At 46.9% G+C, this 72,089-nt stretch overlaps 1 protein-coding gene across 1 annotated transcript; it reads right to left on the reverse strand.

Moving 5' to 3' along the window:
* Window positions 1-6,216: 6,216 nt before the first annotated feature.
* On the reverse strand, window positions 6,217-46,213 carry Clic6 (chloride intracellular channel 6). The gene is made up of 6 exons (XM_027929311.2): window positions 45,140-46,213; window positions 14,443-14,552; window positions 13,796-13,921; window positions 12,767-12,873; window positions 12,040-12,221; window positions 6,217-6,378 (listed from the first exon to the last, which is right to left on the reverse strand). The coding sequence occupies exons 1-6, from the start codon at window positions 46,211-46,213 to the stop codon at window positions 6,217-6,219; spliced, it is 1,761 nt and encodes a 586-aa protein (XP_027785112.2).
* Between the last annotated feature and the right edge of the window lie 25,876 nt (window positions 46,214-72,089).

Here is a 72,089-nt window from a genome sequence, read left to right on the forward strand (position 1 = left end):
AAGGACCCAGTGTCCAGTCTGCCTGACTGCTTTTGACACTGTTAAAAGATGAAACCAAGTGGATGGATTTACTGGTTGCTTGGCAATAGACTCAGGAAGGATTCAGTAATGGGGACTGGGCTCCGACCTACAGGCATCTGTCCCAGGTCCCAGGGTTCCCCAGCAGCAGGAATCTCATCCCCTGCCACTCCCTGCCCTCTGGCTCCACAACATGCAGCCCTGCTACCTCTCAGGGACAGGCCAAGGGCCCCAGAGGAAGTTTTGGGGTGCAGCCATGGGGTGCCTCCTCCCACCTGTCAGTGCCACTGGATGCCCTCAGGCCTATTCCAGAGGAGGAGGCCAGAAGACAGACAAGCTCAGGGAGGACTGCTGGCCCTAGGAGGCTCAGCTAAGGAGGAAAGGGAATGGGGATCACCGGATCTCAGGTGTTCACCCCTTAGTAAGACCATCTTCGCACAGTGTGAGCCACCAGGGCATTTGACTCCAAGGTCAGGGGAGCATTGGGCTCACTGGGCTAGGAGAGGAGAAAGGTCCAGGAGAGCCCCAGGAGCTCTTTTCAATTCCCTTCCCCCGCCCCATCTGTTTGCACAGACAGAGATTGGGCTCGGGATCTCTAGAGCAAGTTGTCAGCCTTAGGTGTGACAAGAAGCTCCCTGTCCTGGACAGGGCTTCCAAGGCAGGCCTGGAAGTCACAGGACAGAGCAAAACCCCCTTCTATAGACACTCCACAACACATCAGAAAAACACAACCTGACCCTCAGGAGCCAGGGCTGAGACCAGAGTGGTCATTTCACACCTCACTTCTCTCCCCCTGAAAGGTCACCTTTCGTCACATAGGCCACCCTGGGCCAATACCCAGAGGGCCGAGTTGGGTTTGGATGAAGTCCAAAGACTGTGTCTGTATCAGACCAGAGGGGTCAACCCAACTCGTACTTCAAGTTCTCTTGTCTCCAGGCCAGTTCATGAGAGGGTGAAATGAGGTGCCTGGCTTCAGGGGACGGGAGCAAGCGCCACCTAGTGGTGGAAGGAGGGACTGACTTGGGTGGGCATAGGGCCTTAGACCAACAGACCACCCACTTTGATTTACCTGTTTCTTAGGACTGTGAGTAAATATTATGCCCTGAAAACAGTGTCTTCAGTGAGCAGGCTCCACGATACAGCTACCCTCCATTGTTAAGCCTGACAGAAATCCAGACCAGCTCTACACACCTAGGTAGTCAGCGGAGACTGACCAAAGGGGACAGCTAGTGACCATTGTCCCTCAGGGGTGCTTTGTAGGGAGCCAGGAACCCAGAATTCACCTGTGTTCCATCTCTGTGGAAAGCTTGAGTCCATATATGCTTGTGAACTCACATCTTGTGCATTTTGACAACTTGTTTTCAGGACTGTCACTGAATGAGAAAAACAAGTAAGAGAAAAGGTAATTGGTATGCAGCCAGCTACATTGCAGAGTTTACAGAGAACTTCTAAATAGATCACCTCCTACACACCCGTGAGACATTGTTCCAGGTTCACAGATGAGAAGAGTGAGGCTAAGAGATTAAATGATCATTCAGATATATCAGAGACATCTGGGGCCAGATGGAGGACCCGATGTCTGCTGGGGAACTTCATTGTTTTGTTTCTTTTCTTAAGCACTAGTTCTGCCTCAAAAATCATTCTAAGGAAGGCCAGTAATATGTTTAATTTGTTAGTCCTTAATCCAGAAAATGAAAAGCAAATAAGTAAACACAAACTGTAGTGCTATTTGAATTACACCCCTTTTTATAAAACCAAGGAGCATTCTCAGAAAAAGCTGTTCTTCTCCTTCTGGAACCTGGACTTATTCTGGATTATTCTGGACCCTAAAGAGGATCCAAAATATTGGAAGAGCTCTGGCAGGTGTTAGTTGTGAACATAGAAGGTAAGAGTTTAAGAATTGATCTAACTCAATTCATGAGTGTCAGCCACGTAGAGAGATGGCCTCACAGGGAGACAGAGCTCAGCAGACCAGCTAGACTAGGAACAATCCTAGGCTAGCCACTGGGGGCCATTGTTCTTCTTGCCAAGAGTACATTGCAGAGCATAGCAGAAGAGATCACAGAAGAGATGGGAGTTAGTGGTGGTGCCATCGAGAAAAATGACTTCTCTTCTAAAGAGCTGCTAGGTCAGGCAGCAATGGCCAAGGATCCCAGAAGCAGGATGCATAGTGGATGGTAATTCCCCCAAAGGGTGAAATGAATAGCACATGGGATAAGATCCCATTGGTGGCCCAGCCCCAGCCCTTACTCCTCAAATGATGGCTTCCTCCTCCTCCATGCAGTTCCATGCTTCTGAACAGAATTTCCCATGGACCTTGACTTAACCCACCTATCTCCATCATTTAGGGGCAAAAAAATGGTCACATGGGTTCTCTGTGAGTAAATGGTCTTCTATGAGGCAAGGGTTGTCAGAGACTCAGATGGAACCCTCTGCAAAGGGAACAAGTGACCTTGTCAAGCCAGGACCACAATAGAAGGTGCTACCCCTGCTGGGTCCCTGAGCACACAGACAACAGAAGGAGGCTCTCTCATAACCTGAACCCACATGTCCCTGTGAATAGTGTAGCCAGTTCCTTTGTGACGGGGGTCACAGGTATCCATCTGGTCTTTAAGTGGCTGTACCTTGCAATGAAATAACACACTAAACAAAGACCCGAAGGTCCAAAGAGAAATTGGTGAATGGAAGAGTTCAAACCTAATGCACGGTGTGGAAAGAGAAGTCACGCTGTAACTTTCATGTTCTTCCAATGATACGACAGTTTGGTTCTTGCTATAGCCTGGATCTGGAATGTCCCCCCAAAACTCATTTGTTGAAGACTCCACTGCAGTAGAGTTCAGGGGTGGGGCTTTGGGGAAGTGACTGGATCCTAAGTGTGAGGTGGTGAGATCTAGGTACATTAGGGCATGGTTGGGGGAAGTAGTCAATGGGGGTGTGTCCTTAGGACTATATCTTGTCCCTGGTCCCTTCCTCATTCCCTCTCTGCTTGCTAGTTACTATGAGCTGAGCAGATTGCTCCCACCACACCCTTCTTCCATGATGTTCTGCCTCTGATCAGGCCCAAAGCAATGGAACCAGCCAACCATGGACCGAATCCCCTAAAATCATGAACCCAAATAAATCTTTCCTCCTTTAATTTGTTTCATAAATTTTGGTCACAGCAATGAAAAGCTGATCAACACAGTTCTCTTAACCATGGAACAGAAGATGGGTTTGGGGTCTTAAAAAAAGACACTCTCCTAAAATTTTTCCAAAATGTAATTATGAAACAGTGAAAGTGAAGACTGAGGCGCAGGCGTAAACTTGCTAAGACTGCTGGGAGATCATACAAGGGATCCCTGAGCTCAGTCTGCAGCAGGGGGTGAGGTGGGGTGGGCATGTGCCAGCACACACGTGTCCATGACATGTGCGAATATACCTTTGTAAACATGCTTGTGTGTGAGAAAGAGCAGGTATTGTGACAGTGTTGTGAGCATGAGTATGCATGTCTGTGTAAACACGTGTGTGCGTGATTGTGTGTGTTTCAGGGCAGTCTGTCCGAGGAGTGAAGGCTTTCAATTCCCAGATAAAGAGATACAGACTGAAAATTATCTATGAAGACCTCGTTCTCTCAAAACTCCTTTTCCAGCTTACCTCCTATCACTCATCACCATTTTCTGAGGAAGAGATATCCAGAAATCATAACCTTGTGATGCTCTTGTGTACCTTCTCCGCCTCTGCCGGAGGGTCTGTGATGAGAGGGGGTTGTCGTTGTAACTGCTGTTCTAACTTTGACTAAAAGGTAGAATGGAATCCTCTCTGGCCTGAGAACTTTTCACACAATTGGTCCAAAGAAGCATTCAGCATCTGTCCATATTTGCATTCTGTATGCTTTGAAGAACACACATTTTGTTTTAAAAACCAGTGTAGTAAAGATTTTAAACCAGAAGATTCACTTCAGAACACTTCTCACCTCTGCACAGGAACACAGCCTTCTGGAGAACAGAAAGGGAACTTAGAGGAGGAGCTGCTGATGGAGCGGGGCTTGGGCCAGGGGCGGGGCTTGGGCCAGGGGCGGGGCTTGGAGGGGATGGGAAAAAAACCCCGGATCCTTCACTCCTAGCTGCTCTAGGAGTGAAGCAGCCTGCAGGACCTCAATTTCAGTCATCTGGACAAAGACTGGTCACTTAACATTGTCTGAGGCCTCCTTAAGTTTCCGTTCAATGTCTTTGTGTTTCCTAGTTCCAATATGGATTATCTCCAAATACTGATCATCTCTGGTTCAAATGTCATAATTTTAAAAGAAGCTCATAATATTCATTTTACTTCTTTATACTTAAATGGAGAATTCAAACTACAAAAATAAATAAATACGAAGAGATTGGCTCCATTTAAACGTTTTTATAATCTGTTTAATTTTTAAGGCACACGGAGTTTATGATCACTTTAACATCTAGAAGTATTAAAAGGCACTAGTAACACTGGTAGTCTACTCATTTGCCAAGTTGACATGTAACATTACAAAACTAGATTTAAAAATCTGATTTCTAACAGCTGTGGGACAACATGGACAAAGGTGATACATCTAGACACAACCGCCATAAACTCAAGGTTGACAAAGAAAGCCGACTTCTGGGATGAGATCCCAGCATCCCGTAAGTGGGGAAAGGGTGGCCACCATATTGAAGGCTTTGTTTTTTTAATGAGACATTTTTCACCAAATTCTAAAGTTGTGACCCTCAGTGCATTTTATTCTCTTTCAAACAAATCACCCACAGAGCAGGTGCATGCATGAAAGATGAGCATTTTAGCATCCACCACACACAACCAGCCGTACCAGAAGATGCATGTGAATGTCCAGCAACAGACCTGAAAGGACTGTGAGTATGTAAGCGGCCCCCCATTCTGTCCTCTGTGCCTGAGGCTGGGGCGCAGCAGCCCCGCCACACCCACAGCTGTGATGTGTGTTGGTTACAGGGTGGTGGAAAGAAAGCCACAGACCGCCCAGGAACTCTCTGAGTCAATCATTTCCACTTCCTCCCTGACTGGACTATTTACCAGAACTGCCCGAGAGTAGTTACCATGAATTTAATCTCCTGGGTTTCCCCTGCCTGACCTCTAAATGAAATTTTAAAAGCAGAGAAAGGACAGTGACCGGGCTAGCCCCCACCACAGCATCATCACCAAAGAAGGGCCGTGTTGGAGCTTAGAGAGCACAGTCATGAGAAAGAATCAAGGTGTGCAGCACAGGGCAGGGAGTCTCCAAGTTGCAGCTGGAATGAAGAGTCCCCATGAAGGCACAGTCTCTGCAAGAGGGGCCGGAGCAGAAGGAGGTACTGGAAGGGAACCAAGGGCTCAGATGAGCATTCTCCTACTATGGCCCTACTAGAATCAGAGGCAGCAGCACCCGGAGGTCAAGACAGTGAGGTTCATTCTTGGTAGCTGGTGACTCCACAGCCTCTATGGGTCCCCATCTCTTTAAAATCTGACCAAAAGTGTCCTCTCTAGCTCTGCAGTGTTGAATCTTTTTGTGTGTCTTAAGTCCTCTATGACTGACCATCAAGGAAAGACTTTAAAATGAACACAATACCATATAAAATGAATGAAAGTGTGTGTAATGCACATGTCTACATGCACAGAAGACAAAATTTGAAAGATGTTCACCAATAATTTATCAGTAATGAAGTGGAGTAAAATTATAGGAGATCGTTTTTACTTCCTTCCTTATATTCTCTGATATTATCTTGAAGTATTAAAATGAGAGGGTATCATTTTTGCATTATAAAACAGTATCTTCATCTTGAAAATACTTAATTATTAAATTAATAGTTAAGAAAAACCGACTACATATGATTATGAAAAGTATCAAAGACAAACCAAGTCTTTAAAATTTGAAAGAACTGAATCCAAATCTAATTTGCTTTGAAACTTTCAACTGCAAAGTGCATTCCCTAAATGTCACAGATTATGAGGTCAGTGAATGCCAAAGATATAAATTAATATAGACTAGGCAACTGGTGTGTTTAACAAAAGGTACTGGCATATTAAAGTTTGCCAATGAGTTGACAAATCATGAGGCCACGTATCATTTGCCATTTAGCGGGTCCGGCTCTAGACGTTACTTTGCAAAAGATGGTTATTGAGGGAAATGCATGAAAACACGCTCTTTTGGAAACCTAGCTCATTCCTCTGAGAAACAAGACAGGAAGCACCCCCGTTTCACTTCATTCTTTTTGCAACATCTGAATACGCATGTTCGATCTCCTGGTCGGCGGGACACGTATTGGTGAACTCATCCCTAGCGTAAGCATTGTCCAAGTATCTCCAGATGCCGGTCATTTCAGAAGGAAACTCAAAATCTCTGTATTTCTTGGCCACAATCTGAAAACAAAGAAGGAAATGATCAGTAAGGGGAAATCCACTAACGTAGGCCATCAAATCAGGCCATCCATTCTCTGGACGCATGTTAACTCAATTCCTGATGTCATCCCACAGTCATTGGGGCTACCCACAGCGGCACTGTGACTTTGAATAGGGGACATCTTGAGTACAGGAAAGGCAGTGGAAGTACTGAATACCAAATGGTAGCTCCTGCAGTCCTGCCCATCAAACTGCCCTGCACTCCGTCGGCCAGTTGGTTTGTCCCTGTGTATGTGACTGTGTTCTTTTCACGCATTCTGCTACTGTGTCTTTTGGTACATAAAGATTCATGGTGAACCCTCAGTGATAGATGGCGCCAGGAGCGCTGTAAAGTGCTCTCTTTTTCCTACTTACTAAGCCTTGCTACTGCAATCCTGAATACCTGTGTGTGAATCCCACAGGTCTCCATCATTCTGCCACTGAGCAGATCATTTGTGGACCCACCAGACAGATGGGGTAGATTCATGAGCAAAACAAGACACGAATCCCTCCCGATGGAGTTAATGGGTGTAAGAAAGGGCAAATGAGTGTGACCAACAGAGGAAGGGCGTGTCACACTGAGGACCGTATCAGTTTGCTCAAGCTGCCATAACAAGTACTACAAACTCGGTAGCTAAGAACAACAGAAATGTATTCTCTCACAGCCCTGGAAATCAAAACCAAGACATCAGAGGGCCCTACTCCTCTGCAGGCTCAGGGAAGGGTCTGTGCGGTTGCTCTCTTAGCTCCTGCAGTTCCGGTGGCAGCGTGACTCGGGTCTCACACAGCGTTCTCCCTGCATGCAAGTCTGTCTCAAATCCCCCCCACCTTTTAGCAAGGACATCAGTCAGATGGGAGTAGACTCCACCCACTTCAGTACGACTTCATCTTAACTTATTTCTTCTGCAAAGACCCAACTGCCAAATGAGGTCAGATCCTGAGATACAGGGGCTTAGAACCCCAACATAGGAATTTGGGGAGGGGGTAGAAACAATTCAACTTGTGGCAGGGAACCAGACCTACAAAAGGCCAGTTCTGCTTTGTCATCTCTCATCCCTGGGATGTCTGAATGAGGCAAGCAAGGGATCAACCACCAATCAGATCTTCAGGACTTACTTCTGAGCCTCTGGAGACCAGCAGCCTTGGGTGCGGTGTAGCAGCAAATCAGGACCAGACAACGTCAGAAGGCCTGATGTTGATGGTAAGCAATCTGTTTTCCTTTGTCCACATTTGCTTGGTTTGCTTTTCTCTACCTTTTTATTTTAACATTTCTAAGTTTGCCAAGTAGTGTTCCTTTCAGTGATGGAATCTTGTTTTCTATTTTCTGAATGTGATTCTTTGTCTTCTTTCTGTTCTGTGTGATTCATGTGTGTTTCTCCCTTTCTGGTAACTCAGAAGGTCTGCAGTTCATGTTAACCCTGTCAACTTTACACGCTGTCTGTTGCCTCCTGTGAAGGACAAATGAGGGGATTCGTGTGTCTACACTTCTTTCCACTTCTACTCCCTTATCCTCCTTCCAATGACTATAACATCCAGGTTTGCTACCTTCTGACTATTCTGTTGCTATAATTGCTGTTTGGTCTTAATACAGTTTTAGAATTAAATAGGTTCTTCATCATGTGTCCTTCTATATCACACAGCTTCTCTGTTCCTAGATTCTTATTTTGATAATCATTTTATTTCACCATATAGCTATTTTATTTTATTTTTGCTTTTATTTTAGCGAGGAACTTCAGGGATCTATTCTACAATATGGAGAAAACATACCTTTGCCCACTGCCCCAGACACAACTGTAATGAGCCAGGAGCTGGCCAGCAATGCCCCTTAAGGCCCATGTGGGGTTCTAAAGACAAATCAGAGCATGAAAATGCTAAGCTTTCTTCCCCATGCCATTATTTACGGAATTCACTTTTTCACTAGTAGCAGAAATTTTACTAAATATTGGTCACTAAACTAACTTTTTTATATTTTTCCCTCTTAAATTTCTTTGCTAAATATCTTCACTGCCCAACGACTTCTGCTTCTTATTTTCTTGTGAACACTGTTAAATGGCTTAAGATTGCTTATGTTACTGAAACTAGGAGTCTAGGTAGGAATTGCAATTTGCCCAGATGTAAAATTCTTATATCATACATCCCAGTCTGACCCTTAATTCTTTACAGATGCTAACCTCTGTTTTATGATCTTTCTTATTTTTAATGTCATCAAGATATTTGAGGTCAATCTGGATTTCACCCCTCTGCAGGTCCTTGCTTTACTATTATTATGATTATGGTGATTATGACTCTGATTATCATTACTGTCTGCTACGGTTTGAATATGGTTCGGGTGTGTCATCCAAAGGTTCCTGTGTGGGAAGCATGGGCCCCGGTGGGGAAGGATTGAGGGACCTTTAAGAGGAGGGGCCTGGTAGAAGACCATTGGGGGAACTGCCCCCAGAATAGATCAGGCAATTCTCATGTGACTCATTCCTTCTCTCAAGAAGGTTATTATAAAAGAACAAGGCTGGCCCCTCCTTGCTCTCTGGCTTCCTGTCCCACCCTGTGACCTCTTCTCCTCACACATTCTCACCAGTGCTGCCTTGGGGGCCTCACCAGAGCCAACCCAAGGCCCACACCAGGCCCTAGAATCTCCAAAACGGGGAACTAAATAAACTTCTTTGCTTCCTTCATGGCCCAGCTTCAGGTATTTCCTTATAACAATGGAAAATGGGAAAAATTCAGTGCCCAGAAGGTTCTTTTGACTTCTCATAGCTCAATAGAGCCTCATATGTGTCTTACTGTGCTGACGTTCTGGGCTGTATTTCCCTAAACAAGGCACATAGTTTAAAGCAGAGGCGCTGGTTGTTCTTTATTAAACTAATTATCTCCTTGAAACTGCACCCCACCCCCTTTAAATTTTTCTTTTTCCATTTTCTTTCTCTGTTCTCCTGTTTCCGCTATGTGCACCTGGGAACCCTAGAACCCCCTTGGCCCCTTTTGTTCTTCTCCACTTGGTTTTGGATGACCTTCCGGACCCAGCCTCCGAATCCCTGGCCGCCTTCTGCTGCTCCCAACACAACCTTCTTCTCTGCGTTGACTCTATCTGTCTTCGCGTTTTGCCGTAAGTCCTGCCAGCCTGATTTCCACCCTGCTGTGGTATAGTCTCCAACATCTTGGGTCTTGTCTTTGAGCTTTCTCTGGAAAGGCCCCCACTCTCTTTCATGTCTTGAGCCTGTAGGAAATCTGGAATGTTCTTTCATTGACTGGAAAAGGTCTTCCTCACATGTACGCTTCTCCTCTGCCTTCTTCCTTTCCTCCGTTCCTTCTCTTTGTCCTTTTTCCTCTCCCCTGTCGTCTCACAGGTGCACAGAGGTCCCACTTGGATTCTTCCTGGTTTTTAGTCACCTTTCATCAAGGAAGACTTACCATCTGACCACGGTGAGGCTCCTGGTATAGCACCTGCCTGGCATGGGGAAGGCCCTGGGTTCCATCCTCGGAACCAGGAAGAACTTTTTTTTAAGTGCAGAGGTTAAAAAGGAAGGTTGACAGGGCAAGTGGCAGATTGATTTGGGTGTGTGCCCTCAACCTCCAAACAGTGTGCCCTGCCCTGTCCCCGAGGCACGCTGAGGTGAGCTGGGATCAGGTTAGGGCAGAGAAAGGGCACCCTCTCCTCGAAGATTAGGCAGGAGGTCACCATGGCTAAAAATGAAGCTTCAGCCACTTATAATCTCGACTGGTTTGGGGGCTTGTTTCTTTTCTCTGATCGGCAGAGACAAAGCAGAATACCACTTCCTTCTCTCCTCCTGCTCCATCTCCCCTCCAAGCTGTACCTGGCTGGGTCACAGGCTGGAAAGATGGCCCCTCCATCCGTCCTTCCACTCCTTCTCCCAGAGAGCACGGTTCCAAAGGCTCCAGATGCCTGTCCCCTCTTCCCTGACCCTGAGGCAGCTCACCCTGGATGAGGTTTCTTAGTCTTCAGTGGGCGATCTGTCTTCGCTGGTCCTTTTATAAAAGATGAAGCTAATATTCTATTTTTTTATATTGTTTTTTCTGGGTTTCAGGAAGGGGAATAAATTATAAATCCCTTCGCTCTCATCTTTTACCATAATTCCCCTAGATTGATTCTCATTTCCTTTCAGAAGTACTCCATCCTGGAAGATCATTAAGCCGTTTGGGATCTTGAGTGCTAAATGGCTTTAAAGATTTTGCAGCTAGGTCTTATCCTGAGCCATGGCTGCTTTCTCTCACTCCGAAGCTCACCTCTTCTACGGAAACGTAAAGCAGTGTTTTCCACAGGCGCTCGCCAAGTGGCAGCTGACGCGGGTTGGGATATTCTCCTTGTCCAGGCTCCGTGTCCCTCTGCGAGCACTCCCTACGCAGCAAACGCCAAAACGCATTCGCTGAAAGGGACTAAGTTGAAACACAGTGACATAAATAGCTGTTGGAAAGCTGTTCCCAAATTCAGCAGCTTTTAGGGGACTCAGTGGCTTCGGTTACAGGTCGGAGACCAGGGCAGTGGCAAAGCTATCGAAAGGACCCTCCCTTGAGGGATCCGCGTCATCTCCAGACCTGCATTTGGATGGCTATCCCTCAAGCATGACGCGTGCAAGAGAAGAGGGAAGGTAAACAGGGCAAGATAAAGAGGGCAAAGAGGCAGAAAGAAGAGATGCCGTTAGAGAGAGAGAGTGGCAAGGCTAGGGAGTGGAGCAGCCAGGAAGGACGCTGGTGGCCCCCGGGAACAGTGCCTCAGATCAGGCGAACCTGAAGAGTCATTCCAGGTGTCAATTAAACGCGCTGTTAGAACACAGTCTTGACTTGCGCTTCCTGTGTCTCGCCCATCTCCCCAAGGTGATGGGGTGATGCCAAGGACCTTGCTCTGCACCTGGTGGGACTGTAACCACCAAGATGCCCCAGAACAAAGCATCAGCTTCTCCCTGAGGTATCTGAGGCTACCAAGAACCCAGCAATAGAAACAATGACAAGATCAACCTCCCTAAGTGCTCGAGAGGCTGAGAGCACTGCTGAGAGACAGCAGCCACCCAGGAGTCCAAGCCGGGGGCTCTCTGCCCAGAAACCCCGGGGGCTGCCCCTGGAAGTTCTGGTTTAGTGGGTCAGATTGGAGGACGTAAATGTCTAAAAAGCCCCCAATTTAATTCTCATTTCTTCTAACACCGGAGAACTTAGAAGTCTTCAGATCCCAGTAACTTAGGACCCACAACCCTCCCATCATGGGAAGGCAGCACCAACCATGGCGGGGGCCAAGTCAGGGAGCTGTCTCACATCATCCACAGTGGACTGAGGTCACAGTTAAACAGCCCCAGCTTCCAGGCATCACCTCCAGGCCGCAAGCCAAGGAGACCCCCTGTTCCTCCCCAGATTCCTTCAGTGTAACTTTTCCTCAGGCCGCAAAGGTCAGACCGTCAAGAGCAGCGAGGACAGAGGGACAGGGGCCAAGTTCACAGGTACCTCCTGGGAACATTTGGGACCTGTGTTCCTGTATCTGAAACTTGTGGCGCGGCCACCTTGAAGAGAAACGAGCTCGTTTTCAATTCGAGAGTCCACATTTCAGAAGGTCGTAACTCTGGCCCAAACACAAGTCGAAACAACACACAGCAAAGCCTCCTTCAGGCGTGGAGCACGGGTTTAGGGGGGAAAGCAGACCTTTATGATATGGAGCTTGGGTAAGAGGTTGCAGTCGGCCAGCGTGAGCTCATCCCCGTCCAGGAACTTCCTTCCAGAAACAGCCACCTCCTCCGTGCTGTAGGCATTGATTTCATCCGGCAGGGGACTAGTCAAGTAATTGTCCAGCTTCTTCAGGGCCCGCAACAGGTTCTTCTCATACACTGAAACAGAAAGGCAAGAAATCACTAAGACAGGCCGTGCCACGTGGTGCCACTTTTCACTAGCAATGAAGGAAGGTGGCCGTCCCCGCTCCTTCCTGACAGGGACAGCCAGGGATGGGCATGGGGATGGAGGGCCATAGAGGAGGAGGCAGTATCTGAATGACAACTCACTCCCCCTGAAGAATTACCCTGCTGCCTACACAACTTGCAGCTTCTGGAATGCATCCATTTATCAAAAAATAAAATAAAATAAGATACTCACGGAAACCCTATGTGGAGTAGGCCCCATTTAAAACCACTTCCGTGGTGCACCAGGAAACACCGGGAAGGTGTATTTTTTCCCCTAATGATATCATCTCCCGGTTCCCAGCCCCTAGAAGAAGCCATCATTGTCTTGAAACCCAGGTGCGGAGCTGAGGGTGGAGTGTTGCTTCCTCGTTTCCAGACTCCCATCTCTACCCTCAGTGCCCAGGTCTGACTTGGCTGCACGGGAAGCCGCGTGGAGGTCCACGCGGAAACAGGACGGGAGGATGGGAGGTACTCACTCTCGTTGGCATCCTTCTTGGTATTTTTAATAAATGCTGAGAATTTGGCAAACACGTCATTTCCTGCTGAGTTGGATTCAGGGTGTTGGGGCCCCAGCTTAGGGTACCTTGAAAAGTTCAAAATGGGAGGATCACAGGTAAGCAGTGTTTGAGTGAGGCTGACACACTAAGGGGAAATGGATGTAAAAATGGAAACCCCTCCTTGGCTGTTTTCCTGATTTTTTTTTCATTTTCAAGATTGAGAAGAAACATAAGTTGGAGGAATCACATTGGACTGAGAGTTTTGGCCCTGACAATGACCAGTCCTGGGACCAAGGGCATGGGGAGGCCTTGTTGGCCTTAACTTCCCACCTAGTCCAGTGGAGGAGATAGACTAGAAGGTTCCTTCCCTGTCCACTGCTCCGTGGTGCTTCATTCTAACTCACCCCTTGCCTGCCAGCAGCGAATCTGAGGGATGGCTAACTGCTTATTTTGGATCTAAATTCTTCCAAAGGCCCATGTTAAAGACTTGGTCTGTGGCCTGTGACACTACTGGGAGGTGGTGGAACCTTTAGGACATGGGGCTTAGTGGGGGGAGCTGGGTCACTGGGGACTTGCCCTTGAAGGGGATATTGGGACCCTGGCCCCTCCTCTTCCTCGCACTTTGGCTCCTGGCCACCCTGATGCACTGTGCTGACCACAATCCAAAGCAGCAGGGCTCAGCAACCATGGCTCTGAAACCATGAGCCAAAATAAACCTTTTCCCATGTGACGTTGATCATCTCAAGCGTCTTGTCATAGTGATGGAAAGCTGACGAACTTGACACCATGGACACCTCCCCCCACCTCCTGCCATCCCACGTGAAGGGGCAAGCTGCGTGCACAGAGCAGTGACGCCCAAGCTACCTTAACTCAAGGTTCCTGATCTGGCCCTGTGCCTCCTGTGGCCCCTCATGACAAAAGAAGGAAGTGCCGGGGCCACAGAGAACCAAACCCGTCAATCGGGGTCAAGTGCCTGCAGGTTGTGAAGAGTGGTTTTAGGAGGCCTACCTCGGGGGAGCCAGCTTCTCCTCCAAGAACTCCTCGATCTTATTCACATCCGTCTTGACTTCACCATCAAAAGTCATAAAAGGTGGGTTCGTTCCGGGAGCCAGGTTCTGTAGGTCCGCGGGTTTCCTAGGGAGAGGGAGCATCAGACCGTGCGCGTAGCCTTGAGTCACTCCCTAGGCTTAGCAGTGTCCTCCCCAACTTAACAGACACATCCTTCAGAATTTTCGTAAGACTGTGGGTTTGCAAAGGGGCTTCCTGGTGACGAACGCGAAGCCACACGTTAATAAAGGACAGGCTGGATTTGCCCCTTCGTGGCCCCTTTCTGGATACAGAGGTGGAAGGGTTAACTTCGCCAGTGCCCTTAGCTGGGAGCAGTGCTCAGCCAGGCATCTAGAGGTACACGGCCGACCCCTATGTGGGACAGCAGGTGCCTTAGGGTCACCAACTCCCACTCCTTCCTGACGACAGCCCAGCTGCTCTGAGAGAGACGCTGCTTGGCCCATATCCAGGCTCCACTTCCCGCTCCTGCCGAGGATGGACACACCTGTGATCTCGCCCCCGGGTCCTAGGGACGTGAATACCTGTGGGGTGGCCGTGGGGGGGGGGGTCAGGTTCCATTATGTCAGCAACGCAGAGGCTCATCTTACCTTTTCAGGTCCACCGTCGTCACATTGAATATAACGCCCTTTAGCCAGAGAATCATAAAGAGACGCTGAGAAAATGGGCAATTTCCAATGCTCTCACCATCGTACCCGGCCTGCACATGGAAAGAGGTCTGGATCTGAGCCAGTCTCACCGTGATAAGTGTGGACACACGGTCATCGTGAATGTTGTCAATGCTCATGACACTCTAAGCAGCCTTCTGAGGCCATTTTAACTTGGGATCCAGGGCACAGTAGAGGTGGGTGCGGGGGGCGAGGGAAGGACAGACTTTCCCTCCTTCCCGCCCCCTCACCACTTCCTGCCTCCCTGGGCCTCAGAACAGCAGTTCACAGAGGGAAGAGCAGCGAGAGAGGGATCTCCGTCCATTAGCAAAGGCAAAAAAGAAGGACACCCTCTTTCCCTCCGTGACGTGATCCTCTCCAAGGGAGGCACGAGCTCCTCCTTCCCAATGAGCTTGCTTTAAAGGCGAGCCTGCAGCGTGCCGCCAGCTCTGCCAGTCTCCACGGAGCTCGCCCCTGGGACCAGCTTGGGATTGTGGGAGCTGGAACATCCGGGCACACGACAAAACTGGCCTCTCCCCTCTTCTGACTCATGGGGGTGGGAGACAGAGGAGGCAGGAAGCACTTGGACCAAGGAGACAGAGCATCACCCGATTGGTCCTGAGGCGGAGGGATGTAAAACCACCCCTTCCCAGTGACCCAGGGCCGGTGACCTCCACCCACACCCCAACACAGACTCTGAAACCCGCTGAACCCCTGGGGCTCCTGCAGAAGACAAAGGCAGGTGTTGGGGAAGATGGTTGTAGGGCTTTGCAATTCCTAGTGAAAGAAGTGAGAGAACAAAAGATAACAAGGGACGTTCTGGACTCTTCTTCCCTTTCCATCTCTTCTGCCTCGAAAACCTCTGGCCTGGTCAGGGCACTAATAACACAACACGCTGCTAAAAAAGACAAGGGGCGGTGGGGGGTGGCTTGAACACACCCTTGTTTCTGCTGTGGCTTGGACATGTTTGTGCTACAGACGTTCACGTGCTGGGAGCCTGGTCCCCAGTGTGGCAGTGTTGGGAGCTGGTGTGGAACCTTTGAGAAGTGGGGCCTCGTGGAAAGTGAGGAAGTCACGGGGACACAGGCTCAGAAGGTACTAGCTATCAGAATGAGTTCTCATGACAGCAAGTCAGTATAAAGACAGCAAGACCAGGCCCTCCCTGCTTCCTGGACTCTTGTCTCACCAGGTGACCTGCATGTGATGCCATCTGTCAAAGGCCCTCATCAGAGCCAAGCAGATGCCAGTGCCATGCTCATGGGACTACAGAACTGTGAGCTAAATAAGCCTCTTTTCTTTATACAGTCCCCAGCCTCAGGCATTTTGTTATTGCAACAGAAAACAGACTAATACTTCATGCCCAAACCCAGCCAGCCTTTAATTACAAAAGCCTAGCCACAATTCAATACTCGAAGCCCATTTCTGCCATATACAATCAAAAGAAAGTTAAGAACACCACACCCTTACAGGTAGACAACAACAGGAAGACAGGAGGCAGCACGTGAACTGCTTGTTTGTAAAGTGAAGGAAAGAAAAAAGATGGCTCAGGAGAATTAGACAACTTCAAGAGTACCCCGGAGCTGATTCCCTGACTTTGGTGTTCCTAAGAAACCTGGAGAGGTTATTAATGACTCATCAATGGACAAAAGACCATTCATGAATGTCCCTGCAGATAAAGAGGATAAGCAGTAGACAACCCAATTTTTAAGAAACTTGATCAGCCTTCACAAGACAGGGAACCCAAGGGGCCAACGAGTACATGAAAGATTCTGAACATCATTAGGCACTGGGGCAATGCCAGCAGGAGGTGCCACCGTGCACCTGCCGGGTGGCTAGAATCTAAAGGCCTGACAACACCTACAAAAATGCAGAGTGACTGTCATTCCCATGAATGACACCACCTGGTGTCAGGTAGCACCAACTGGTGTCAGGAGTGCTACTGGGGTGAACTGTAGCTCTTACCAGAGTTAAGCACACATTAACCCTGTGGCACAGTAGTTCCATTCCAGAAAGAAACGAGTGCTTATGGGCACCCAAAGACACTTACACCAATGTTCTTTGCAGCTTTAGTAGAACAGCCAAAACCTGGACGTGACCCATATTCCATCACAGCAAAATGAGCAGGCCAGCTGTGGCCCAGTCAGACAAGAGGATACCACGGCACAACACAAAACAACGAGCTGTCACAGCACACAGCAGTGTGGCCACCTCGCACCAGCACAACGTGGACAGGTAGAAGCAGACGCAAGAGTCCCATGTAGCTCAGGCTTGAAGTGCAAGCTCAGGGAAAGTCTTGTGAGGATGACCTCAGAACCACAGGTGCCCTAGGAAGATGGCACCCTAGGATGGTACCCTGGAGGGAGCCCTCAGGGTGGTGGAAACACTCTCCACCTGGTCCAGGTGATGGCTACCAGGTGTAAGGTTGGAGTCCTTACTGAATGTTAATTTTAAAAAATATGTATTATTTTTAAAAAAAAAAACAAGGGAGTGGGATTCAGGGGGCTCTTGTACGGGGCCCAGCAATCTGAATTTTTAAGAAGCCAAGGTGATGTAATGCTGGTGGGGCCAGCATTACCAAGAGTGTGGCCGTCACCCAGGGTAATGCCAATGATGCCCAAGAGGAAGACTCCCAAAGCTTTCTCATTAGCGAAGACAGCTGCACACACACGGAGATGACAGCCAGACTTAATCCACCTGACGAGGCGCCAACAGCCCTGGATGGTGGAATCCAGAGTCCCCCAGCTCCGAGTCTGGGCTCCGCACCTCTCCACCCCTCCCACTCTCACTTTCTGGAGACGGCATTTATTTGCCTGTTGGCCTGTTACAAGGGAGGGTCTGAGAACGCGCCAGTCTGTGGAGTGGTAGGAGCCTGTGTATCTATCCAAGTTCTCAAGACCACTCCCTAGAGACCTGAACCTCCGCCCTGTATTGCCCACCTGAGGCCACTCCTGCCTCAGGGCCCTGCATCCTGTGGCCCTCTTGAAAGTTTCCCCCGTGTCTCCTGCTGCAGAGCGAGCCAGGGGAAGCAGAGAAGGAGCCAGCAAAACTCCCAGGGGCTTGCTGCTTGGGGGCCCTCTCCAGCTACAGCCTCCTCTGGCTCAGCAGCCTGCTTAGCTCCCCCCGGGTGGAGGCAATCAAGCCAAGCAGAAGGGGAGGGGGGAGGAAAGCACAGGGACACAGAGCCACATAGTTTGGCCAGTCCTGACTTGCTCTGCAGCTTTGAAACCTCTTCTATCTGTAATAGTTGCACTAAGCCCAGGAAAGTCTAAAATCAGTGCTGTAGAGTGGGGCGGTTGTTTCCCTCCCAAGATAACCTGTCTCCCCAGCCTTGGGAATCCTGGTAGATCTCATCCTCAGTGCAGCGAAGTCCCTGCTGAGCTCCGTGCCATCCTGCCCCGTGGTGGAGCGTCCTCCCTAAGCTCACCTTGACAAAGAGCTCTTGTCTACAAAGGGCCTCCCCTGCCCGGCCAACAAGCAGCAGCATCTGGAGAATAAGCAGATGCACCGTTCTCTGCCTTGCTCTGTCTCAGTTCTCTCCAACTCAAGTCAGGGTTTCCTTGCAACTGTCCTCACCATTTCCTGAAGTCTGGCTGCTGCTTCTTTAGAAGGACTAGTGGGGGCTGGGAGCAATCGATTCCTTAAAAAAAAAAAAAAAAAATGAAAGCTGCCTCTGCCATCCAACTGGAAAAACTTAGCAGGTGTTTCTGTGCTCTGTGACTGGGACAACACACCTGGTCAGAGGGCGGGACCGTGCCCTGCGGGGATGCAGACCCCCAGCTTAGAAGTGTGATGGAAGCTTCGCCTGTTCATTTTGTCCCATGTGGCCTCGGCCCTGAATTGTTCCAGCCCAGCCTGGCTAGCAAACTAAAGGCCGTCAGGCATTTTAGAAAAATTAGCTAGCTGCTGCGACTGCCAATAAAACAGGATTTACATATCCAGAGTTGCCTCATCTTAAATTGCTCTAAAAATTTTTTTCCCCCCCGTCTCCGTCTGTTGTAAATGAGGGGGTTACGGGAACATGGTGGGAGTGACGAGGACGCCTTGCTGCCTAATTTTATTACTTTAATGCTCTTCAGTGCTAGGAGGTGCCAGCGGGGATAAAGGCAAAGATAGGCCATCTCCTCGGCCCATTATGGAGCAATAATGGCAGCGGAGCACCGAGGTCGCGTTCATTAACCAGAGGAGATGATGGGATAAATAGAGGCATATTAGGAGAGAGTAACTGACACTGCTGTCATCATCAGGACGCTCTATCCTGTGAAGTTTTATTTTCCAATGCTGAATCCACGCGCCCCCACCCCCACCCCCAGCTAATTGCACTCTGGACTAACATTTCTCAGCAGGGTTCTCAGCCTGCAAGGGAAGTTTCTGTATGTATACGTTTCTGATGAAATCAAATTAGGCAGTTTGAGAGATCAGAGTGTCCTCGGTTTCCAGCAAAGACCTAGGCACTTGGATAACCCAGGACTGAATGTTTGCCATTCAGTTTTGACTCTTTTGAGCATCTGCAATAGCAATTCTGCAGAGAAGAATTCTGGATGCCTCGGGCAAATTCTGAGAAACTCTGCTTGCAACCCATTGCTGCTGTGGCTTTGAGAATGTTGGGAACTCTGCCAGGTTCCAGCCTGCACCCCCCACCCCCCACAGGAGTCCCCTAAGCGTGAATGGGAAAGGTCCAAATGGCAGTGCCAAGGTCAGCAGCTGGTGCCCGTCACAGGCCCTCTCAAGATCACAGCCTCTCCCACTTATCTGCCACACCGACTCCACTCCAATTTGTGGAAAAGATGCATTTTTAATTTCCTATAAGCATCTTTTGCTTCAGGCCAATGACCTCCCTGATGAGTTCTTGGTACCGGGCACCATCCACACCACCACCTTCCACCAAAATGACCTCGTGCCCACTGCTGCCTTTGAAGGACCAAACAGACCCAGACATCCAAGCACAGAGCTGACGGGGTGGTGACCCTCAAGAGAACCTCAGCCGCCCCACAGCATCCCACCCCCTCATTTCCCCTAGTGTAGGCCACACCCACCACCTTGATCCCCCAACTTCTTGGTTCTACCTTCTTTCTAGAAATTTCTGTGTGGGCCTAGATGGTAAACACATGCTATAAAGCAAGTTCTCTATTCTTCTCAAATATAATGAGAAACAGTTGGAGGTGGCTGCAGAGGGGAGACAAAAGAGAAGAAATCAGTTGGCAATATTCTCACTGTTCTTTTTCAGATTTCAGCCAGGGAGGTTGGACCTGCAAATGGGTGCAAAAAATTCTTCAGTCCCGGAATAAACTGGGGGAAAGACCTGGGGACCTGGGGGTTGGTGGCTTGATTAGATGCCATCATGGGAGTGGAGGAAATCAGTGAGGAATGATGGGCTGCTGTCTCCGATGTTCTGGAGGGACTTCAGGTTGAACAAGGACAGTAGCAACCAGAAGAAGCAAGAGTCAGGGGACGGTTTAATGTGGCCAGTCTTCTCCTCAAAGAGAAGCCATGGGGTCAAACGAGCCAGCCAGGACTCTCCTCTGCCGTCTTAGTCAGTTTTCTGCTGCTATAACAGAATACCACAGCCTGGATGATTTATAATGAAAAGAAATGTATTTCTCCTCGTTCTGGAGTCCAGAAAGTCCAATGTTGAGGTGCTGGCCTCTGGTGAGGGCCTTCCTGCTGCATCATAACATCATGGAGGACATCACTTGGCCAGAGAGTGGCCAAGAGCCACCAAACCACTCCCATGATGACAGCATTCATCCTTTCATGAGGTGGAGCCCTCGTGACCTAATCACCCGCGATTAAATTGCAACATGACTTCAGGAGGGGACACTAAAGCATAAAGCAGCTGTTAGAGAAGGCCAAACGCAGTCCGGCCCAAGGTAAGGAGTTAGAGCAAATCAGGTGGAGATGGGGTAGGACTCCCTCCCCTCCTCTGAGTCCCACCTACGAACTCCATGAATTCATCCCTGGGTCCATGGCCTTACTTGCTTTGGGAAGTGGCAATCAAACATGCACTTCATAGCTCAGCACCAAGGCCTGACCCCCAAGACAAACAGCCAGCTCTCCCTGGGTTCCCCGCATCCTCCTGGGTGGGTCCCTTCCCTTGGCACTCACAATTTTACTGCAGGTACAACTGACCGCAGCGTTGGCCGAAGCCCCTTGTGGAACAGGAGAGCTACAGACTAGGCCCTGGAGGGTTAGGGTGGTCAGCAGTCCACACATAGAGAGTCCGCAACATGGAGAGTCCCTGCGTACATGCCCCAGAGACACCCCTGCATCTGGGCCCTGTGCGGTGGGCAAGGACCAGGGGAGACTGCCCCATTCCTGCAAGAGGGCCTCGCAGGACAGTCGGGGACAGTCCTGTTGGGTCTTTCTTGCTTCCCAGTGAAAGCAGGTGGGAAGACTAGGATCTCTTTCTGACCCTGGCCATGATGGGCGTCTGGGGTCAGGGGCCCATCTTCACTCATGGGGGCTGCTCCCGCAGGCTATTCCTAGAACAAAGGAAACACTCCAAAGAAAAACAAAAAACAAAACACTGAGGGTCTGCAGCACTTGCCCCAATGGCCTGGGGCCTGGTCCACCCCAGGGAGCCCCCAGCAGCTCTTCTTCCTTTTCAGGATGGTTATCCACGAATGGTTTCCCTTTCTGAAACTCACTGAATCTCACTGCTAAGACATCACCCACAGAGAGCAAGAGGCCAGAGCCAGCGGCAGCCAGTCCTTCCTGCCCTGCTGGCCGATGGTGGGGCCTTCATATGCAATATTCCAATACACCCGCGACTTCTTAATTTTGAGTCATTCTATAAATTTTTTAAAATTACAATGTTCTCCATGTGTCTAAGTTAACATTTCCAATTTCAGCAAGGTTCTTCCAAGGTCAAGGTGCAGGCATTGGGGCCAGGGACAGCCAGTGGACATGGGCCTCACCTCCGACTAATGATGTGGCCTTGGGCGATTCATTTGTTCTCCAGGGCTTCCTCCGCCTTAAAAAAACAGGGCTCTAATCCCTGATGCACCAGAGCATCCCGGGCACCCGATGAAGGGAGCTGTTATTGTCATTATCGTCATCAGCATCACCCTCATTACTCTTCCAAATCTGAGCACAGCCCAGGTCAGACAATTATAGAATTCAGGGCACTTTTTAACAAGCCTCAATTAGCGGGATATTCATGCCAATCTGTAGAATCCTAAAAGAATGACTGATTTTTTTTTCCCTCTCTCTCACGAAGTAACTCATCCCATACCTACTCCAAATGGAAATTAAGAGCCAAAGTCTTTTTCTTTCTTTCTTTTTTTTTTTTTTTTGTAGCAGTAGATGGATGGAATACCTTTATTTGTTTATTTTTATGTGGTACTGAGGATCGAACCCAGTGCCTCACGTATGCCAGGCAAGCACTTTCCCACTGAGCTACAGCGCCAGCTCTCCAAAGTCTTTTTCTTAATTGCAAAGCAAACAGATCGTCAGCCAGGAGGCAAAAATGCAAGACCCTGGCCTGGCATTCATGTCTGGTGCCACACAAATCTCCTAGTGAAGGGTCAAGAGGACAAAACACCTGCAGAGCTGCACACGCCTTGACATTGGCCTCGACCTTGACCTTGACCTTTGGAGGTTGATGAGCTCAAGGCATTCTTGACACCAAACCCTCTGCCCGTGAAAGGAAAAGGCTGGTCTCCTGTCTGACAGTTTGGAGTTGGAGCTAAGGCCATGTGATCAGGGGCAGCTGCCTCTTGGCCACCATCCCCTGGGAAAGAGGATTCCGTAAATGGGAGGAGAAGGGGGCCACTCCCCTGTGGGGACTGGAGTTCAACCTAAGGGCTTGGTAGATCCACCTCAAGTAGGGTCAGCATGACAAAATGGCAGAGAGGAAAAAAACCAGTCCAGCCCTTTCTTGGCCAAATAAGAATTTTTTGAAGGAATGTTGCCGCAGTCTGACTGGGCACAAACAACCGAGCCGCCACGAGGCACTTGTAGGTTCAAACAGGAACTACTTTATTGCCAGAACCCCACCGGAACACTCTTGAACTCCACGGAAAACCCGCTAGAGCCAACGGGAACTCCGCGAGAACTCAAAAAGTAGCGGGCACTCGAGGTAGCAGGAGCCGCCCCACTGCCGGACAGCAGAGGTTTATATACACAACTGAATACGCTGGTGTTACTTCTCAACCGCTCCTTCTGGCAAAATGCCAGGCGCCATCTCGACCTGGTTGTGGCTCTCAACAGAATGTCCTTCAAAAATCAGCAATTTCTCAAATGATTTTTAAAAAACTGATAGTCGATCACTGCCTACCGGTTGATTCCAATATGGGTCTGACTCATGTGTGGATGTCATCAGATTTAATCCTCTCAAAATCTTGGAAGATGGGTCCTGTAATTCCTCCCGTTTTACAGATGAATGAACTGAGGCTCAGAGAAGCTAAGCAGGCTGCCCAGAGAGGCAAACAAGACGGGGTGATCCGGCTCTCCCTTGTTCTCCCAAACCAGATGACCATGCAGTTTCAGGTCCTCAGGATGGAGACCAGGCTGTCCCCTCTCTTTACCTGCTTCCAGCCTCTGAACCCCTCTCTACCTGGCATTTCTAGCCCTTCCCTCGTCTTTCCTGTCCCCAGACGAGGCTAATCCTGGTAAGTTGCAGGTTCCCAGGGTCATTCTGCTGGAGCGCGACCCATTGCTCTCAGGGGCCCATGAGAAGTCGCCCACCTGCCAGGGCCTCTCTCTTCATTTGGAAGGAAAGGCTAATGGCACCTACCCCTTAGTACTGGGTAAAAATTAGATGAGACGTGTCACGTGAACCACAGAACAAAGCCTGCACGCAGGGGCCTGTCTGCTGGGCCCTCCTTCTGGAACCTCCCTTCCCTGCCCCCACCCTCCTCCCCCCTCCTCGTCCTTCCCTCCCCCTCCTGCCCTTCCCGCAGCAGCCAGTTAAGCCAGTTACTCTGTTCCCTTTGTCCTCTCTGCGGCAACTGTCATAGCCATAATGAGCTCAGGCCACCTTCCTAAAATGCTCCTTGTCCCTGTGCCACCGCAGTAAGTAAACTCTTTGTCCTCCACGTCTCTTTCTGTAAGTCTGGTCAGTACCTCTCACCTTCTCCGAATCCCTCTCACAATGCCATCAGCTCCGGTGCAGCACCCAAGGGTTCCCCAGTGTTCCCTCCAGGTGACCTCCACAGGGTGGCACGGTGTCGGCCTCTGTGGGGAAAGGCACTGGTGTCTCCTTGCAGCGTCAACCCCGCATTCGCGTTCTGCAGGGGTACTCCACAACGACCCAGCGGGAACCCCCCTCCCTAGGAGCCCTGCAGGCCCAGCTCACCCCAACCCTCCCCTCCCCAAAGACCTTCCCAGCCTGCCTGTTGGGCGCTCCTCTCCCACCTACCCCAGAAGACAATTGCTGGGTGACCAATCCATCCTGATCTGCCCAAGACTCTCCTGATTTTAAAACTGAAAGTCCCTTGTCCCCCAAGTCCTGGGTAAGTTGGGACAGCTGGTCACCCTCCGTCTGCTCAGCTGAAACCCTTGTTTTGAGTGGGAGACATTATTAAGTCTGGCTGGGTTACCTAGAAACAGACCTGTGCTTCACCTCCACCAGAACATCAGCATCGATAAAGTGATCAGTTGGACAATGGATCCCTTGAATGTCACCAAGCAGGTGACAGCCAAGATAAGGAATGCTCAGCTCCTTGGGCAAGAGGACAAACAAACAGGGTCTGAGATCTACAGGGAGGAGATGGAAGCCCCCCTTCTAAGTCTGTTGAGAGCCAGCTAATACAGGGACAGTCTGTCCCCACCCAGTGCAGAAAGTTTGCTGCAGCTCAGTGCATCAGGCAAGCAGGGAAATCAGAGGTGAGTGCCCGTCAGGGTGACACACACTGCCCAAACCAGGACCTCCCCCGTTTTAAATTCCTGAATTGCCCTCAACAAAGGCCACCGTTTCTCTTTGATCCTCCACATAACTCCTTAGATTAAAAAGAAAAATCTGAACCTCTGTCCAAGTGGGGAAGGAAGACCTTCCAGGCATCCCCCACACCACTGGCAGCCGGTGGGGGATGGCGTCCTTGGACCCCGAGGGGGTGCCTCCTGCCAGGAATGTTGGGCTGGAAAGGTAAGTATCCATTCCTACCTGTCACCTTGGCACAGCGCCCACCTCTCATTCAAAGAAGATGATACATAATTAGATGCATCTTCTCAAAAATATGATACCTGAGGCTTTAAGAAGACCACTGGCTCTTCTCTGACTCTTAAAAATGTGGTTGTGAACAACAACAAAAACAACTTTGTTACAAATATATATATATGATGTTACAAATATATAATAATGGTGGTGGTGGTGGTGGTGGCAGCTAAGGTAGCACTAACTTTGCCACACATTCTTCTAAGCACTTTCCTTGTGTTACCCTCTCAGACGTAGATACTGTCATTATCACCATTATCAGGACCAGAGAGGGAGAGAAACTTGCCCAAGGCCACACAGCACAATATCCAAATAGGGCAGGCAGGGCCAGGGACTTCCAAGAAGACCTGACTCATGCACTCTAATCCAGGTATCAGCTTCCAGTCACTGGCCAAGAGTGTGAGTCTGGAATTTTTCTAAGGCAGGTAAGACCAGGGCCTGCACTGGCCCCAAGAGTGCTAAGCGCCAACAGAACTGTAAGGTAGTGAATCTGAGTGGTTTAAAGCCTCCAAGTCCATGGTGATTTGTTATAGCAGCAAAAGAAAACTCATACAGCTGGATTTCCATAAGGCCTTTCCCCAAGACAACTCATTGGGTCAACTAAATGGTCATGTAAAAGGATAAACCCTGAAGCAGGTAATACTCAGCCTGCCTCTAGAAACTTCCTGCACGGAGTCTTTCCACTCATCTGCCGGGGATTAGCATGATGATCACGGGCACCAAGAAGCCCTGTGTTGAACCCACCAACAATCAAGCCAAGACTGCAGCTCCTGTGTGTGGACTTGGGAACTCCAGTAACAGTTTGACCTGAACTTCCAGGAGGCCTGCTGGTTCCTGCCTGTCACCTCTGGGGCCACAGCCTCTGGAGGACAAGACACGCATGGAGCTTTCTAGTTGGATCCGGTCAACTTTTCCCCCAACTTTTTAATTTGGCAAGATGGATTTCAGAATCTCCCTGTCCAAAAATTTAACAGGGAAGAGATGCACAAGAGGATAAGGGCTCTACCTGGGACAAGTTCACTTTCTTTAATCTTGGTTCCTAACTGTGGTTTCCAGGACCTGCCCACAAATGGCCAACTGGGGAAAAACTGGAAGATGCTGTTGGCGCCCCCTGGTGGTCTTGAGGTGCACATTCAGATTTATCCTGAACACTCAACCACTGCCATCCCAAATGACAGAAAATGACACTATTTTTTACCGCCCCCCCCCCCCAACAGGGGCTTCACCATCCGGATTTACCCAGGACTCAGGAATTTCCTGCTACATAGGATTTTCAGTTTTAAAACCAGCAAAGTCTGAGAAAAGTAGGACGAGTTGGCCTCCCTCTCCCCACAACCCTCTTGGACCCCTTGGAAAAACGACTTGAGGGTGACATCTTTCAGTCCTATGCACTGTGGACACCCTGTCCCAAACATAACTGGGAGCACACATCTTAATCTGAGTTCATAAGCCAGACTGTTCAGACTTTGTTTGTGCTATGAAAATAAGAATTTAAGATTTGTACGTTATTTCTCAACTCTCACTGAAGAACTAGGGGCAGGGACCAGGAGAAAGCACAGTAGGTAAGGGACCTGGGTCACCCCAAATGCTGGCAGAGCAGACCCTAAAACAGAAGTCGTGATCAACCGCAAAAGTGTTCAAATGCAACGTTCTCAATTTGTTCAAAATTCTCTGAGCTTTTTTGCAAAACTTTAGAAACAAGTTGCTTCTGTGGGAGGGCAGTACCTGCTTTCCCTTCAGTTTTCTCTAAAATGTTTGTAAGTGTTAAGGCAGCCAAAGGCCTGGGGCTATCTGTTTGCAAAGGGGAAAAGTCTGGGGACTTAAACACTCTCAGTTGAGTTTAACCAACTCAAAATTTTCATGTATTGGTCATTAAAATACATGAAAATTTTCTGCAGCTGGCAACTGGGATTCTATAGTACCTTTTGTCCCCACTGAAACTAGTCAGTTCAGAAATACCTTAATGGTTCTTAACAGAAGTGAGAGATGGGATTTGAGGCAAGTGTGGATTTTGGAACGCTTTCTTTTTCATACTAAAGAGGGCAGAAATCAGAAGCTTTGTGGGTAACTTTTCAGGTAGGACCCAAAGGTTGCCTGTGGGATGATTTATGAGGTCTGGGAGTGTCCACCTGTCTTAAAATGTCTCCAACACTTTCTATGAAAGCCTGAATCTCAGAGAATTGTCTAGAAAAAAGCCACAGTCTGTCAGGTGGTGGCCTTCCCCAGGGACAACCAGAGAGCACCAGTGCCCCTGGCCACTAACCTTCCCACAAGCAGACATTCTCTGTCCATTTCCTCACACACAAAATGAACAAGTCCATTTTCCAGAACTTTCTACAACTTGTCATGGGTGACACCTTCCCACAGACGTCAGATGAAGTGGCAAAGGCTGAGGACGCTCTTGTCCCCACTTTGTAAGGATGTGCTTGCAGGGGTTTGAAGTGGTTTTGAGAAGCAGTGTTAATTACTACAGCTGGTCACAGTAGCTATGAAGAATATTCACAATCTAAAATTAAAGCACTTGGAATGCTGAAAAATAGCCACCTCAGAGACAAAGTCGATTTGGTTTCCAAAACTGAAGTTCTTAATCGATCTCATGGATTATTATTTTTGCTTCATGTTAAAAGGAAAAACAGACCAAGAGCCACTCCCAATTAGGTAATTCATTTCTCCTGCAGTTGTCTTGCTTAATGGAAGAACTTCCACAAGAACAGCAAAAAAACAAAGAACTCCTAGCTCAGATATAAATAAATGCCTAGAGAGCATTCGGTCCATGGTGCCCTGTGGTGGGATTTCTACATTCAAATGCAAATTTGGTAAACTCTGCCTGTATCTTCATGCTTAAGAAACCTTGGCCACAGCGACCTGCTAAGTTCCCCAGATGCTGCCTTTTCTCCAAGCCATGGAGACTTGGGGCTAAGCCTGCTCTACCAAACCGAAACCTCAGGTTTCACAAGCTTTGGACTCAAACCACCCTGTCATTTTTGCATTGGTTAGAGGAGACAAAAGAATCAAAAAAGCTCTACCTTCCCCATGTCCCACTCTGGCCTGCACTGACCCATGCAAAGGGAAGGTCCCTGGCCCCAGGCCCAAGGGGATCAGCTACTCTCCAAACAATCAACCAGGAGTCCATAAAATCATTTTATATATAAAACAGGAAAAGTTGGCTTTTGGTTTCAAAAGCAGGAAAATTGGAGCCAGGATCAAAAAAAAAAGTGGCATTTAGGAAAATCACAGAAGTTTCCTGGAACCGTGTTCAGAGGGGTGACTACTCCATTTTTAACCATCAGACTTTATTTCATGTTTCCTTGTCATTGCTGCATCCTTACAAGTTCAAGGGCTCCTGGGTAAGAGATAATTAATTTGCTAAATCTGAGCTTTGACAATAAGCAGAAAGAGTGGCACCCCGTAGAGGTTAGCAACCTAACTGGAAAGTGTTTAGGACATCACAGAATTATCTGGAAGCTCTACCTTCCCCATGTCCCACTCTGGCCTGCACTGACCCATGCAAAGGGAAGGTCCCTGGCCCCAGGCCCAAGGGGATCAGCTACTCTCCAAACAAGGATAAACACCAACTGGCCAGCCAAGGCTAACACCCTGGCTTCCTTAGAAACCTTCACAACACGTGCTTTCTCTGGCAAGTATGGTGACTCCCTCCCCACCCTCACCCCTGGGGAAAAGGGAGCGTGTTTCCCTCACCCCAACCCAGCCTGAGATCAGCATCACAGAACTGTCCACAACCTGGAGGAGGAACAAAGCCTCTTGTTTTCAAAGGGGGCAGGCATGCTAAGGGACCGGAAACCAATGACCCTGATTTGTGGCAAACTGTATAATGGCCACAGCTGTCCAGGGTCAGGGTACTGAGTCGCTTCGCCCGCACATGCAGACGGACACCGGGACACCAGGGAAGAAGACTGGGTTCTATACGGCTCATTGATTATCCTAAGTCCACGCTGGGTGAGCCCAGTTAACTGAGGAACTGCCAGATGTCAGGGACAAAGCAAAGTAAGGCCTGAGAAACCGGAATTCAAAGAGGAAGCATCCAAATCTTGCTGTGTAAACTAACTTGCACATATTTCACTTGTGTGCTAGTAAATAGGAAAATACTCCCTATTCAGAAGAAAATGGGAGGCAATGGTCATCCAGCTGTGATCTGAGGTGATGTCACTGCCCTCCAGAGGCTGATCATACCCAGGCGGTGACATGCCCTCATTAACGGGAGCCATGAGCCGGACCTTCACCTTCATCCCCAGAGACCTGTCATTTGTTTGAGAAGATACAAGGTTCTAGCTGATCCTGCTGGAACCTCCAAATAAGCTCTCCTGATCCATGAATCGGAAACAGATGAAGAAAGTCACGGAGCCATCTTTTACAATGGATCAAAGAAGCAGAAACTTGGAAGGAATGGGGTAAGGCAGCAGAACTAGTCTCGCCCACTGGAGGGCTGGGTCAGGATGGGGCCAGGAGCACCCTTTCACCCTGTCTCGGAGGTGAATCCAAAATGCCAACGCTTTCAAGGAAACATCAGAGCCCACGAGGACAGGGAACTGTCTGAAAGCATTCACCAAACCTAAGAATTTCCAAAAGAAAAATCTTCAGTGGCTGCAGTCCCCAGAGAAGGTCCCATCTGCCACCTGGCAGAAAAAAAGGAGGACTTCAAATCCTGTATGGCACCAAATGAGGCACTTGTTAGAGCACTTTTCACATTAAAAAAAAAAAGTGGACTAGAAATAAAAATTTTCAGTAAACAATAATAAAAAAAAAAAATAGAGTGGATCGTATGCTGAAAGGTGTGTGCTCTGAACAAAGGACTACGGAAGCATCTCTGGTTTCAATTTGCACCCTTTTCCCAGTCCCCAAAGGAAAACGCCAAAGACCCTCCCAACGCCCGTTAGCCTGGGCTTCTCCAAGCTGCACCTCCTCGAAACACCCAGGGTGCAGGGAGCACTCACCATGTCTTCCTAAGAGAGGACCTGGTCACGGCCACCGAAGGTGTGAGAAGCCACTGAGGAGGCAGAAAGCCGACAAATCCCTTCCCTTCTCTCGGTTCTCCTCTCTTCCTGCCCCAGAAACCACAGCATGTGGAAGACACAGGCCAGGAGAGGCCTCGAGATGGGCGTGTGGACGGTCTTGCTAGGCAAGGAAGGAGGCCTTTGCTCTCACTCCCCCTCACCCCACGCTGAGCACAACTTCTTAAAAGTTTATAGAAAGCAAGGTTCTATTGGAATAAAAGTGAACGGCTTATTTCCATGCATCTGTGAGAGCTCTTGACAACCTGTCACTGAAATAAAGGCATCCATAGATATAAAATAAGAGCTCAGACCAGGCGCAGGATCGCACGCCCATAATCCCAGCATCTTGAGAGGCTGAGGCAGGAGGATCGTAGGTTCAAAGCCAGCCTCAGTAATTCAGTGAGACTCTGTCTCGAAATTTTTTTTTAAAAGGCCTGGGCATGTGTCTCGGTGGCTAAGCATCCATGGGTTTAATCTCTGGTACCAAGAGGAGGGGCGAGGAAGGGGAAAGAGTTTTTAATCAGGGAGTTTGAAGGGCAAGGGGAGGGCTTGGTGAGTTGTAGGTGTTTCTGACTCTACAGGGGGCAGCATGCCTCAGCTTGTCCAGCCCAGGTGTGGGCACCTTGCAGACTTAAAACTTCTCATGCTGAACTATCACCCACCGGTGCTCCTTGGGGAAGGACATTAATAACAAGTGGCCTGCATTCTAGGGGAAGATGGCTTGAGTGGGATCTGTACACTGACTGGTTTTCCCATGGAAACAGTGACGCCACAGAGGATGACTCGCTTTGCTAAAGGCCAAAGGAATGGCTTCCTAACGTGCTCGATCGACCACGAAATGGGGAGGAGTGTCCTGTGGACCCGAGTGCTAAACCTGAACCACCCAAGAGGCCACAGAGATACCATGAGTGAAACCAACAGGAATGACACAGAGGGTGCCAGTCCACTGTCCAGGTGTGGAGCCAAGGTCACTCTGCAGCGGTGGTTATGGAATACAGGAGGGCTTCTTGCTTTGGTGAGCTTTTGGCCTTGCAACCCTCAGAATTCGATGTCCCAGCTGGAATTCTGGAACTCCTGCTTGCGAGTCTCCTTAGAGATGAAGGGAAGCCATTCATTCACGTGGTTTCACATTTATGAGATTTGCCACCAAGGTCCCCAGCATCTTTCTTCCTGCACCCTCTGCCCAAGCTTCTCTCAGCTCAGTGTCACGGTCTCCTTCCCCCCACAGTTGTGCCAGCAATCAGGGAACCCCCCACTGGTCTTACCCTCTTGGTTATGTGCAAGGCGGTGCTATGGAGGGGTGGGGAGGGAGGCCGGAGCAGGCCATCCTGCAGTCACGAGATGCAAGGGTAGAGCAGCCACTGAGGACGTCTATGCTGACCATCTGGAAGCCTTCTCTACTTCTTGAGCCTCACTGCAAGATGCAGAAGGCTGGCCACCCCCCCCCCCCAACCACCCGTGGGCCCCTCACCCTTGGTCCCTTGCCTCCCCTTGGCTGCCCTCTAGTGGACAACAAAATAATGGGCAAGGACAGCCACACCCACAAAATCCAGTGGCAAAAGTAAGAGGCCCTGCAGAAAAAGAAGCAACCAGTGGAAGGGTCCTTTCCACCCACGCTGAAGAGGAATTAAGGGAGGCCAGAGTGACCCTTATGTCCAAGTCTGTTGGCAATGGTCACTGCTTTCCTGCTAGCTAATCCCACGACACAAATGATATGCATCACACTTCCCCGAAGACCACAAAGAAAAAAATGCTACTTTAAGTGCAGGGAGTCCTGTTTTAGAGAAAGAAAAATGGATTCTGTTTTCTCAAATAAATACAAGGCTGCACACTTTCTCCAGGGGCTCTGGCCTGTTGGCCTACTCAATGGCTGCAGCCAGCCACCCAGCCCCGCAGCGTAGAGCTACATCTGACCACTCCGCACGCTGTTGGTCCAATGTGCTACCAATTGCTCACTCTGGGTCTCACGGGGATCACACACAACCTTAAAGCACACTGCTCCCTCTTCAGATCCTTAGAATCTAGAAATAATTTCATTCATTATCACACCTAAATCCAAAGAAATACATCTTAGCTCTTAAAATTTTGTAACATGGATCTGAACTTTTCAAAAGCCTCCTAATCCTTCACATATTCCCAGCTATATATTGCATGTATTCCTTCCGATGGCTGTAACAATTAATTCATTATTAGATGGATTAAATGGTTGACCCACGTAGCTTAGTTACCAAACCCCGAGGCTTTGGGCTTTCAATTCTGGCAAGAGGCTTAGTGATGTTAGAGTCTATTGTCACAGCAGGTGGAATCAAGTCATAAAAAGTACATGAACAAATAACATAGCACTCTCCATTTTTTCTCATATATGAGTTATGCTTGAAAAATGCCAGGGCTATTTTTAATCCTGATTTAATAATATGGCCTGATACCAACTGAAGCTTATACATGGAGATGAAAAGCTTATTTCCTTGTAAAATTCTCACAAGGAATTATTACAACAAAGGCACATCTTGTTCTGGGAAGTCTGCTTGATAATGCAGCCTGTTGTTGTATACCCTGGTGGTTTATGTTCTTGAATGACAGTCTTCCGATCCCACAGTGACTCAAAGGGGAAAAAATGCAGGCACCAAATAGAGGGACCAAGGTTCCTTTCCTCTGCCTGGCTGACTCCAAACTGCTTTAAACCTCCCACCTTGGCCCTGTCTCTTTACCCACCCAGACTTCACCAGTTCAGAGGAAAATGTAAGCTACGTGACTGAGTCACCAATTGCTGCGTAACAAACTACCCCCAAATTTAGGAACCTAAAATCTCTGTTTTAGATACCTTATGATGTTGAGAGTCAGGAATGTGAGCATGGCTTTCTTGGGTGATCCCTCTGTTCCTGTGACACTAACAAAGGTCACTCAGGGTGTCCATTTGGTGGATAGGCTGGTCGGAGTAGGGGGGAAAGGCAGCTTTACATGGGTACCCAGTGTCTGGTAGGATTATCAAACAGAGCACCTGCAGGTGGCCTCTCAGCACGTGGCCCAGGATGGTCAATTAAAAAAGCAGAAGATACGCAGCCTTTGGTGAAAAAAATCACCCAGCATCACTTGCACCATGTTCTACTGACGGCCAAGAGCCATGAAGGTCAAGCCAGATTCAGAGGAAGGAAGATTAGACCCTACTTCTCAGAGGCAGGCCTGTCCAAGAATGTGAGGCCATCTTCAGTCTGCCCCACTGAGATTCCAGGGTGTTCCAAAATGCCCAAATCATTTATTAATAGACTCAGTTTTCTGCTAACTTGAACTGGCTTGTGGAAACCATGATAATGTCTAAAAGTGACAGATCATAAATTCTTTTATGTTCAGTGATGGTCAGAGCTGCATGTCTGCAGTGCTTACACTGGCAAACCTCAATTCCTGGAGAAATGTTGCTCTACTGCGGCTATTTGCAATTCCAAGATCATCATGTGTTGGTTAAATGGCAGTGAGTAAAGAATGTCCCCTCCACGTCGGATGTGCTAACACCTCTGAGCTTTCTTAAGCACTGAACTCTGTTTGGAAAGTTAAATGACACCAAGAAGCCCCTGAGTACAACCCAAATCTCCATCCAGTCTGACCAGTTACGGAAGCAGGATAGACGGCGTCTGACTTGGAGTTCAAAGGAACAAATTGGGGGGAAAGACCGTATCTTTCCAGGGTTATTCAAATGCACCTCCAAGGCCCTGACACCAGAGGTACCAGTGAACTGTTAATATTCTTCATTTAGGGAAAAACCTGTGTCCCTGCATCTCCAGGCCAATGACACCTTGCTCCATGCAGTCTTGGAAGCACACGGTGGCTGCGAGATGCGCAGTGTTTTGGACACACTGTGTGGCCGCTGCCCTAACAGCCCCAGCAGAGCATCCCTCGTGCGCCCCAACCTGGAAAACAGAACTGTGACCTCCCTGCTCTGACTCCTTGCCCCTGATCCCACTGGGCTCAATATGGAACAGAGGTACTATTGGGGACACTGCTGGGGGTGCACAATGAGGTTCGGCCTGCTGTACTGGAGCATCCCATGTCCCAAAGAAGTTTAGAGAAATGCCAGCATAATGCCGGAAGCAGAATGGCTCCATCTTCTCTGCTCTTAGCAGCTGGCCACCCTCTCCAGGAAGAGGACCACTAGTGGAAGACAGTCAGAACTAGCAGGGTGTTCTGCACTCACACGCTGGGAAACACAAAGGGGGCCCTGATAGGCCTGTCCTATCTGCTTGACACGCACTGTATTTCTTCTTCTTTGGAAAAACAGAGATGGCAGAAATGAGCATATGGGGTGACCCAGATCATTGGTCAAGGCCCTCTCTATGTGGGTCCTGCAGCGATGGCCCTTGGTCTGCCTCTCCCCACTCAGGTCCTCAGCCACTTTTCCTGCTGTAGCCTCCTGCCGTAGACACAGGGGACAGGTATGTGGGAGGCCATCCTCGCATGTGATCTGACTTACCTCCCTGCCTGGGTGAGAGGCACTTAGACACAGCTGTGTCAGAGCTATTCCCCACCCTTCTCCAGGTCCGAGGGCTTGTCCGTGCAGAGGCGTGCCTGGCCACTGTCCCGAAGACCAATCGTTGCCCCTGACCTTGGGATGCTGCCCCTCTTAACCTTCATTGGATGGGATTTTCCCCAGAATTTTTTATTTCCCAATAAAAGCCCACTCCCTGGCGTGTTCTCTCTCTCTCTCTCTCTCTCTCTCTCTCTCTCTCTCTCTCGCTAGTCTCTTCAGTAAACCTCGCTACCGCATTAGGTGGATAGGGGTGGGAGCTAGGAAGCTGCCTTGGAGCTGGTTTTAAAGGTAATTGGAGTCTTGTCTCTTTAATTTAAAACCCCTAGCAATTACTTATGAATTGAACCTTCTTTCATGCAGCCAGCGCTGGTCGCGTGGCAGAGAGGTGCTTTCCGCATCCCACAGTATTTCAATAGTTAAGTCGCTGTCCTCTGACACAGCCGATTTGACTCGAGCAACATCATGGGTTCAGATGAAGAGATGCTATAGGATAAAATTTTACATTCTACAAAACACACCGACCACCTAAATCTTCCCACCTAGCCGAGAAGCCATGCTTCTCTGTGGCTGTCACTCAGGTATCCATCCTTGGTACAGACGGACAGATAACACGGTTCAACCTGCAGCAGATGGCTGTCCCTCAAGGTCAGAGATCTAGAGTCTAAAAGTTCCCCTGCTGTGGTCTGGATCTTAAATGTTTCCCAAAGGCCCGTGGCTGAAGGTTTGCTCCCAGTTGAGAGATCACGGAACCTTTAAGGGGTGGGGCCATGGGAGGTCTTGAAGGGGACAGTAGGATCCCAGAACCTCTTCTTCCTCTTTGTAGCTTCCTGGCCATGAAGTGAGTGACTCTGCTCCATCACCTGCTCCCCGCCATGATGTGCTGCCTGGCCACAAGCCCAAGAGCAGCAAGGCTAAGCCACCATGAACTAGACCCTCCAAAGCTGTAAGTCAAGTTAACTTTTCTAAGTTGATTATCTCCTACCTTTGGAGTGACATGGGTGACACCAAGCTGACTGACACACCCCTTGACCATGGTTTCTGCCCACTGCCTGCCCTTTCCACCTTCTCCCACAACCCCTTGTGGCCCTCCTTCCTCGCACCATATGGGAACTGTTCCTCTCTGCATCACCCTCCAGGCTCCAGAATAGCACTGCCTATGGGTATTCTAATCCCTGCTGCCCCCATCCCCAATCACAATGTCTGACCCTTGGAAGGTAACCAGTAAATCTGTTTTAACTATATGCTGTGCTAACCAATCCTCCTGCCAAAGACACGTGGGGGTCTGCCATTTTGAAAGCGGGTTCTCCAGGATTGGGCCCCAAACACCACATGGCAGTTTGGAAAACTTCTTCCACATCAATAGACTCAACAGACTTCTATGTGAACAGTCAAGCACAGAAAGGGAGAGAAACAGTGAGTGGAAGGAGAGTTCACAAACCCAGTAAAATTCCAGAATTAAAGACTATTTTTAAAACTGATGATTTCTTGCACACGCATGTAAGATTAGACTTAGCCCCTGCACACTGCATAAAAGTGTCTATCAACACTGCCTGTTTCTCAATAGAGTTTCCCCCTCAGAAGTTTCCAAACCATCTTTAAGAGTATTCAATTCCCCCTCCCACTCACCAAACATGAGCCATGAGGAGGTTCATGATCCTGCACAGTTCACTAGACCTTCAGCCAAGATTTGTCTTCATTCTCTATGAGTTTGTTGATTCACTCTTTCAGCAGGTGGAAGCAGAAATGGGAAATCTGTCTAGGAGACACCACTCTAGGGACAGTATTTTGCTATTGCTGCATCACAGATGATGTTTTCCCAAGGGTTTTGATTCATGGGTATCAAATTTCTTTCAGTAGAGAGCACAAAAGATCAAAGTGATACACCTGGCATTTTCAGATAGGGTCATGTGGGCACGGCACGATCCTACTATCTACACGGTTTAAATTCCGTTAGGAGCTCCCTGCATTTAACCAGAGTTCCACTCTGAAAGTACATGAGCTTGCTAAAATGTACCTGATAATTAAAAAGAGAGAAAAGCAAAGCTGAAATATCTAATCCCTCAGGATTTAATAAGTTATGGAATATAAAGAACAACAGAGCATTTAAAGGCTCCAGTGTATGCAGCTTAAGATCGCAAGAGCACCCGGGTAGCCTGAGCTTCATGTTCCCACGCGTCGGTTATGAGAGGTTACTAAGACTATGAGAGTGAATCACTCCAGTGCCGTCAACGCACTCTCGGAAAAACCAAGGCAACACATGTGTCAGAAAAGGGTCTACATTCTTCATCCTAAAAATCAAGAATGGAGCCAAAAGCCAACTTGAAAATTAAGCAATGGATGTAAACAACCAGCTCACAGAAAATAGATACTGATAGTACTTAAATACATAAAAGCATCTTCGATCTCACATATAATAAAAGAAACATGAATTAAAAAACAATGGACATCATTTCTCACTTTTCAGATTCAAAGTTTGGGTGGGGAGGTCCAGTGGAGTAAACGTGGCACTGATAAAAGAGTCAGAGAGGAATGTTACCTGGTACTGCCTCTTTGAAGAGGAAATTTGGAAAAGGTTATCAAGTTTTAAGTATACAATGCTATTTCAAAGAATTTAACTGATATTTAATCATACATCATCTGTGGGGATATTCACTACACCATTACTTAACTATCTTTTTGATTGTGGATATAAAGGCCTATATATCCACCGGTGAGGGATCGAGTATAGAGAACACCCATCTCCAAATACTATGAAATTTTAACAAGATCATGTGAGAGCTCTAGGCACTGAGAGGAAACGAGTCCCAAGATAGAATGTTAAAGGGAGAAAGCAAGACAGAGACCAACATATTTTCAGTGCATTCATTTTTTTGTGGAGGAAAATAAGCAGATGTGGGGTCTTTAAAAATGTGTAACACAAATTCTTGACTTTTCCTTTAAGGGGCAGAGTCTAATGCCACTCTCTCTGAGGTCTGGGCTTAGTGAGTGATTCCTAAAAGGCCAAATAGAGCAGAAGTGTTAGTGTGTGACCTCAAAGAGGTGGTAGCCTCTTCCTTGGCTTGTCTTAGATCCCTGCTCTCGGGAAAGCCAGAGGCCATGTTGGGAGAGCACTAATGCAGCCCTGTGGAAAGAGTCCCAGCGGATGAGGAACCAATCCTGCCAAAGACATGTGAGTCTACCATCTTGGAAGTGGGTCTCCAGCCTAGTTGGTCCTTCAGACAAGACGACAGCCCTAGCTCACATCATAACTGCCACCCCATGAACCAGAACCACTCAACTACCTGTCCCAAATTCCTGACACAGAGAAACTCGGAAGAATGTCTGTTGTTTTAAAGTTTTAAGTCTTAGAGTAATCTGTTGCACAGCAGTCGATAGCTAACACAATGAGGATATTTACATTCATGCTTGGATATGCACAGAATATTCCTGGAAAGATACTTAGTGGTTATCTAAAGGAACAAAAAAAACTGGAAAGTTGGACCTCCAAGGTAGACGAAGACACATTTCATTGTATTATATCTTCATATGTGTAAGTTTTGATATGTTACTGTATTATCTTTTAAATAAATGGTAGGTACATTTCACAGTTGAGAGATCACGGAACCTTTAAGGGGTGGGGCCATGGGAGGTCACAAAAGAAATCCATGGGCCACATGAACATATTGTTCCAATATTTAATGTATATTTTATTTTTACTTAAATAAAAAGTATGGACTTCATAAACAAAATACATTTTTTTAATATTTATTTTTTTAGTTATGTGGTGCTGAGGATCGAACCCAGGGCCTCACACGCGCTAGGCTCACACTCTACCACCAAGCCACAACCCCAGCCTGCAAATTTATATATATATATATATATATATATATATATAATGTTTAGTGTCCTAAATATTTCTTGCTGTGATAGAACCTGTGGGTTCTTTATTCAGAGCCATTTCTCTTTTTCTATAAAGAAAACTCCAATTCTTTAAAGATGTTAGTGCATCTTGCCCAGGGTGATGAGTCAAAGTAGGTCTCGGGGGTCAGCAAACCTTCTCTTACAGGGCCCAACAGTAAATATTCCAGGCTTTGTGGCCCACAGAGTCTCTGTCCCATGACTCAGGGACAGAGGGAAAGCAGTCATAAATAAAACATGTAAGTATAATTAAGGCTGGGTCCAGAAAAGGGAGAAAAACCTTTATTGAGGGGCACTGACAGTGGAATGTATTTCTATGTTGTTAGGGTCTGTAAACAAGTCAGGATGGCGCCTGGCATTTTGCCAGAGGGAGTGGTTTGTGAAGTAACGCCAGCGAGCCATTAAGTGTGGAGATTCCTTATTGGTTGACTGCTGTATCTAGTTTATGTTAATTAAGATAAGCTGTGTGGAATGTATATATACCCCTCCTGTCCTACAATAAAGGGCTCCCACTCCTGCTGTATCAATGTACACAAGTTCCTCGTCACCCCCTGGTTAGTTTGCTGCAGCCGGACTGCGGCCCTGAACAGCCTTCTCCTCTTCCCAACAAATGATATGTATTTTTTTACCTTATGTATTCAACTTGTGTACATTGATACAGCAGGAGTGGGAGCCCTTTATTGTAGGACAGGAGGGGTATATATACATTCCACACAGCTTATCTTAATTAACATAAACTAGATACGGCAGTCAACCAATAAGGAATCTCCACACTTAATGGCTCGCTGGCGTTACTTCACAAACCGCTCCCTCTGGCAAAATGCCAGGTGCCATCCTGACTTGTTTACAGACCCTAACACTATGTGTCATGAAATATCCTTCTTTTGCTATTTTTTCAACCATTTACAAAGGGAAGAAGCATTCTTAGGTTGCAGGTGGACAAAAGCAGCTGGCAGCCTGGATTTGACCTGTTAGACATCATTTGCTGACCCTGGTCTAAGCCAGACTGGTCACCACCCTTCCACCCCAGCCCACCCCAGCCCACCCCACACTCCCAATCCCTGAGGCCTAAGTAAGGCCTGCAGGGGGCGGGGCACAGAAGCCATCCCTAGCCAATGGAACAGAAGGGAAGTCCCCTCCAGTTGTGGGAAGGGACCCTTCCCCTGATTCCTCCTGGTTGAGGGACAAAGACCCAGCCCTTCCCCCTCTTCCTGCCCCAGGTGTTGCTGATCAGATCTGATGCTGGAGGCTCAAGAAGCCAGCTTTTGATGATCAAGGGAGAGAGAACGCACAGAGTCAGTCTGTGCCCTCTGTGGTGGCTAAATTGCTGCATCCCATTTCTGGTAAGGATAAGAACAAACTTTAGTTTAAACCCACTTGTTAGCAGCTAATCTACTGACTGCAGCCAAACACCCTCCTAACACCAGGGTGCTCCCGCTGCAGGCCCCTCAGCCTCCTGCTCACCCCCATGCTCCTTCCCTTCACATGTGCACTAACTGGGATCTCTCAAGTGCCAGGCGCTGCACTAAAGCCTAGAGAACAGAGATGGATAAAGCAACTCGGTCTTGGCCACGCGGCCTCCAGCCCAGGGGAGACGTGATGATCCCATGAGGTATTACACTGCTCAATATCCATTCTTTGTAACAGATACTACACCCTGGGAGGCAAGGACCTTCTCAGTCTTGCTGCTATGGTGTGAATCTGTCCCCTAAAGTTCATGTACTGGCAACTATACTCCAAAACTCAGATGTTTGTGGTATTTAGAAGTGAGAGTGGCCCTCATGATGGTTATCGGTAACTCTATAAAAACTGGATGAAGAAGAGATCCTTGAGTCAGTCTTCTATGTGATACCCACCACCATGTGATGATACATCTGGCCTTCACCAGATAGATGCCAAGAAGGGGCTGGCACCATGTTCTTGAACTTTCCGGCCTCCAGAACTATGAACTAAATAAACTTCTATTCTTTATCAATTACCTAGCCCTGGGTATTTTGTTATAGCAACAGAATAGACTAAGACACTTGCCAGTACGCTCCAAGATTCTAGTGTGGTTTCCAACACACACAGTCCTTCATGGGTGTGGAATGAGACTGGCACGATGCTTCAGGTTCCGTGCTTCTCTAAGAATGGGAGAGAGGGTGGGCTGACTCCTGATACACATTCCTTCAAATCCTTGGTTTTACCTAGGCACGTGAAATGAAAGGGTAAATTTACACACTTAGAGGGCCCAGTGTAGTGTTTCTGAGGATACCCTGCCAACTTCGGATGCCCGAGGAGATAGGATAGCTGAGTGCATCTCAGGGAGAAAGGCTGGCCATGTGAGACTAAGGACATGAAGGTCACCAAGGGAGGGCTATGCTGAAGGCAAGGAACACAATTGCTACCGTGAAGCACGCAGCCGTCAGCCCACACAGGGATGGGAGCAGCAGCCTGTGCACCAGGCAGGACCGAGCCACAGCTCCTCAGAGCCCCCAGCTCTGAAGCCCTGATGCTGACATCTTCAGGGAGGAAGCCGCCTTGTGCCTCTCACTAGGGGCACTGAACTGGGCTGGTGGGGAACTGATCCGTGCCATGTCCAGGTTTTGCCTTGAACCCAACCACCTACCTGTCGTCATCAGGAAGCACCAACCAAAAAGCACCAACCAAGAGCCCACTGCTCGCCAGGTGGTGAGGCCAGAGGCAATCAGGACGGGGCTCTCAGTGTGGCCCCCGGGGCCGCATGGGCCCACACCGTGCCTTCATGCATGAAGTCAGCAAAACGTCCTGTCCTACCTATTTTCAGCATGAGTAACTGTACTGATTTCATATATGTAATTTACAAATGGGTTTTCTATGATAATCAGGAAAAACCCACAAAACAGTGGTTTGAAGGGAGAATTAAAGGCACAGAAGCCCACCCTCACTCGTTTCCTCTAGAACACCCGGCACCCACACAGTTAGGAAAGCAGCACTGGCTCTCTCCCAGGGACGTGTGCAGCAAGCCACAGCCGGCTGGTCCCTCGGGTGCCTGTGGACCCATGGTGTGACAATGTGGCAGGTCCTCTTTTCTCTTTTTGGCATTTCTGGGTGTCGATGCTTACTCGAAGGCCATGTCTGTCCCGAGTTTCATTTTGTTCCATCAGGTCTGTTTCACCTCTTTGAAGAATCCCAATGACGCAAGCGCATGAGCTCAGGGACTTGTTCTAGTTAAACACAGGCTGTCCACAGCACAGTTTAAGAAATTCCTAGGCTGCGGCCCGGGATCACCCCCGGGGTCACACAGAGCGTTTTAAAGTCATGTAAAATTTGCCAGGAAACCCATATTTCTGAGCACCCACTCCTAGCCCCTGCCTCAAAGTGCCCCTGCTGAATCAGACGTCACCAACCACTTCAGCTCTTGTGTTTTATTTGCTGTTGGTGTGTTGTGTTGCCACTATGTTGTTACCCTTTGTTGTTGTGAGTAAAGAAGGAAAAAACTTCTCTCACAAAATATGACTGGGGGGTTGGTTACCTTGGAATGGGATGATACAGTTAACACTTCTTTAGGGGAGAAAAAAAAAACCAAAAATCAGCATGATCCACGATTGATTTGCCACAGGATCATTCAAGAGGACTTGCTGGGCCTGTTCTATGGGTTCTGGCTCTTTTACAAGAATACAGCCTTGTAGCCTTACAGAAGAAAACGAAGGCAGCTTAACAACAGGATGACTTTCATCAAGCTGGGGAATATGATCTATTAGGTAGCTAAAATCAGAAGGCAACTGGAAGCAATTAGAATTACTATTATGGGGCTGGGGTTGTGGCTCAGAGGTAGAGCGCTCGCCTAGTGCGTGTAAGGCCCTGGGTTCGATCCTCAGCACCACATAAAAATAAATAAAAGTATTGTGTCCAACTACAACTAAAAAAATAAATATTTAAAAAATAATTAATAATTACTATTACACGTTACTAGGTCTCTTTCTGGTATCTTTTTGTAACCAATATGTTTGTTTTTAAGAATAGGAAGAAAAGTAAAAGTTAGAGTTCACAAATAGAATGTGGCTTAATTAATTTTAAAATGTGTTTCCTAGGCCCTCATATGAAGGCTGGAGGGATGTCTGGAAGAATACTGCAGGACTCTTCCTACAGAACAGTTCTGTGAATTCTATGTTCCAGCTGCACCGCAGAAAACCTGCTATTACAACAAATCCCACGCTATGTATGATGATAATACACATTTTTAAAACCTTATTGTTAAAATTTTTTAAAAGGTCGAAATAAATAAATAAATATCCTTAGGTCCAAAGTGGGGGAGCCCTACCCACCATGAGTACTTAACGAAACCCAGGTGACGTGTCCACTGTGAAATGCAGACTCCACCTCAAACAGAGCCCAAGAAGGAACCCAGAAAAGGCTAAATCTGGCAAAGAGATCTGTATCTGAGCCAGGTTAAGTATTTTAAATCAACTAAAACAAACGCAGAGGATACGGCAGCCCAAAGGTCTTTTGCTTGTTCATTGCTTTCGGGGTCTCATTTGTCCCTCTGGGTCCCCCTTTATTTTTACGGAGATGATGAATGGATGGGAAGAAACCGAAATGGCTTACTGAAATGAGGCACATCTTAAGAGAACCTCAGAAGTTAGCTGGCCTCACTGTTTGCTTCCCTGAAGCAAAATAATAAATAAAAAGGACACTAGAACACCAGGCCAAGTACTGCATGGAGGTTGAGCTGCCCTGGCCTTAGCCTACAGTCACTCCTGAGCAGCAATGAGAAAAGGAACTTTTTTCACTTTTTACAACACTCTTACCCCCCAGAGAATGGACATAATTAGACACCTAGAGGAATTTCTCTTCAAAAAGAAATGGAGACAGTCTCCCTACAGAATCAACGGAAGCATATAGGCGCTGAGCAGACATAGCAACAAACACCCAAACCTACACCATGCGTATTTCAAGACAAGCAGAGCTCAAAGGGCTTCATGGAATCTATACTTGAATCTCCACAATAACCACAGGAGGTAGCTCCTATCATTGTCCCCATTTTTGCTCAAGAGATAACAAAGGCACAGAAGGGCTGAATACCTTCCTTGCCCAGGGTCACATGGTAAGAAAGTTGCAGAGCTAGGATTTGATTCCAGCCCCACAGGCTCTGGAGTGCACGTTTTTTACTACAATACTATACTCATACAGACTGTCACCCATTCAGACTTTCCTCTTGCCCACACCTGCATTCTGTCCTGGACATAATGATGCATTTCACACAGTCCAGAAAAGATACAAGGACAGTGCCATGTGTGCGTGAAACGTCAACAGAGGGACATCCAACCCAGTCTGCGGTGTAAAAGCCTCCCCTCTAAAAGCCTCCCCAGAAGGGGTGAAGTCCACGCTGACTCCTGGACATGCAGCCAACCATTAGGACGCAGACAGGGACAGGGGTAAGTGGTAGTGATGCCTTTCAGGCAGAGGGCACAGTGTGTGCGACATTTCAAGGTGGGAAGGAATGTGGTTCTCTTAAGGAATAAAAAGTACTTTACCAAGAATGACACCACAGTGCCATGAGTGACATGATGATGGGGACTCCCCAGCAATACCCAGGAAAGGCCAGAGAGAAAGGGGGCAGGGTTAACATCATGAAGGGCTTGTGCCTGGCTCCAGAATATATATGGGTTCACCTGAAATTCTGCAATAAACAACTAAATAATTGTACACTAAGAAGCAAAATGATTGGGTTTTTCCTGGCTCACTGGTGATTTAGAAGGGACTAGATTGAAGAGACTTGCACAGAAACGGAGAAAGGTAAGAAGCTGTAACACGAGACCATTTGCTGGAATCCTGCAGCCATGCCACCAGAGCAATGGAAAGTTCCTTAAACCAAGTAGGTCTGAACCAACCGGCAGCACACACCCAGTCTTCCCACAACCTTCCTAAGGCTTGTGCCCTCGGGTTATGCCCCAATACATAATTAGATGTTTTATTCCAGTATCTTAAAAAAAAAAATGCTGCCGGGAACAGCTCCTTCTCCATAGAATTAACACAAGCCTGCTTCTCCCCAAGTTCTTTGCCACTTAAACACTTCTTGAAATTCTGATATGAATCATTTTGGGAGCCCCACCACCACCACCCCTTTACTTATTAACATTTCAGCCCAGGAAGTTTAGGCCACTACAGGCTTCTATAAGCCTGAAAGTATTTCTAAAGGATTAGAATTCAACGTGTAATGCACATTCTTGATCTTATTATCTCCAGCTTCCCAGGGGTCTGGCCAAAGTTCTTCAGAATGGCTTTTTTTTTTTTTAAACAAAGCTTCTGGTGTGAGCAGCTACTGGACTTTGCCCATGTATTTTTGGAACCTTGTAAAAACACCTATTAAACTCAAAACATCCTTCCTCTTGTCTCCTCCATCTTTTCTCTACAGACTCCTTCACAAATTAAATCACTGCTCTCTTCCCAACTGAAGTGAGATAGAATATCACACACACACACACACACACACACACACACACACACACACACGCAGATGATTGTCAAGTCACCAGCCTCTTGCATTCTTTCAAAGTAAATGGTAAGATGTTCAATGAAAACGATAATAGGTAAATAAGTTTCCCGTTTCCTCCCAAACGCAATCGGGTTCTTAAAACGGAATTGCTTTTTGTAACTTAAAACTGTTCACCAGCTCTGGGCCTTGGGATTTCAGTCCTGGGGCTACTTCTCACACTGAACCTACCAGTTTGCATAGTTTCACTTCAGGGATCAGAGTTTGCTTTGGCAAAAATCCTTGGAACACCAATAAGGCGTGTCCCTTTTGGTCCGTCCCGCCCCCCTAGTTAATTCTTTTAGTAACCTCCGGACCAGGGGGTCCAGTTAGGATTTCAGGACAAAAATAGTGGAATGCTGACCCCACATCCGCATTACCCACCGCCCTAGCCCTAGCCCTCCCCCAAATGCTCCTGCAACTCTTCTTGAAAACCTAGTTGGGGAGGTGGAAGCGCCTGGTGACAGGACATGGGGGAGGAAGGAACCTCCCCACGAGTCCGTCTTGGATCTGAGGGGACCAAGACGAGAGAAGACGTCCTAAAAATTGGGGGAAGCGAAATTTACCTTGACGAAGAGGGTGATGTCGTGCTCCTGCCCCGGGTCCCCCTCCTCCGACGCCTCGTCGTTCTCGGGGCGGCCGTTCACGCGCGCCGACTCGTCGCTGCCCTGCGCTCTGCCCTCCTCCTCCAGGTGGTTGCTGAGCTTGGCCTCGGGCCCCTCGGGCCCCGTCTCCTCCGCCACCTCCCGATCCTGGGTGCCGTCCGGGGGCTCCTCCTCTCCCCCAACTGCCGAGGCGTCCTCGCTCGGGGTCGGATCTCGCCTCTCGTCTTCCGCCTCCATCTCCTTCTGGCCCCCACCCGAGTCCCCATCCTCGCCAGCATCTGCCTTCGCGTCCCCAGGCACCGCTTCTTCGGACCCCACCTCCCCCATGGCTCCTGCAAACTCTTCCGGGCTGGGCCCCCCGGTTTCCGCGACAGCGACCTCAGTGGTCTCGGACTGGGACTGAGGACTGTGTTGCTCCCGGTCCTGGTCCTGGAGCTCACCGTCTGCCTCTAGCGCCCCTCCCGCCAGCCCCTGGGCGTCCATGCTGTCCCCCGAAAGTCCCTGGGCGTCTGTGGTGACCTCCGGAGCCTCCAGCCCGTGCTCCGTCTCCTCCTGCGCCGCTGGGATCCCGGGGTCCCCGGACTCCCCAGACTCCCCGGATGCCCCCTGAGCCTCCCCTGCAGCCTCGCCCTGCACGCCGCGCTCCGGGCTCGCCTCCTCCACCTGCCCGGCGCCGCCCGCCGCCTCCCCTCCCTGGGGAGCTTCTGCGCCCCGCGGTTCGCCCTCCTCCGCCTCGGTCTGCGCTTCCCCTGGGCCGCGCGTCTCGGTCCCGGGGCCACTGCCCGCTCCCGGCGACAGCTCCCCCGTGCACCCTGGGTCCGGCCCGCCGCCTTCTTCCTCCTGGTCGGCCGCTGTCGCCGCTGCGCCCGCCCCCTCTCCCCCGGGCGCCTCCGCGGCGCCCTCGCTCGCCTCCCGCCCCTCCGCCTCCTGTCCTATGGCCCCGGCTTCGCCCGGTCGCTCGGCCAGAAGCGCTGGGTCCTCGGGCGGCCCCTGGGGACCCGAAGCGCCACCCTCTGGCTCGGTAGCCTCAGCCATGGCCACAGATTCTTGTCCTTGACCCGAGACCCTTCCTTGACGCTGCAGAGGTGCTGGTGGCGCCTAGCGAGGAGCGAGGTGCGGGGACTGCTGCGCCCTCTCCGGGAGGTCGCGCCACTCAGGACTCTGACCGCCAAAGTTTCGTGCGGAGCGAATTCCTCTCTGCCCCAAGACGCTGCGCCCCTTCTCTCTGGCTTAAGGACTGTGGGCTCTTCTAGTGATTCTCCCGTCTTTTCACCCGACTGCAGTCTAGACGCGGAGCCTGGAGGTGCAGTGCAAGCACCTTTGAAGTACCCGACCCGCTGTCCACTGCGCTGGGGTTGATCAGAAGTCCTTGGAGCCAATTCCATCCCCCTGGGGTTTGGGCGGGGTTTGCGTCCCCCCTCCCATCTTTGGGTGGCCTGGGAGCCTGGCCAATGATAGCCTTCCTGTGGCCCTTGTGGATTTTAATGAAAAGATTCTGATTCTACTGGTCTCTTGGTGTTTTCTGGAACCGTTTCAAGTTCCATAGACATTTAAATCACCCTCAGAAACACACCCTGGCACTTAAACTCCTAATTTCCACCTCATCCCTGAAGTGAAGCATTGAGCAGTTCAGATGCCCAACAGATGATGTCCACGTTGTACCTTGTGTCCAAGGGCAAGGGTCCCTGACAAAAGGAACAGGGGAGACCACAGTAGGCGGCTTTCCAATTTCAGCAGAGCCCTGCTGAGAGGTTGCAGAAGCCTGAATAGAGAAGCAAAAGGAGCCAGATGAGATCTGTGGTGAGAGATGTGTGGGTCTCTCCAGGCATGACAGGTACTGGGAGCCCTGCACTGCGAGGTCTTAATACGGCCCTGTTCTCTGAAGCACTGCGAGTCTGTGTACCTCGTGGACTCTCCCAGATTCTTTTTAACTTCATGACACTGTTTTGCCCTCGGTGTTGTGTGTTAAGGGTTTGGAAAGCTGGACATAGGAAGGGAAAAATCCAAGAAGCGAGAGGCAGGAGCTGTGGAATTCAGTGCTCTAGCAATGGAGGGAAGATGAGAGGGAAGGGGAGGGGGGATAGTAGGGGATAGGAAAGGTAGCAGAATACAACAGTCACTAATATGGCATTATGTAAAAATGTGGATGTGTAACCGATGTGATTCTGCAACTTGTATTTGGGGTAAAAATGGGAGTTCATAACCCACTTGAATCAAATGCATGAAAGATGATATGTCATGAGCTTTGTAATGTTTTGAACAACCAATTAAAAATAATAAAATAAAATAAAACCTGTGTGTTTTCACCCCCTAAAAAAAATATTCCAGGATCACAGACCAGATCCCTTCTCTATAAAAAGGAATATGTGTTTTAAAAGAAAAATTAAGAATGAAAGGGAGAGAACCGTTCCAAACTAAAACTAGTCAAGAACACAATAAAACAAAGCTCTAGACCAATATCTCCTAAGAACACAGATGAAAAATTTCTCAACAAACCACTAGAAAATAAAATTCAACAGCATGTCAGAAAGATCATATGCTGTTATCAAGTTGGTTGCACTCCAGGGATGCAAGGATGGTTCAACATATGCAAATCGATGAACTTAATGCATCAATAGAATGAAATAGAATCAATAGCATCAATAGAATGAAAAATGAAAATCATGGAATCCTCTTAATTAGATGGAAAAAAAGCATTTGATAAAATTCAATATTCCTTTATGTTAAAATTTCTGAACAAATGATCCTATTTCAATATGATAAAGGCCATCTTTGGCAAACCCAAAGTCGACATCTTATTGAATGGGGAAAGCGGGAAGCACATCCTCTAAGATCAGGAACAAGACAATCCTGTCGGCTCTCTCTGCTCTTATTCAATATAGTACTAGAAATTTTAACCACAGCAGTTAGGCAAGAGAAAGACATAAAGGGCATACAAATAGAAAGGGAGGAAGTAAAATGATCCCTGACTGCAGACGATATGATAAGAAACCCTAAAACCTGCACCAGAGACTATTAGAACTGATAAACAGATTCAGTAAAGTAACAGGGTACAAAATCAACATATAAAAATCAGTAGCTTTTCTATACATCAGTAATGAATTTGCTAAGAAAGAAAGCACAAAAGCAATCCCATTTGCAATAGCTACAAAAATAAAACCACCTAGGAATAAATTTAGTCAAGGAAATAAAAGAACTCTACAGTACAATTTACAAAACAGTGATGAAATTAATTGAAGAAGACCCCAAAATGGAAAGATTTCCATGTTTTTATTTTTTTGTTTGTTTGTTTGTGCTGGAGATTGAACCCAGGGATTTGTGCATGTGAGGCAAGCACTCTGGTAACTGAGCTATATCCCCATACCAGGTTCCCATGTTTATGGATTGAAAGAACTAATATTGTTGAAATGTCAATACTGTTGGAATGACCTACAGATTCAATGCAATCCCCATCAAAACAGAATAGAGATCCCCACAATAAACCCGCATATCTACAGTCAACTGATTTTAGACAGAGGCACCAAAAAAATGCAGGCCACAGGGCAGCCTTTCTGATAAATGGTGCAGGGGAAGCCAGACGGCCACATGCAGAGGACTCACATTTGATCCTACTTCTCACCCTGCAGAAAAATCCACTCAAAATGGATCAAAACCCTAAATGAGAGATCTGAAACTACTAGAAGAAAATGTAAAGGAAACACTTTAATATATTGGTCCAGGCAGTCATTTTTTGGATAGGACCTCAAAAGCATAGAAAACAAGGATAAAAATCCACAAATGAGATGACATCAAACTAAAAAGCAAAGCAAATCTTCAACAGAGTGAAGAGACAATCTACAGCAGAAAATATATAGGATAAATATTTCCCACCATTTATCTGTACGAAGGTTATAGAATATAGAAGGATTTTCATCATAACTTTCTTTTTGTTTATTTATTTCATTGACTTGTAGTCATTGTACATATTAATAGCGTTCAGTGTAATATTTCCATACCTATAACTATCATATACCAATTTGCATTTCCCCTAACCTTCCCAACTAGTAATCACTGTTCTACTTTAGTTATTTTGTTGTTGTTGTTTTGTTTTGTTTTTTGTTTTTTTTAGCTTTCACACATGCTGTGGCTTGGATGCAAGGTGTCCCTCAAAAGCTCATATGTGAGACAATGCAAGAAGGTTCAGAGGAAGAAGATTGGGTTGTGAGAGTCTTAACCCAATCAGTGATTAATTCCCTGATAAGGATTAACTGAGTGGTAACTGAAGTGATAGGGTGTGGCTAGAGGAAGTGGGAGTTGGGGACGTGGCTTTGGGGTATATATTTATATCTGGCCAGTGGAGTCTCTCTCCTGATCACCATGTGAGCAACATCCCTCTGTCACACTCTTTGACCATGATGTCGTGCCTCACCTCGAGCCCTGAGGAACAGAGCCTGTTGTCTGTGGATTGAGACCTCTGAAACCATGAGCCCCCAAATAAACTCTTCCTCCTCTGAAGTCATTCTGGTTGGGTCTCTTAGTCACAGTGAAAAAGCTGACTCAAACAACACATGAGAGAGAACATGTGGTACTTGCCTTTCTGTGTCTGGTTTATTTCACTTAACATAATGTCCTCCAGTTCCATCATTTTGCTGAAAATGGCAGAACTTCCTTCTTCATAGATGAATAATATTCCATGCATGTTATCTCTCACGTTTTTGTTTACAATGAAAAGCATGTAGTGAGCCTATTATGAGGCAGGCTAGCTCTGTGGAATATAGTAAGGAACTAAATTACCCAAGAGGGTACCATCTAAGGAAAGGAAGAGAGACCTGACCTGGCGCTCCCTGCTCCCTCCATGATGCCTCCCTCCGTGGGATGATGCATGAGAAGCACTTCTTCAGATGCCAACACCTTGATCCTGCAACTCCCATCCTCCAGAACAGTGAGAAGGAAATTAGTTAATTTTCTTATTTATGTTTAATTACCCAGTCTGTGGGCTTCTATCATAAGAGCCCAAAACAGACTAAGATAACAGGACAGGAGCCCAGAGACACTCAGCTTCATGTCAACTTTCTCCAGGGTCATACCCTCCTGGAAAGAAACAAGATAGAGACACATCTTTGAGTAGATGCCCCAAAGCAGCAACTACTCAACATATGTCCCCATATAGGTGAGCTAAACAGATGTGTCGGGCACAGACCTGCTCCAAGACAGGAGTCCTGGTGCACTCACCAGACCAAGAAAGCAACCATCAACTTTATCCCTTAAGCAAGAAGCCAGCACCTTCAGCCCCACAGCACACACACCACAGGTTTAGAGTCCCTTATGAGGACCTCTCAAGGCCAGATGTGTTTCAGAAAACAGCAACGTGGAAAAAATGATTGAGCGTCCATATTGCACATTACATAACACGACACACCACCCTGAGATCAAGCACATTAATATTTCTGCAGTGACATAGGCGGACCTCATGTTAGGCAAGATGTGCGAAAACCACACATGGCTTCAGGGGCCCCCCAGTTTAGATTTACCCGCCAAGTGAGTTCAGATCAGTCTGGTTTGCTTCTAGATATGTTCCCCCAAAGCTTGCCGTATTCTGAGCTTTTTAGGATTTCAGAATGCATTAAGCATTAAGCTGTAAACCACTGAAGGGCTCTAGGTTTATTGGCCCCACTTGGGAAACTGTGAGGTTAGATACAAGTCCAACTTTGTTCTTAACAAGAAGCCAATGGTCTCCCAGGGACCAAATTTAAAAGATGTCATTACTTGTGTGAGTGATAACATTCCACAATTTTGAATCAAGCAGATGTGTCCGGGTGTACTGACTACAGGAGGGCGAGTATCTCAGGAAATATCTTCTCTTCAGTTGTTTGTGGAGTTGGCTAGCCACAGACTGTTTGCTGCCTGGCTGGCTGAGAGTTGGCACTGGTATGTCCTTGTAGAAAAAAGATGCTGATGAAGTCTACTCTGTACTGGACACTGATCCTGCATGAACAGGCTGTTTTATTTTATAGTTTGAGATTTATACATTTATCAGGTTTGGATTCATTTACCCACATTGATATTGGCTCTCAAAATACCATCTTCCTCTCTGTATGGTGTAGAATCTTTGACTTTTTAATGATAATCTTAATAAGCACTTTTAAATTTCATATAATTTTGCAATTTATTCATTGACTGTAATTATAGTTTATTTCTAAATAAATACAAGCACAACACAGAAAATATAGAAGATACAAATAACAGAACTCCCCACGACTTTTCTATAGTCCATGACTAAATATTTTCTTTCTTTTGAGAGAGAAAAGGAAAGAGACAGATTGTTTAGACACTGGGGATACGCAATAACAACATTGAGAAAGTCTTCTCCTTTTCAGGGCTTTTGGCTTGAACAAAAATAGAGTTAACAATGAAACCAGATAACTTTGGATAATGTTAAGCTTTATAAAGACATCTACACCAGTGTGTACAGACACCCACACATACCCAAAAAACAGAACTCCTTTCTCTCACACCCTGCATCCAACCCACCAGCAAATCCTATTGTCTCCACTTTGTAAAATAAAATATAAAGAATTTCCCTAACAATTCTCATATTGACCTCAGAATCACACTCTGAGACACGTCATCCTAATTCTTGTCTTTATAACTGCTATCTTAATAAGTTCAAAAGGGAGCTCACACGCAGTATTAAGTTCAAGTGCAGATTTCACATTAGCTGGGATAACTAAGTCCAAAGTGGATTTTTGTTGTTGTTAGTTTGTTTTTGTTTTTTTGAGATGGGGTCTCGCTATATTGCCCAAGCTGATTTCAAACTCCTGGGGTTAAGCAATTTCCCTCACTCTCCTCAGTATGGGGACTACAGGTGTGTGCTATTACACCTGGCCAAAGTGTCTTTAAACAGAGGCTCTGCTGATAACAATTCCTTTAAGCTCAATTAACTTGAGCTGTTACAAGTATGATGCAGATGTCACTATTAGACAATATTTAGTGATTTACACTGGATTCCTCATAAAGCTGAAGACAAATTCACTGAAAAGTGTAATCAACAGTCATTTAACATGGTTAACTGAGTCACCTCCTAAAACATAAAACACAACCAGAATACAACCGCTTTCCTCCACCTCCATTGCTACCACTCTTGCTGGATTATTACCAAAGCCTCCTCGCTGGCCCCTGCTTTTCCTGTGCCTTCTGCAGTCTGCACTGCATCCACAGCCTACTGAGCCACACCAGTCTGACTGGCCATGCTGCTTTCATGCTTGAAATCTTTCAAAGTCTTCCTGCCTCACACCAAGAAAAGTTGAGCCCTATGCATGAAGTAGGAGGTCCTATAAAATGTGACAACCTCAATCTCTTTCTGGCCTCATTTCCTACCACATTTGTCCTCCTTTATCAGATATTTTAGTTTCCACTGTTTCAGTTACCAGTGGTCAACTGTGCTCCAGAAATATCAGGCAGAGAATTCCAGAAATTAATAATACTTTATGTTTTAATAATAATAATTAATAAGTTTTAAATTGCTGTCCTGTCCAGGATGTGAGTCATCCCTTTATCCAGTGTATCCACACTGTATATGCTACCTGCCCATTAGTTACTTACTAGCCATATCATCTATTAGATTCATTGCTAAGGTATCACACAGCTTGAGTTCAAGTGATCCCTAGTTTACTTAATAATGCCCCCAAAGTTATTGTTGTTCTTTTCCTACTGTGCTTAATTTACAAGTTAAACTTTATTATAAGGAAAATGAACATATAGAAAAAAGTAGTATATGTAGGATTCAGTAGTTCCATGATTGTAGGCATTCAGTGGATGTCTTGGAACCTGTCCAGCACAGATTAAGGGGAATTACTGTGCACTTCCCTAGCTCCTGACACATTGGTCTTTGTGCTGCTGTTGGAACTTCTGGGCATTCCTCTGTCTGGGATGCTCCCTGCATCCTCATGTCCTGCTCCCTTACCTCACTGAAGTGTTGATTAACCTATTTTCCCTAAGCACCCTTGTTTAAAGCATAGTCCATACTCCCTGGCATCCTTCTCCACCTAATTCTTCCCCATAGCAGTCACCTCCACCTTACATATAATATATTCTACTCACTTATTATGTCTACCCTAACTCATGCCCCTTCTGTGAAGGTAGAGGATCTTGTCTGTCATTGCCTAGAACAGAGTCACATAGCAGAAGCTCGATAAAAATTTACTAAATGAATGAATACATGCATGCTTTTATATGTCTATCAATCTGAATTAGTTTTTAAAAATATTTCTCATAGTTGGTTTTTAACTTTGGGGGACAAACTAATGTCACAAGACTTGTGTTCACAGCAATTCTTATCTATTGACTTTGGTGAATACCTCAGCAAACACTTTTAGTTATCAGTAGGGGCTAACTCAGTTAATGTAAAGGAACACAAATACCAAATAAATAGAGTAACGAAGGTCACTATGAAGTCACTCAAAGATTTGCACATGGTCAACCCTGTCGCCAGCACTAGATTAGCTATTTAAATAGCAGGAAGGGTTAAACAGAGGTGACAGCTTCGTGGATGGGCAATAAAAGGTATGACTGTTGGTCATTAAATAGTCTTTAATAATTGTAGAGCTCTTTCTCCTGCCATGTTCATGAGGAATCATGTAGCAGAGTAGCTCTGAGATCACAAAAAACTCAGGATGTTTTGTCTTGTTTTGGTACCAGGGATTGATCCCAGGGACACTCAACCACTGAGCCACATCCTCATCCCTTTTTTCATATTTTATTTAGAGACAGGGTCTCAATGAGCTGCTAGGGCCTCACCAAGTTGCTGAGGCTGGCTTTGAACTTGTGATCCTCCTGCCTTAGCCTCCCAAGCTGCTGTGATTACAGGCATGTGCCACCATACCCAGCTTTTTCAAGGGCTCTTAAACTACTTGAGAGTTTGTTGTTTTCTAGAATAGATAGACTTGCTTCCACATGGATCCCAGTCTTTTTCTAGCTGGTGGAGGTGTCTCCTCCTTCAGAAGCGCTCTTGCAACTCTAGTTTATCTTCAACATTCAGATCACAGCATGACAGCTGCTCCTTCCCCTCTCTAAGTGGCTTCAAATCCAGTCTTGATCCACCTGGCTTTGCTCAGTGACTTATTAAGGCATTTCAGAGACCTGAGCAAGCAGGCAGAGATTGCAGGCTAAGCCAATGAGGCACGTCTGCACATCTTGCAAGTCAGGGGGACATTCCACAGAGTGGACACAAAGGACCATCATGGCAAATGGGTGGGTTCTCAGATGGCCTGATTTAAATGCCTGCCCTACCTTCTAGTACCTGTGTGGGTTTGATTCAGTTTTTCATCTGCAACAGGGCAGGTTTTAGTAGGACCATTGTCATTATGAATTTTAAATCAAATAATGTATGTGTTATACTCTGCACCTCATTTGTTACGACCTCGTTGATGGCATTGTCACAGAGAGCATAGCTGTCACAGCTTGACAGCATTTAATAAATGTTGAAAGAGTCTCAGACTAGAGTGACCCTTTGTCCCACTTAGCCAGTGATGGTCCTAGAAATTATGCCTGCAGTCTCAGCAGTGTGATTATGAGAGCGCCTCTGCTGTCACTCTTGGAAGTGTCCCAGGGTGGACAATGATGTTATGGTCCTGCTGCCATGAACTCATGAACTCATCCAGCTGGCAAGAGGATTTTCTGTTTTCTTGTGGGTGTTCTACGTGACCTTGCACTGTTCTCAGAACGAACGCAATTTTGAGTGGATGGTTGCTCAATGATTGAATAGATAAAGGAAGAGGAGGAAGAAGAAGACCGTTTGTTATCTTATTACAAACCATCAGCAAAAAGTCCTCCCAGGGGCTGGGATTGTGGCTCAGTTGCCAAGCACGTATGAGGCACTGGGTTCGATCCTCAGTACCACATAAAAACAAATAAAATAAAGGTATTGGGTCCATCTGCAACTAAAACAAATTAAAAAAAAAATCCTCCCAGAAAGATATCCTCTAATCTGGATGGGAAAGGCAGAGGATCATCACAGGCCTCAGATATAACAGGGTGAGCCCTGGGGGAGCAGGGAAGGGGTGGGAGCGCGTGTGACCGCACTCCAGGCTGGCCTCTGCACCCCTGGGACTGCATTTAGGCCTCTGGTTCTCACAACACCTTTACTTCTGACACCAGGATCAACAGTCGGATTTTGCTGGACATAGAAACAATACCAAAACTTGGACAGAAGCTCAATTTATTTATGTGTTTATTTTTGAATTTATTTATGTTTGAATTGACTTATTTTTTAATTGAACCCAGAAGTGCTTTACCCCTGAGCCACATCTCCAGCCATTTTATTATTATTATTATTATTATTATTATTATTATTATTTTATTATTATTATTTTGAGACAGGGTCTCACTAAGTTGCTCAGAGCCTCACGAAGTTGCTGAGGCTGGCTTTGAACTTGCAATCCTCCTGTCTCAACCTCCTCTCAACTCCGCTGCTTTCTGACTATTGTTTTGGGTAAACCACCTCTTGACAATAAACCTGCTGCATATTCTGAGCTTTGAAAGAGATAATATTTGAAAGTGTTTTGTAAGCCATGGAATTTCTGCACAAATGCCAAGTAATATCATTAATTTGCCTACTGGCCATGACTGGTCCTATTGATTTTCATGGTCCAGATATTGGAATTGACCTCACCTTTCTAGAATACAGGAAATTTATCTACAATATTAATGCCTTGACACTTGTCAAAAAGCCAGCTTTCAAGACATTTAATTTCCTAAACTCTAATTTCTTAAATAAAATCCTGTAAAAAAATGATAGATAAAGGGAAAGAAGGCACTAGAACATATCTTTCTCCCACACATCTAGAAAAAGTCTCTTACCCTCCAGGAGCAAGGTAAACTCTAAGTGTCCAAGAGACACAAACAAGCTAGCTATTGTGATTCTTTCCGGTCCTTTTTTTTTTTTTTTTCCATTCTACATGTGACTACAGGTCCACAAAAGAAAGTATAGTACATCTCAAAGTCCGCATCTCTATATGATATTCATGAAATTATTATCTAGAAAGACTATTTTCATGCTACTCACAAAATTGGAAAGATCTGTCCATTCACCTACCCATCTATTGTCTGCCCATTGTCCATCCATCCACTCATTGTCCCTCCATCCACTCATCCATTCATCCATCCCCACACCCATCCATCTATTTACCTGACGTCATTCCATCCACCTGTCTGGCAGACTTCTCTCCATCACTCCACACACATTTTCGGAGGACCTTTCCTGTGACACAGATGATGTTGGAGAAATGAACATATACAAATCACAGCTCCTACCCTGCTGTGAAATTTCACAGAGTGGGAAGACTGAATAAACTGGAGTTTGATAAGTTCATATGCTGTCCCATGTCATGCTCCATCAGTAAATTCAATTTCACATTTACTTTGAAGATCCTTAACTACACCCTAGAAGACCACATTTTGTAAAAGTACTATTACTAATCATAATCTGAAACATTTTTTAAAAATGTGGAGTGAAATGTTTGATGTTTGTTTATTTATTTAGCACACTTACGGATGAAATGATTTAGTTCATGATTTTGTTATAGAATAACTTACCAACTTATTTTCTTAATTTGTTTGATTTCAAGCCAGGGGACCAGAAAGAGGGCAAGATGGGAAGAGGATCTACCAGGGCTGAGAGCCTGGCTTCCTTTTCACATTCTCCTGGCCACTCATGTGGTGCGTTTGATTATGTGACTTCTGTGACCTCAGGAAGTCCCTTTCACTTGGTGAGGTATCACCTTGGATGCAGACCTTGGACCAGATGATGTTGGTGTTCCTTCATCAAATTCTGCATTCTGTGATCTAATACCTTAGGTATTTGGAAGTCACCAATCAAAGTATGATAAAGCTCCGAATCAAAAAGTGAGCAATAAAGGTCCCCCAGGCCCAAAACAATAAAACTGAGTTTGTCTCTTAAAGTGTGTATTCCTCAAAGACAAAGAACTTGCACTGTCATTCAGAGTCTGAGACTTTATTCTAAATGGATTCTAACTTGTTACCTTATTTCTCATCCAGAATACATTAGAAGCCGTGAACTAGAGGTGGTGAATCTGTCTGTGGAAACAAGATGCTTACATGAAATTCAACAAGGCTGAAGATCTCAAGTTCCGGTTTCTATGAGGTTTATATCTTCATTTCAAATAAGCTAAAAAAAAATTATTGATTAAAAAAAAGAACGAAAAAGAAAGGGAGAGAGGCAGGGGAAAGAGAAAGAAAAGAAAATGCTTTGCGTGGGCCTTGCACCTGGTAAAAAACAATAAAGGAAAAATCTCAAACCCAGATGGGTGACTAGGAAAAAGGAAGCACAAATATTTTATTTCATTAATGAATTGGCACAGTTTGGGGGACAAACACCCCAAAGCATGGATAGCAGGTAGAATGACTTGATTTAAATAAGTTGTATGACTATTTATTATAATTTTAATTAATCCATCCATCTTGCAAATAAAGCAATATAGAATCAACTAGAAATTTACATATTTACATAGCACAGTAACTTCTCTTTATGTTTACTTTACTACAGTCTACACTGGCATTTTTGATTGTTTTTCCGTTACTCAATTACAGGCGTGGTTACCAAAAACAAGATCAAGTTTATTAGCCCTTTAAAGTGGGTTTCTAGGGTAGTGGCTATTGGAGTCAAACAGAAGAAACAACAATCAGATCCAGCCACTGAAAGGAAGGGAACAGGGAGGTTCCTGGTACTGGGTTCTTCCAGGATCCCTTGTCCCCAAGGTAGTATTAGAACTTTCACCTGCCACCTGCCAACCTTGATCTGCCAGGGCAGCTGGTGCCATCCAAATAGCAATGATCCCTCGCACTTTCTTGGAATTCTAAAACCCCAGGGTGTTACAGGAGATGCGTGGTGTTCTCAGCTCTTTGGCTCTTCCAGGCAAGACAGGAGTCTTAGTGAAGTATTGCGAAGCCTATTAGAGGGAAAGGGGAAGGGAAGAATGAGTCCCTTCAGGGAGGAGAGGGGCAATGTGTCCCCTTTGTTTCCCAGTTTTATTGGGGGTGGGGGTCGTCTTAGGGAAGTTTCTAGAGAGTCCTGCCCAGGTACCACTCTTAACTCTTAACTGACAGTCGGATACTGTTATTTTATGGTCCAGTGGTCTTTGGGTTCAATTACCCTGTCCTCCTGAGCCCTGGAATCTTTGGTCTAGATGAAGGTCATGACTGGTCCCCCTTCAGGGTAGCTTGTGTCCTGTGGCAGTGAGGCCCTGACAATAGCTCTGCAGATAACAGTTGTTTGGTGAGGAATGCAGCACATCCTATTGACTTAAACTAGGGTAGAGGCCAGTGGCCTCAGGGAAATTGGGGCTCAAGGCAGCACAGGAAGTCAGCCCTACTGGTTCCTAGAGCTCAGGTCTATCAGCTACCTATCCAAAGAAGCTGAAAAGTATTTCTGCCTCCTTCCTGCAAATGACATGGTTTTCGTTTTACCTCTGTAAAGAGTGTTCTTTGCACATAAGGGTTTATCCTTCACTATTTAACACTCTTGGCAAACCTGGGAGGTCTTCATTGTCCTGGCATGCAGCCGGGGCATACTTAGAGTGAAATCACACAGAATTAAATTGCATTAAACTATAAGTGAATTTTAAAATACCGACTCTTGGCTATGATTTTTTCTGAAATAATTCCGTGAGGATAGCTCGATCCACTTTGGTCCTTGAAGAAAATAACGTTCACAGTAAAAATCCTTTATATCCATGAAATGAGATTCAGCACTCAGGGTCCAGCAGCACGCTGACTGGGAGGCCATCTTCCTCTCTGCAGGAGGGTTTGTTCTGGCCACCACGAAGCCTCTGCACCCCTGCCTGCTGCCAGCCTTCCAATGCTGCTGCTAACTCTTAAAAAAACAAAACAAAACCAAAAACAAACAAACAAACAAAACCTTTGGGTTCTTATTGTTTATTTGTTCTTGAAAGTAGGGCCTTCAGGTAGCCTTGGGACTTGAGGTCCTGTCTTTACCCTAGCTTAACAATTGTCCTACAGGGACAGTGACAACACAGCATCAGTGTATTGTAGCCCTAAAAAACAATAAAAGGTGTTCTGGAAGGATCCCACTGCCAAATATGTTCTTGGCAGGGAAATTTGGAAAAGACCAAGGGATGTGGAGGCCTCTGTGGTGCCAGGCACACTCGATACATCAGAAGATCAGCAGGGGTGGTTCTGATGGAGCCCCCGGCATCCTTCTTACCAGCTATAAAACTTGGAGCTTGTTCCTTAACCCTTCAGTGCCTTGGTGACTTCTTCTATGGCATGGGCCTTTTAGTGCCTGTCTGACAGGGATGCTATGTGTCAGTGTGCATAAGATGCAGTCTATCTTCTTTGTTTGCAGATTCACCTACCTGCAAATACCTTTTTTATTTGGCTATTTTTGTATACAAATATTTACAACCCCAATTTAGATTGGTAAATATTTGTAACCCCAAAATGAAGACTCAAAGTGTTTTCATGGTCTTTCACAAGCACACAAATGTGCAGAGCACAGCTGCCCAGGGTACACCAACCCAGCCAAGGTGGACAAGAAGGGCTTTCCCTTCCAGTACGGAGGTGTCCCTGCCCAGTCTATTTAGAGCTGTGTTTTTCACATACTTGGGTTTTTGTTGGTGCTATTTTTGTTTAAAATGACCCCAAGTACAGTGCTGAAGTACTAGGTAATGTTTCTAAGCACAAGGAAGCTTCGATGTACCTTATAGAGAAAATGTGTGTACTAGATAAGCTTTGTGCAAGCATAAGTTGTAGTCCTGTTGACTATGAGTTCAATATAACGTCTATTAAATAAGAGACACAGAAAACAAGCTTATGTATTGATCAGGTGACAAAAATGTGAGGAGGGGCTCTTAGGAACCTAGTCCTGTTTCCTGAGGAGCAAAGGTCTGGGATTCACTAATTCAGTGTTCTTGATGACACTATGGAGCATGCAATGAATAACAAGAATCAACAGTACTTGGATGTCTGATACAGAGTAAATGGCCTCTGGTCATTGCTGCTTACCATCATTGTCTGGAAAGATCTTAAAGTCAGTGTTTTGGGGTTAATAGAGGTCAAGTTCATTGTAAGAACCCCCTGGAAATCTAATTTTTACACACCAGCTATAGAATGAGTTGATTCATCTTCATCACAAAGTGGTTCAAGCCACCTTCATCTCTAGCCTAGACTGTTACAATAAAAACTCTTACTCTTCCCCTGCCACCACATTTGTCTCCAGAGGCTATTCTCAATCAAACAACTTTTGCCATCCTTTCTTTCCTCTCACTTTATTTTATTTTTAAATTTTATATATTTATTTATTTATTTGTTTATTTATTTATTTGTGTGTGTGTGTGTGTGTGTGTGTGTGTGTGTGTGCTGGAGATGGAACCCAGGGCCTTGTGCATGTTAAGAGCATGTTCTTCCCTTAGCCATAACTCAGCCCTCTTGAGTCATTCTTTAAAATATCACTTCCCTGCTCAAATTCTTGCAGTGACTTCACTTTACACTTAGAACCAAATCTGAAAGTCTTCCAGGAACCTGCAACTCTACTTACCCTGGAACGGTCTCCTATTTCCTCCTTGACATATGTTCCTGCAGTCAGTCTAACCCACCCCTGTCTGATGCACTCTACCTCCTTCTCTATACAGCTTACCCTCTAACTTGGCTTCTGCTGCTGCAGAGGTCACCTGGACATGGCCACCTCACTGACCCTCCCGCTGATCTCCCCTCCCACCACCATCCCCATCCTCTCACCCTGACCCATTGTTCTGCTTGTTTATCATCTGTCTCCCCACTAGGCAGGAAGCTCATGGAGGGCAGAGAGTCCCTTAAGCACCACTGTCCCATCTGTACCTGGAACAGTGCTGGACATGCGGGAGGCTTATAGTCATCATTTGTTACATAAATGGATAGTATTTGGACTTGATTTTCTGTCCAAATTGCTCAGATATTGTAGGATTGCTTGCACAGCCAATATTTTTGCTTAGGGAGCAAGTGTTCTATTCATTCATCCAGTTGGCCAGCCATCAAATACGTATTGCCTGGCAAAATAACCCTGTAGTCCATGCCCAAGTGGAGGTGAACAAGTAACTTGTGAACTGTCTAGGAAGTAAAGATTTCAGTGTAGCCAGCCACCTCATTTTTCTCTCCAAGCGTCATTTGCATATCTTCCTTTTGGATCTCCCCATCAATGTTTTACCCAATAGCCCCAGGATTTTTCTAAGGCAAAAACTACTGTTTCCTCACCTCCACCATATGCTGATCTCAAGACCTAGGGTTCTACTCTCCTCTTCAGAGACCTGATCACAATCCCAAGGAACAACAGCTAAAACTCAAAGAGGAAATGACCCTGTTCCTTGACTCCAAGTTCTCCCGAGGTGTTCCCCATGTGTAGCCCTAGGGAAAGCCTTCCATGGGTTAAAAATGGGGCCCAATCTGCCCCTGACAGCCTCACATTAGGACACAGTCCAGCAGCCTGGGCCACCCTTACTCCCCTCAGTGTGGGCTTGCTTTTTCTTTAACCCTTAGAACAAAATGCTCTTATTTTACAGAGTCATAGATGGCTGCTTCTTTCACCAAAGAAAAAAGGACTATGCAGGCTTAGCCCTCCTAACCATAACCCTAACTGTTTAATTTATAAATGAAATAGAGCTTTTGAAAACTCCATTTCCTATTGAGACCCTAAACCTCAGAGATGACATCCACAGTGCTTGTTAACATATAGGATTGCCTGTCTAAGATATTTCCAAACAATTCCTTCTCCCCCATCTCATTGCGCTTGGTTTCTGAGTGTCTTTGGATGAGTTTCCCTCCACATCTCCAGTCTTCAGTGTCCCAAGTTGTATCCACTGTTAGAAGGTGGCCCCTGCACAGGAGACGGACCCCACACGTACTAAAGGAGAATCTGTGCAAACAAAATCCGTAAGCTGTAGACGTGCAAAGAAAAAGGCACTCACTCTGCCAGACTTTGAGTGCTCAAAGGCAGCAGTGCATCAGAACGGACAGAAAAGTGTGTCAGAATGAAAGATGCCTCTGCCTTACCTCCAGCTGGTCACACTCAGGTTCCTGGTGTCTGTTCTGTAGGTTCTGTAGTAATGTCACACGTCCTCCCAGATTTGGGAAAATATTGCTCTGAGGATCACACAACTATACCTTCATGGGAACTTAAGCCAATGAGCAACCACTCTAAAGAGAATAGGCACTTTTAAGCCTAACTCTGGTTGAGAAATAAAGCTCCATACTCATTAGAATGGTTCAGACAAGTTAGAAACTTATTTTTCTGGTACTCTGATCGTTTCCTGACGTTACCCCCATGTGGGAGAAAATATAATGAAGGCATATTGTGACCATATGGATTTTTATAGTGAGGATGTGACTAAGGCACCTATAAGATCTAAATGCAACTGAAGTATGCAGTAGGAAATGGGAAGGTTGTAGATTTTTTTGGAGGAGTGAGAAAATTGGTGAAGACATAAACTTTAAAAGAACCGTATTTGGTGACAATCTGGGTATTTGGGACATATTTATTTCTCCTTGTAAATGTAAGTGGTTTTTAAGGGATTGTTGCTCTGCATGATCTCCGGTGCACTTATATTCATTATAGCTGAAAAGAATCCTGTTGGGTGAGTCCAGAAACATTTGATATAGGTAAAGCTCGAAAGCTGTTGTGTAAGCCTGTCTTCAAACCAGGAAGCTGAATTTTCCCAGAATCAAATGGGATCACGTTTCAATAGAAACTCAGGGCTCACAAAATCACAGTTGTGTTTTTCTACCCTCAGTGAAACTCTTCTTGCTTTTAGCCTTTTTCATTTTTGCTTTCAGCGCATGTACACGGCTGTGAACTCAGAGAGCATGTCTCCGTAGGATGAAGTTAAATGTTTCACCCGCTTGAGAACTTTGGGGGCTTTGTTCAAATTCTCTTTCATCAGATTCAAAGGCATAATTGTTAGACTGTTTTAAGCTGAGCAGTCAACAAAGGCACAGAAATAACTAGGGATTATGTACCTCCTTCAAACAGGTCGGTCATGCACAGACGTGAGTCAACAGAGAAAAGGGCCCAGGTTCCATCCCTGGGGTACACACAGAAATTAGCAGAAAGGAGTCACAATCCCTTTTTAAGGTTGCAGCAACAAAATGAGCTGGATCTCTAAATCTTACAAGGCGTCACAACCCAAATCCCCAAGACACATAGGTAGAATGCTTCTTCCCCAGGTAACAGGGGAAAAAAACATGCTTTTATATTCATGAATCTCAAACTAAAATTTAGCATCTCCTTCCATTATGAATATAGAGAATAGATGATAACATCATAATTGTACCTGTAACTCAATAAAAATCATTGGTATTTTTATATCTCATTACACATGGAAGCATCTCAAATGTTATTTACACTCATCACTTGGAAATTTCAGTAGTTACTAAACTTACCTCCCGATTTTGTTTAACAAGACCACAAAGAAACAAATATATATTACCGAATCACACGTTTCTTCTTAATATCTGATAACTATATTTCAATCTCATTGGCTTGCTTTGACATTCTATGCAGTAAAAACATTATCAGAGTAGCAAAGACCCGTAGCTGAAAAAAACCCTACCATTCCTTGAACTTGAATCTGTTTCTTAGTAATATTTTAAATGTGTTTCTTGAGAGGGGTGTGGGTACACAGATATGTTGATTTATCCAAACAATGCAATTAATGAAAACAACCTAAATGTTCAAATGCAATTAATGAAAACAACCTAAATGTTCAAAGACTAGGGAATGGATAAACGAACTGTGGAGTACCCATGACACCATTCTTGGGAGTCCGAGTCCCATTCCCCCAACCTGGGAAATGATGAGGCAGGTGCAGAAAAGAAGTTTTATTTAAAGGATAGAACAGAGACCGAGTTCTCCCCAGGGAGGAGGGGGCCCAGAGCAGTGTCTGCGGGAGGTCCTCTTAGAGTTTCCAGGTTTCCTTCTTCTCAAACCCCACCCCCATGCAGCCAAAAGGTGGGAAGGGAGCGTTCAGGGATACTTCTCCCTATTTTCCATTGTCTGCCCAGAAAGGCAGGGAGGGAGCCACCCAGGGGGGACGCACTGACCACTCTGGGCTGAGGAACAATTCCCTGCAGGCAGGTAACTTGGCCACAGGTGAGGAGGAGCGGAAGTGTCCTTGAGGTATTAGCGTTCCTTTTCTTTTGAATCAGCTTCCATTTCCTGCCCCATGCCTGTGACTCGAGCTGCCTGTCCTTTGTTCTCACTTCATCCACATAAAGGAACATTTCTCAACAACAACAGCAACATGGAAATGATAAATAAGCTGCAATATGTTCAATCACATGGATAAATCTAAAGTCATTATGAAAAATTGGAAGAAGCCAGATGAAAAAGTTTCCATGTATATGGCATTGCTATAGTTTGAATATGGAATATTCCCCCAAAGACCAGTGTATTAAAATCTGGTCCCCAATTTGGCACCATTAGAAGGTGGCAGCCATTTTAAGAGGTGGGGCCTAGTGGGAGGTCTTCAGGTCATTGAAGGTGTGGTCTCAGAGGGGACTCTGGGACCTCGGTCTCTTCCACTCTCTCTTCACTTCCTGGTCTGAAGGGAACAACTCCCCTTTGGTTCCAACATGCACTTCGGCCCAGACATGATGGTCACTGCAGGCCCAAGGCAGCAGGGCCAATCAATCATGGTCTGGAACCTCCCAAAGTGTGAACTAAAGCGTGTCTTTTCTCCTTATAAGTTTATCTATCAAGGGCATTTGTTTTAGTAACAGAAAACGGACTAACACAGGTCAAAACCAGCATTGGTTGGTTGAGGGGAGGGAGTGGGGGACAAGATTGTTGACAGAGGCACAGAGGATAGGGGCAATGGATGGAATTTTTGGATTTTAATAGCTATCAATTTTACCTAAAAATGCTACAAATATAATCCATATGCTGGTTGCTTGAATATTCCCCATCTTCCAGCTCTCCCTAACCATGTGATCCAGGTTGCAAGTCCTGTGCTGAGAGCAAAGGGCAGCCCAGCATCTCTCCCATGGCCTCTGCTCTGACCACCTAGGCCTCTGCTCTGACCACCTAGGTCTGCCCCACTCGAGCCCCATCCTTGCTGCTACTCTCTTCTGCCCTCCTCATCTCAGCCTGTTATGCTCGAATTTGGGACCCCCAAAAGACCACCAGAGACCAAGATCGATGTAAGCAGCAAAGAGGTGTTTATTATGAGCTAGCTCGGTCCTCCCCGCACACATACAGCAACTGATGACGCTGAGAGGCCCCGAGCCCAGGGTTTGCAGCAGTTTTATACATTCTTTGGAGAAGGCAGGGACCCCCACATACATCATAGCATCTCTTAGCAAATCATCACACACTGCGGGAAAATCAAATAACAACTCTAAAACATGATGAGCACATTCACTGGTGGGAACAAGTTGGATAAGGGTGATTGGTTAGTACAAGAGGGGGATTCGTTTGAACTGATTGGTTTAAGCCAAGAGGGGAGTACATGCTGAACTACAAGGTTTCCCAACACGTTATCAACCACCATAAACTACTGGGAGGCTCATCTGGCATCCCAGGTGTTTCCCTGTCTCATGCTGATTGGTGGTTGCTAGGGGGTTGCTATGGATCCTCACCTAGCCTGACTGAGTCAGGGACACCTGGCGCAGCAGATCTCTCCTGTTATTTGTAGACAAACAACTCAGCAGGGTGGGTATGTGCCTAGGAGTGCTCTGTGGGTCTTTCCAAGGACAAGGGTCATGCCCCCTTTCTTGGACAGGCTTTGCTCTGAGGTAGAGGCTGGTTTCTCAAACCCAAGTGAACTCAGCCTCATCTCCATGGTTTTTCAAGCATAACCACGTTGCACCAGGCAGTTGGGCATAGTTAGGACATAAATTATAGCCAGACCCAGACATTAGGCTGGGGCTACAGGTGTAAACCAGATGGCCCAGGCCAGTTAGGACATGGCCACACAGCAAGGGAGGTGTGTAGGGCTAATGAGGGGCAGTGGGTTCCATCATGGGACCCATCAGAGCCATGAAGGCTGGGGATGCCTTCAAGTTGAATATTAGACCTATTGATTCTTAAGGGCTTCTGGCCATTCCTGCCCCAAGGAATTTTCACTGATGATACCTCTGCTTGGGAGAGGCCTCCTGTCCTCCCTCTCCACCTCGTCCAGAATCCTCCCACTTGGCTTGCTCACACTCAACCCCCAAATCCCTATTTCTTTATTAGGCAAAGCAACTCAGCACCCCTGTCTCCCTGACAGTCATCAACCCATCTGACTATTATTCCAAAACCAAAATGTCCATCCAGGACTTTGGCTAAGGGATTCTTTTCTCTGGTATGATGCTGCCATCTGCTCATGAACTCCAAAACAGACAGCAATAGCTAACACATAGTGAGTATTGACTAGTCAGAGCTCTATGTGTGGTTTATTTTATCCCAGCCTTTCAGACTTTATGGAATAACTAAAGTCGCTCTCCCTGCTGGATAGATGAAAAGACTGAGGTTCAGGGCTACCAAATAACTCTGGAAAGTGTCAGAGCCAAGAGTCCAACGCAGGTGTCCTGGACAACAGGTGACTTACAGAACCTCACATCAGGCCAATATTGCCCTTGCCTCGTCTGGGACACCGAAGTACAAGTGTCAGCCGGTGTTTGCTGTCGCCTGTCCACCAGCCAGCATGACTGAATTGTTTAAACAACCAAATGAACACAATGGCTGCCAAGTGACCGGACGGCTTCCCTTGCATTTGTACCTGTGTGGGCTCAAACCATCAGGGATGAGATAGCGACCAGAGGCTGGAGAATCAGGAGAACGTTCCTGTTCTGGGTTTCTCCTTCACCCAAGATAAACTTGTTCAGAAGTATGAAGTCATTTCCCCTCTAAATGAAAGCCCTGACCTGAGGCCACAGCAGGTGATCCCACTCTGGCTCTGTGAGTGCAAACCAGAAATGTCGATAATGGAGTCGGTTCTCATCTGATGGGCCTCTGTTGCATGTGGAGAGTTAGAAATGCTTTCAGGCAGAGTTAGAGTTCCATTTCATCTGAACACCTAAAAATGAAATGAAATCACCCTGTTGTATAAAACACTCAGACCTCACCTTTCTAAAGGATTTTGTCACCAAATTCAAGGGTTGAACTGGAAACATACAATCAGGTGAGATGGTAAATAAATGCTCAGGACATTCACTCCTGAGAGTCCTGGGTAGGTAGAGAGGGCCACAGAGGAAAGGAAGGTTAAGAGGGTCTCATTCTCCTTCCTTAGATCCCCAATTAATAATCTACCAAAACTCTATAAAATGGGTGAGTCTCTGGAATAGTCAGGCCGAGGCCTCCTCTCTAAGGGCTGCTGTTATCCCAGGCTTTCTCTTATCTTGCAAGAACACTCTCTTCCTTCTCTGTCTGCCTCTCCTCCACCATCCCCGTGGCCTACCATCCCTCCCCGAATCAAAACTCTTGTCCTTTCACTGAGGGTAAGTTCTATTCAGCGTTTGAAAGGATACTGGCAAGCTCTTATGGAGGGCTAACTATGAGTTGGGCACTGGATCAGGCCTGTAACGTATATCAACTCATCATTTCTATACTAATCCTTGATGTGAATACTGTTAGCACCACCCCAACAGTAAAGAGAAGGTGGTGGGCTAGAAAGGGTGAGCACCACCAGCTGGAAAGCTGCAGAGCCCAGCAGCGTCCCCAGACAGCCTGGCTCCCGAGACTGTGACCTTCACCCTGTGAGCGGAACCCTTCTTGACCCTTGGGGAACATGTCCTTCTTGCAGGCACTGTGTTGTGTGTGCATATATTTAGCAGATAAGAACAGAAACCTGCTGGTCACTAGGCTGGGACGGGGGACACAGGCGGGACAAGGCCCTATAGCTTATGTCCTCGTGAAGCCCCATTCCTGGGGGCTTCAGACAATTAGACAAGCAATTACCACACAGAGGAAGTAAATGATCTGCGTACCTAGGGCCCAGCAGTGACCTGGAGCAGGTGTGTGGGGAGAAGCTTGCTCAGTCCCAGGTACACTGAAGGATGAAGAGAAGGTTACCTGAGCGGAGAGGTAGAGGTTACGGTTCTGGGCAGAAGAAAGAGCTTGGGGAAAATCCAGATCAGGAAGTGCACTAGGCAAAGAAAAGTCAGGGAGCAGAGTGGGGTGTCTGAGGCACAGCTAGGTAGGCCGGAAGCACGGGAGAGACCAGCAAGGACTGGACTCTGAAGGGGCCCATGGGGCCCAGCAGCAGGTTTGGGCTTTACCCATACAGCAATGAGGCAACCAAAGGGTTGTCTGCTGAGGGGCTGTACCACACAGAGGAGTTGGGAGGAGACAGCCCTGGTCCCTCATCACCTGCCACTCTCCGCAAATCTAATGCAACTGCTTCCTGAAAACTAGAGGGCTCCGGCTTGGAAATCTAGGGCCCCAGTGGCTGCGCAGGCCTCTTATCCCAGCGACTTCGGAGGCTGAGGCAGGAGGATGCATGTTCACAGCCAGCCTCAGCAACTTAGATAGGTCCCAAGCAATTTAGTGAGACCTGGCCTCAAAATCAAAAATAAAAGGGGTTGGGGATGTGGCCCAGTGGTTAAGTGCCCCTGGGTTCACTCACCAGTACCAAAACCAAACAATATATAATGGGAGGGCAGTGTCTGGGCTGGGACCACCCAACAGTCCGCGGCTTTGATTTCCCACCATTATTTCTCAACCAGGGGCAATTTTTCAATGTGGAGAGAGATTTGCGTTATGACTGGCTGGGGCAGTGCTACCAGTACCTAGTGGTAGAAGCTAGGGATGCTGCCCAACATCCTGCAACACACCAAAATGGCCCAGCCCCAACCACCAAGAATGTGCATGCTGAGAACCTCTGCCCTCAGCAGATGCCCTAAAGAAAGCAACTTGTAAGCAATTCTGAGCAAACTTCCTATGGAACAAAGGAAGAGGAATGTGGCCCTCAGAAGTCACCAAACTCAACAAGTAAAACACGACTTAAAAAAAAAAAAATCCCAAACAGAAAAAATAAACAAAATAAAACAGCATGCCACTGGGCTGGTCTCCAGGCCCCGCTGCTAGCTCCCAGACTCACCAGAGCAAGTCAGCGATGAGGGTCACACCCGGCTCCAGCCCCGGGGTCTTCATGAAAGGTCACCCACGTTAGAGACTCACAATAAGTGAGATGATGCTCTAGTGCAGAATACCATGCTTGGACAATAGGTCTGACCCACTGTGAATGCCCCTTCCCTCTCCTAGAAGGCTACCTGAAAAGAAAAGGATCCCAGGCCACCAAGAAGCCCACCTCCAGGATCAAGGGGGCCTGGAGCGGTGGTCTGTGAGGGGATGGGTGCCCATTTCTCAGAGGGAGAGAACATGCAAGTAAACCTGAGCTCATATTGAGCCATCTTTGCTGTAGACCTCTCTGTCTCAATACACATTTGTGTTTTATAGGGTCCCTGCTCTAAGAGTATGGTAACATTCTCTACTAATATATAAAACACGAAAAATATACACATTTATATATGAAAATGTGTGAAGATCTATTAATATATTTACAATATATTGGGATATTGGGGGTAGATGCTAACATTTTTTCCTCTATCAGAGATGCTACATAAAAGCTATTGGTTCTGGGGGTGTTGCTCACTGACAGAGCACATGCTTAGCTTGCACGAGACCCTGGGTTTGGATAGGAAAACAAGGAAGTTGGTTCTGGAATGCGGTGGCTTGGGGAGGACTGGATCGGAGGATGTTATTCTACTTATTTTATTCCAGTGCTTTAAAAAATGTTTAGACCAAAGGATTCTACCATCAGACTTGGAAACAAAGTCTTCCCTCCTTTCCTTAAAGAACTACTTTTGCCCAGGCACAGTGGCGCAAGCCTGTAATCTCAGCAGCTCGGGAGGCTGAGGCAGGAGGATTACGAGTTCAAAGCCAGCCTCAGCAACTTAGCCAGGCTCTAAGCAACTCAGTGAGACCCTGTCTCTAAATAAAATTTTAAAAAGGGCTGGGGATGTGCCCCAGTGATTAAGCGCCTCTGGGTTCAATCCCCAGTACCAAAAGAAAAAAGAAAAGAAAAGAAAAAAACCTGCTTTGGGCTTCTGTTGAAGGGAAGGTAGAAGAAGCCTTGCAGGTGATTAGATCCTCAGCAATCCCGGGTGATTCTAGCACACAGCATCTGCCTTCTGCCCCTCGAAGGGGAAGCTCCTACCACTTTGAGGGCCACATCCGCCTGAAGATGGCCCGCAGCCTGCGGACTCTGGCCAAGGCTTGGCTCCACAAACCTTTGTCTTCTTTTCTTTCCCACGTTCCCAGGAAACCTGCGGGCCCTGCTTGCCAGGCCCGGCTGGCATTCAACGCGGAAAACAAGAATGAAGAATTGCTTATACTTACCTAAAGAACCACTGAAGAAAACAAGATATTAACTAAGATGGTAAGTCGGGGAGGGCGTGGGGTCCTCTGGGGGTGCCCTTCTAGCATGGTTTCGACTCTTGGATCTTGTATGCTTACCAGCAATAAAAATAATATTCAAGTTTTTTAGAAAGAGGTTAGTAATTCAGACTTTGGAACTTGTATAACCTCTGAACCTTATTTGTCAACTCTGGGTTTTTCTAATGGCCACTCTTCTTGATGAATGTGTGACATCTTTATCAAAACCTCACACTGGCTGTTTTAGACTGCTTGTATTTCATATTAGTCTTGCGGATTTCCTGTAAAATTCACATAACTGATGTGCACCCCATTTATTTGAAAGGGTCCAATCTCCCCTTAAACTTTCCTGCACCCAGCAGTGGCCTGGTTTCAGTGAACATTTTTCTGTTCCAGAGCTTACCTGTGAGAGCATTTATTCCCCACCCCCACCCCAGCCCCAGGCTTCTCAAGGAATCAGTCACCTGATCCCTCGCTGGTGTCCAGAGGCTCTGGCAAGTTCCTGTTTTCTGCCACTGCCAGGTCCCTTCAGGAGCCTCCTGTGCTGGGCTGGCTTCTTAGAGTGAGGATCAGATATCCAAGGTGTGTAAAGCCCCCCTTTCAGGAGAGTTCACCTGGGAAGGGGTTTTTGGCAGGTGATTGGCCTGTAGGAATTTGAAGCCTGGATTTGCTACCAAAAGCCCTAGATCATGGGGCCCAAACTCCCCCATGGGAGGGGGGGATTAGCCTTTGGAATTTATGACGCACCTAACTGTATCAGGCAGTTTCCACTGACATGCTTCTGCTATGCCCAGATAACTACCATCAAAACCCTCCTTGAGCTTGCAAGGGTTGGCCTTGTGCCATCTCTTTGGAGGTGATGTGAGGCATACAGGAGCCCAAGTCTTGGCAGTGACCAAAGAGGAGAGACTTCATGCAAAAGGAAATTCAACGTCCTGTGGAGGAGAGAGTTTTCCTTTCCTCTAGGATTTGAGGAACATGCTATGCTAATCCAAGACACTTTGGCTCCAGGATTTATCACCACCACCACCACCAAACCTCCAGTTAAACAGTGTTAAAAAAAAAAAAAAAAAAAAAGACAAACAAAGCTATGAAACAACTAGGATAATATCTCAGGGGGATTTGACATGGTCCAGCAAAATAACTTAAGGATTTTCCATTTGACCCAGCAACCCTTTCCTAGGGATCTATTTCAAAGATAAACTGGAAAGAATGCAAAGGGGACATAGGCACAAAGCTACTCTCAGGACACTGCTTGTTTTAACAACAAAAGGCAGGAAACAGCCCAGATGTCCCTCAGTAGGGAATCCTTGAGTAAGTTAAAATGTGGCTGGATAACTCGGGGCTCACGTGCACAATGGGTTAGTGAGGAACAGCGCCCCCTGCCCCTGTGAATGGTTTCTAGGAGGCAGAGTCAGTGAAAGGGCAAGAGCAAGGTCAGGGTGGAGGGGAGGGGAGCATTGCCTACATGCACAGGTTGTGGTGGGACACACAAAACCAAGAATCATAAAC

The sequence above is a fragment of the Marmota flaviventris genome, chromosome 8, assembly GCF_047511675.1.
Source record: "Marmota flaviventris isolate mMarFla1 chromosome 8, mMarFla1.hap1, whole genome shotgun sequence".
Classification (NCBI taxonomy): domain Eukaryota; kingdom Metazoa; phylum Chordata; class Mammalia; order Rodentia; family Sciuridae; genus Marmota; species Marmota flaviventris.

Coding starts and splice junctions, on each gene's coding strand:
- Clic6 (XM_027929311.2), bottom strand. CDS start 46,213: ATGGCTGAGGCTACCGAGCCAGAGGGTGGCGCTTCGGGTCCCCAGGGG. Junction 12,874..13,795: donor GAGAAGCTGGCTCCCCCGAG/GTAGGCCTCCTA, acceptor GAACTTTTCAAG/GTACCCTAAGCTGGGGCCCC. Junction 12,222..12,766: donor CAAGAAGGATGCCAACGAGA/GTGAGTACCTCC, acceptor TTTCTGTTTCAG/TGTATGAGAAGAACCTGTTG.